Below are 51,575 nucleotides of genomic sequence, written 5' to 3'. Positions count from 1 at the left end.
CAGGCCGTTAGAGAGGGAGCAGTGTGATGTTCCCTTTCTGGATTGTTAGCACACCTGACAACTGTCAGGATTTAGTTGCATCGTGGTGGACCTGAAGACTCGACAATGGTCACAATACCATTTCTTCAGTAGATTATATATGATACTACTGGACGGTAACTTGTAGTCCAGGAAAGGATCGGTGCGAGCTTCCCTTCTGCAAACCTTAGAACAACGCCGGCGATACACACTATGCAGTGGCGCCGGATCCGCTCTGATTACGTGCAAGTTAAATTGATAAAATCTCCTGGCGACAGTCAGAACTGTATACAACGACCCTCATATCCCCCCGGGTTAAAATACTATTATATATTTTCAAATCTAATAATTTATAAGGGAGACTGTTGTAGTCGAAGACAAGCCGCAATGGCATAAGACGATACAATTTCAGACGAAGATTGGAGACAATCTGCTACCTTTCTTGTATACCCATTGTTATACACACGGGGAGTTTGGTATCCACTAATGTTTATTGAAGAAGAAGGAAAAATTTGAAGAACAAGTTCCGTGACAGTGATTACAAATTCCAGGTGGCAAAGAGATGGACGAAGTGTCCACCATGATCGTATTTAACACCTTCCATACCGAATGTGGCACTTTTCTTTTAAGTTTATTTCATCTCCGTGGCAGGCCAGGTGATGTGCCAGGTGATGTGCTTATTCTGTGGACGTCACCTAAAGACTATTTTTTGCATCGCCGGGGCACCTCTGTGGGTGGTAAGACCACAACTAACCTTGTAGTTCGTCGTTTGAATATCTTATTGACAACAACAGTTTCTGCCTGTCATGAATGCCTCCTCCCTCCCTCACCCAACGCCAGTGGTCCCCAAACTTTGTAAGTATCGTGCCACTTCTCTTGTGAATACAGTGGCGGGCGCAAATAAATAGATAAAAACAAATAAATAAACAAGTAAACAAAACAATAATAGTAACACATAAATCTTTCCAGATAAACTTAAATTGATACTATAAACAATCTCTCTGTTGATCGCTTGCGGGCGCCATAATGAGTTCTGAGGGTTCCATAGCACTTGCGAGCTTCAGTTTGGAGACCACTGCCCTACGCTGTCCTCCATCTCCGACTTTGTGTACTTTCCTCCTTCGTACTTCTCGCCTAAAACACGAGAACCGGATTCGCAAAACGATTTGCGATCGAAATATTGGCCGCAAAGTGTCGTTATCTCGCCTTTCGAGTTTCGTTTTTGTTTATCACTGCAATCACAGTACTATAGATCCTGTTATTTGCCCCCTAAATATTTCGTGTTTCGTTCGGAGATGAATTGTATTTATTTCGTATATTGATGTAGCTATTTGCTGGAAAGAAATTCGAAAATTGGAGTTCCAGTGTTTGTGTATGTATAAATATATATATATATATATATATATATATATATATATATATATATATATATATATATATATAAATATGTATATATATATATGGATCCGAATTAGCCTGCAGATAAATCCGACAGGCCTTAGGCAGGAAACGCGATTAATCGATATGGTTTGCTGCAATTTCTAACCCAGAAGAAAAAATAGTCTAGGTACTGATTGGCTATTTTCTTAGTCAATGAAATTAACGCCATTAACAGTCTAAACACATTCCAGAATCTATTCTGACAATGGAAGGAATGGATATTTTCTTGAGCCAAGAACATCTTAATTTTGAGATTTTGGTTCAGATTGAGAAAGTTTTGATGCTGACGCGTCAGCATTGTTTTGTGTTGAGTCGCTAATGCAGACGACTTGGGTGACGTTGGTGGAGTCACTGGGTCCAACGAGTCGGTTATACTATGAATCCAGAGTCAAAGTTTACTAAACAAGCCTACATGTGCTAAAATAGAGCGGGGCTTAGTGATGACGCCACATCAACCTGCCCGAGTTCGAGGTCATGCAACATTGCGTGACTTTATGTCGATTCTGGAAGACAATTTCAAAAATATTGACAATTTGTTTAGTCAAGACTGATGGTGATGACGTTACATTGATGATGATATTGAAAACATTTAATAGTGGTGTCCCCCGTTCCCCGATGTGATGATAATCACCCACGGGGTAGTTGCATCCGCCCCTACCCACTGGCGTCTCTCTAACGGTACCACCCTCTCCTCTTCGAAAAACAGGTCCGCCCACGCTGCTGCAGGCGACGGGGCAAAGCGCGTATTAAGGATCTGCCCAAGTTTCCTCGCCCTCGAAATGTTTATAGATAAATGTAAGGAAGGAAATTTCATGAGTGATAATAGCGGAAAATATAATGTGGTGCAGTGAAAGAGATACAGCAAGGGTAGGTGGGGGTGGGGTCGTAATTTCATTAAATAACCATGGATGAGATACGAATGTCTGAAGGTTATTGGTGTTGTCTCAAAGCGTCGATAACGCTGGTTCGAATGGCTTGTCGGTTGTTCCTTCTATCATTTTTGCCACAACTTGGCAACGTCAAAAATTATATAATATTAGGTCTCCTTTCAACTGTATAAAGACGCACAAAAATCAACACTTAGTTCCCCAGTGGAACATTAAAAAAAGTATCTTCTCTGCTGTTTTTATTCCATACAATGACATACCAACATTCCTGTAGATATATACACACATCCTACAAGCTGTTCCAGGCCTCATACTTAAGATCATGAACCATAAATTGCTCTTGATAATGTGGTTCTTAAGGAAAGAACACCAAAGAATTGTTGGCGACGAAATTAAATTAAATCCTCAGACAATACAACTACATCTCATATTAGAAGAATCGTCACTATATCCTACCTTCTACCCACGCTTGATCACCTCGTACTCCGAATTGGTACTTTCAACCAGTTAGTTGAGCTAGATCCTTCATCTAACTCCATGAACCCAGCATATTTTTCTGTAATTGCAATATTGTCCAAACAGATAAAAAGTTCGTTAATTATCAGTGATCTGGGTGACAAAATACATCCAAAAGTCTTTTCCTCCCTAATACAGGGATGGCCAGTTCAAAGCCCACCCACCCCACACCTAACCAATGCCTATTCATCACTGCTCATTTCAACACCTCATGGAGGGTCATCCTTGTCTTTTGCCACACCACTCAGGTCCAAGTCAACATAACAAAACACCGCATAGCTGGAACTGGTTTACGTCCACAAACTTTGGTTGTTGGACCCTGTAATTCAGTATTTTGAGTAGTTGTGGAAAAGGGCTGCTGTATGGTGAACCTAGGGTTGCCAACTCTGTTAAGCTACAATAAAGGACATAAAATCTTTCTTGATATTTATTTAAAGGTCAGATATCAACAGATATACCATTCACTAAAAATCATCGAAAAAGTACTTTTTAAAAGCATACAAATAAAGTTTTTACCTATTACAGAAGAATTTATTCAGAAAATTCACTTTTAATGGCGCCTCGCATACCACTTTTCCGAAGTCTAGATATTCAGAATAACAATATTGTTTGTTTGGCAACTGTGACGTCACGAACGCGGAATTCCCCGAACCTTTCCCGAAACGCACGGGCGGAATGTTTCGAATAGCAGACGACGCAATGAAATGAAGACAAAACTGTTTTTTGCCAAATTTGATAAGATGTAGATGGTGGAATTATATAGAATACTGTCAGTATGTTTTTTTATGTACATTAAACTGTAAATACAAAAAGTTATGGAAGTCTGACCATCTACATCTTATCAAATTTGGCAAAAAACAGTTTTGTCTTCATTTCATTGCGTCGTCTGCTATTCGAAACATTCCGCCCGTGCGCTTCGGGAAAGGTTCGGGGAATTCCGCGTTCGTGACGTCACAGTTGCCAAACAAACAATATTGTTATTCTGAATATCTAGACTTCGGAAAAGTGGTATGCGAGGCGCCATTAAAAGTGAATTTTCTGAATAAATTCTTCTGTAATAGGTAAAAACTTTATTTGTATGCTTGTAAAAAGTACTTTTTCGAGCAATACGATGATTTTTAGCGAATGGTATATCTGTTGATATCTGACCTTTAAGTGGCTATAGATCATAATAGATGCCTATATTAAATGCAGTTCAAAATCACATTTCTCTTACCTAAATGAAAATATAAAAACAAGAATGAGAAGACATTTATTTTACCTTGATCAAAGGATTCTAATCTTTAGAACTATATTTGCCCTGGCTTTTTGCTGCCTTCAGAAAATTTGTATCATCTTTGCTGTTTTTAGCGAATTCCAAATAACTATTTTTTATGTTAAAATGTATGAGAAGTTCGTTCTTAATTCAACAGAGCATCAGTTCTTTTCATCTCGCCATTTAGATGACATTAAACTAAAAACTCTCTCACAATAAGATGATGTTCCAGGAATCGATTATACAAGAAACTATTTTGAAAACATTGATACATTTAAAGTCCATAAATTTCAAAACAAAATACCACTTTCTGGTTATTGTTGAGCTTATGAAGAGTTCAGAGCTTTTGATAGTGTTGAAGTTTCTTTGAATAATACTACTTCATCAAAAAGAAGTTCATCCATCTTTAATCTAAGCTTTCCTTCTAGCTTCAAGTGTTCTACTACTTCTACAAATTTCTGAAACTTTGGGAAATGAATGGCCTACAAAGCTTATGTTTGATAATATGCCGAATGTTGAATTTCGAAATCTTTTCTGCTTTTCCAAATATCTGTTAACATGAAATATTGGCACTGCTAATACAAGTTTTCTCACATAGATTTCACTGCTCTTCTGGTATTTATAACACATTATGGCTCGATTTTGTGAAGGGTGTCATCATTACATTGTTGTATAATACGCCATATTTGTTTTGGTTCTTCGTGAGTTCAGTTGATAGGCGGAAGTATTGCCTTTCCACACATCCAACGGCACCTCCTTTCTTTCTATATTATTTTCCTTTTCTTTTTTCTTGGTGGTGGTTCTCATATTTAGTAACAGTTTACGATTTTCTGGTTTTCCCAAAATTGGTCTTTTTTTTTTATGAAAAATTGAGTTATACATAAAATGAGGTTAATTTTACAACCTGGACTGCAGTCTGCCGCTCTGTGCGTCTGGTATTGTGCAGAATGCGGAGTTGACAGTCTGCACTCTTACAAGAAGTAAACGCTTTTGCAATCATCACATCTCAAGAGTAGGATTGAACTACCAGTCACACCGATTTCAAAATAAAGGACAACTAGTGTCGTTTCAAATATCAATAAAGGACAAGGACAGTGCTGAATAAAGGACTGTCCTTTGAAATAAAGGACGGTTGGCAACCCTAGGTGAACCAGAGGTTGTAAACCAGCTCCAGTTGAAAAGCCCTGCCTTGTTTTTGACACAAGCATTGTGACAAAGGACAAAGCAATTCTGTATCCCTGAATAGCCAAGATGGATGGTATGGTTGAACGAGTTTTGTTTATGAAAGCAAAAGAGGATGGAGGGAGCTTAAGGAGAAGGTCAAGAATGAGGCAGATGGACAGGGTGAAGGGGACATTAGATGCAATAGGAATATCTAGCAAGAAAGAGTGAATGGAAAATAATTGCAAATGAATGAGGAAATGACACAAACCAAAGGAATGTTCTTTTTGTCTTCTCCATGTAATTCTCGAGATGGACAAGGAAAGTATGTGTGTGTGGGGAGTTACCATGCACCTAAGTGGTTAGAATAAACTGGTAATGCTGTCTTGTTACATTGCCTCTCATCTCAGCAGTGTAGCAGGGCAAAGGAGTGACCCTTCACCCGAAGTTGCTAAGATAGGAACAATGAATAGGTAGTTTGATGTGTGGAGCAAATAGTGTAGGATGGGTGTAGCTTTGACTTAACTACTCCCTTGTAAGGGGGTATATGTATGATGAGAATATGTGCTTTGACTGCAATCCCCCCACTTTCAAAGAAGAAATGTAATTCAGTACAGATGTGGCTGTTGATTTTTAGTGATGTTTCTCAGGCCCTGATATAGTATTCAAGAACATGCAACTGCACCCAAACACAAAGTGCCACCTTTATTTGTTTGCACAAGACACAGTTCATGTCTTCAAACTTCACGTCTTCTTTCCACTGTGCTTTGGAAACAAATGAAACTAATTTCTCATGTTCATTCCTTTTAATTGTGTATTAAATATACAAGAACATGACAAATCTTTTCTGTCTGAATAACACATTTTTACATGATGACTGAGCAGTTACTAACAATCATTTTAAAAATTTACTGTAAATTGACAGCCCAGTAAATATAAAAACTCCCCTTGCATAGGCCTACTTCATAGTGTAGTTGCTGCAAGAACAGACATTTTACAATATTCACACCTATGTGCAGCTGTGTACAAATGAACCTGACACAGCATTGTGCAGTGTAGTACTGGTTGCTGGTGGCATATGTCAACTAGTGTTCACATGTTTTTAGATAGCTGCTGGGTATACAGTACATACATCATGTGATTGTGCACCTTTACTTGTTACAAAAATTATGAATACATATAAGCTGAGATTATACATGTGCCACTCCACCTTAAGCTGTGTTGGGTTCACATGTCTACAACTGTATATCCAATATAAGCCATTTTTATAAAGGGTGATACATACACAGTAAACACAAGACTAAATAATAATAATTATTGTTGCCTTGAGTTTCACTAACACAAGAATGACCTGACTGAAATCAGACTTCCTGGCATGTAGCTTCCCCAAAACTCCATTATTTTCAGCAATACTTCTGATATACAAAACTATTTTCATATACAAGCAACTAAGATATTGTTACTGGGTGGAACTGATGCTGAATGATTGCGAGCAAGGCAAAATACCAACTAACCATGACAATTACTTAATCATAGTTTCTGGTATCTGTCAAAGGTCTGTTCTAATGTCATGTGGCAGTGGATACATCACATTGATTCTAGCAAATTCAATGCATTACAAGTCATAAGTTGTGACAGGAAAATTGGCAGGACCCATCCTATACATTAACACAGATGTTCACATTCAGTCTTAATGAGCAGAAGTAAAAATTGGCCATGTGCATGTCCCTATTTACCTAGTGTTCTATAGGGTGCATGATATCTAGCCACGTATATAACATCAATATAAGACTAGCAAGTCAGTGTTACAGACAGTAGGCGCACAATCATGTCAAAAGAGCAGCAAGGTGCATTCTCATTTAACCTCTTTTGCCCTACTATGTTTTGCAAAATGCACACATCAATCAAAACTGAATGACCTATTCAACCTTGGACGAGTCAAGAAGCTGCCACAGTCTTTTGTGTGGAAGGTACCAGTTAAATATATATTCCCTTCTCGCATCTTCCCACCCAATGCTTTTTATACACAAATGGTTTTGTTGAAAATGGATTGTTTATTCATATCACAGTATTTGCCATTATACATCTGTAAGATAGGATCAAATTCCCTCTAACTAGTGCTTAATATTGCAAATGTATATATACACCGTAATGAAGTTTTATCAGTAATTATACATATCACAGCCTTGAGAATCAGTACATCTGAGAGAACATTACCGAAATCTTCTGCAAATGACTGCCTCTTGATTTATCAGTATCATTTTCCCAATATTTATTTCAGTCTCCTTACCCTACAGTGCATTTGAAAAGTTGCATAAATTGCCATCAATTTAGAATCACAGTTTCTGCAACATATTACATACATACATACATACATACATACATATACCAAAGGCTCTTTCCCCCTTACAAGGGAGGTAACCAAAAAACAAAGGCATAAAATCCACTCCCACCCATTCCATCCTCACATACTCCTATCCATTCCCTGTCCCTCCTCCTGGATGATGGGTCATCCCTGCATCTCCCCCTCTGCCCTGGGTCTGAAGCAGTGTCACAAGACACAGCACATCCACAGCAAGGCCACTTCATTACATTGACGACCTCCTCTCTGTCCCCTCATGCAGAAATGGAGAAGACAGGGAGAAATCCCTTTGGGCTGTGTCAATTTATTTTTTACACATAATCCTTCACCCCCCCATCCCCCACCCGCTCCCCCTCATGCATCAGAGCATCATCCAAACACAACCATTCTCCATTCACCCCTATCTTCTGACCTCTGCCGTCCTTCCTCAACAGACATTTCCCTCTTTCCCATTGCCCTTTTCCCCCCATCCATCAATCTCACTCCTTCCACCTCTGTCTTCCACACCTGTTTTACTAATCTTTCTTCACTACTCCTTTCCATGTGTCCAAACCATCCCAATACTTTTTCATCAACCTTATCTCCCAACTCCCTTTCCACCCCAGTTCTCCTCCTCACCTCCTCATTTCTCACTCTATCCAGCCTACTTACCCCTATCATACTTCTCAGACACCTCATCTCAAACACATTCAAACTCCTCCTCTCTTATGTTCCATGTTTCTGCCCCATACAGTGCTGTTGGCACAATCACTCCTTCATACAATATCCTCTTAGCATCCATTACCAAATGTCTATTTCTCATTACACTTTTTAACCCCCCAAGTTATTTACTTGCTTCTCTCAATCTACATTCAACCTCCACTCCTCCCTTTCCTACCACATTTACACCCAAGTATCTAAAACTATCCACTTCCTCCAGTCTCTCTCCCTTAATACTCAACTTCCAGTCTGCTGCCACTTTCTCCCCTTGTACATCTCATCACCTTACTATTACCCACATTTATCTTCAACTTCCTTCTTTTGCACACCTTCCCAAACTCTGTCACTAACTTCTTCAATCCCTCCTCTGATCCTGCTACAAGTGCAGTGTCTTCAGCAAACAACAATTGGCTTATCTCCCACTTTTCTCCATGAAATATAGTTTCGGCCATCTTGGAGGGTCACAGGCTTTTGTTCATCCAGGCTCCAACTAAAGCATGCATTATTGCCATAGGATGTAAACACACAAGGTGCTTGGAGGTACAAATACTTCAGTGAAGTACAGTGGAACCTCCATACCAAAACTTGATTTATTTCACAAGTTGTTTGAATATGAAATTGTTCAAATATTAGGTCAAATTTTCCTGTGAGAAATAATGTAAATCTACTAATCCATTCAGATCCTCCCTTCCCAAAAAATGAAGTACACATTTAAAAGAAAATTAACTGAAAATATTGCACACCTAAACCTGTGAATTAATATATTATAATCAACTTTGAAACTGTTTCTGAAACACAATCATCAACCAATTAGTCTGGTCCCTAATAAAATCAAATCAGATTGTATCATTGAAAAAAGGACCAAAATCAAAAGCTGCAATTACAGTGTTGGAGATTGAATATGTTGTTTTCCACTAAATTCTCATACATTTCATTAAAGTTATTTTATTGCACAACTTCAATTGGCCGGCATGTGGCACCATCTTAGATTACCTGTACTATATATTAGATATTAGTATGGACTGGCTACAAAGAGTTACATAATAAAGAGTTAATTCAGATAAAATTGGACAACTGTGACCTTGTAGCCATGAACAAAATATATATATTCCCACTGTTGTTGCATAAGGCTTATAGGTGACACCAAATTTAGGTAAAGTGATATGTGATTGATTTTCTATGGTAACTTTGCAAAAGTCACTTTTGTATCTGTTATTCATTTATCAAGTATGAGTGGAAAACAAAATATTCAACCCCTTGAATTTAGTGATTTTAACCTCTGATGTGATATTCTTGTGTGCTCCATTTCTTCAACTGTTTGATCTCTTGATAGTAAGAATTTTCATTTCATATAACGGTTGCTCATGTGAGACATGATTGGTTTTATATGGTTTGGTTACTGGAGCAATTCTTTATAAACATTAAAAAAGATTATAATAATAATAAAATAATAATGAACATATCAATCAAATGTTCAAATATAGAAATTCCACTGTAATTACAAATTAAATAAGAAGAAAACAATAACTCCCAAACAGAGGGACACTGAATCAATACAATAAAAATACTACAATTATTTTACAGATGAAAATAAACTATAATCGGAATGACAAAAAATGGCCTGTTGAATTTGCCATTAAATCCTATCATACTGAGGAGATGGAAGTGGTGATTATATGGGTTTTAATGGTATGATCTGGATGTGTGCTTAACTTGGCTGCCTGCCTCTGTAAAGGGGAGGCCCTTATGTGATGAAGCTGAGAGTAAACTAACTCCAGTTATCAGGCCCTCCCTGTGAGTGCTGTGCCTTGCTGCATTGCCCTTGGTGAAGTGCTAAGATGGGAGGGGTGTTAATGGGATCTAATTGTGAAAGAAGTGGAAGTGCTTTGACTCGGCCAGCTCCCTTTTTTGGGGTAAAAGCAATAGTGTGTGTATATTTATCTAACTGTAGTATACAGGAAAGGAGTAATGCTCATGGGTCCTGTCCTCTATTCTCTAATTTTCTAATATACCTAGACACTGTGTGTGTGTGTGCATGCATGCGTGTGTGCACATGCGTCTTTACCTAATTTTACTATACAGGAATGGAGGAAGGTTCATGGTGTCCTGTCTCTTACTCTCTAATGATCTCACCTACCTTAAGATGTATGTATACATGTGTGTGTATCAATGTGTGTATGCATGTGTGTACACGTTATATTTTACCTAATTTTAGTATAAAGGAAAACGGCAACACTCATGGGATCCTGTATCTTACTCTCCAATTATCATTATAGCTAGCATAAAATGTGTATGCATGTTTGTGTATGTGCATGTGTGTATGCATGCGTGTATACGTACAATTTTACCTAATTTTATTCTAGGGAAAACAGCAACACCCATGGGATTCTGTATTTTACTCTCCAATTATCATTATACCTAGTTTAAAATGTGTATGCATATTTGTGTATGTGCATGCGTGTACTTGGTTAGCTCTATTTAGCTGCAGTGTACAAGATAAGAGCTATACTCTTTGGGTCCAGTCTCTACATTTCCAATTTCAATCCTGACCATAAATTGTCCTATATTGTTTGAACTTACTACTCTTTCATCTAAACAGACTAAGTCAATAATACCAAGTGGAAAACTATTTTCTCATGTCCTTCAAACATACAGTCTTTAATTTCATCTCATGGTCTCTGCTTATGATAATAGATCACTTCTAAAGTCAGCTTCAGAATATTTAGTCTTCTTTCATATGATTTATTAGTACTTTAGCTGTTGCTCATTTATATTAGAACAGCAACTAAAATGGGTTGGGCATCGGTAAACTATAGATGTGCATGTGGGTGTGCAGGTGCATATATTTACAAAACTGTAGTATACAGGAGAAGAGCAAATGCTCATGGTATCCTATATAAGCAAGTGTGTACATCTATGTGCATGCATGCAGCATACCTAATTTTCCTGATAGTCTAATTACTTTAGGAGCTGGCAGGCTCACTCACTGCATGGCTTCTTAAAAAAACTTTCTAAGATCAGCTCACACTTAAGCTAAATCAAATCATGGCCTGGTAAAAATGTGTATAGAAAGCTTTTGTGGCAAAGAATTTTTATATTACCTACACTGTTCCTGGACTGGATATCTGGTCTGAGTAAGTGAAATCATACTCAAACCACCTTAAATCAACTTGTTGGATATGCAATACCACAGTATTATTGTGGAAAAATTTACAATCCAACAGAATTTTTTTTTTTTTATACATTAGCAGTCTGAGAGCAATAATATAAGAACAGGTCACAAGCCAAAAACACGGACCCTAAATGTACTGGTTGGGCACTGTGGTACACACTTCAGCATTGATAAAATGCTCTTCTTCATTTGAACTTATTACTAAATTCTTTGACCAATTTGTACTTCTCATAGTGGCCAAAATCTCAACACCTTGGTGCATGTGTATGCTTTCTTTCAAAAAAAGTAATTATTTACCTATTGTAGGGAAAAGAGGTAGTACTGTTTGGAACAACTGATACTATATACATAGCAGCATTATTGATTACAACTGAAAAGCACAAATTCACATAAATACTTTATATACAGCAAGCACATTCACATTGTGACTCAGTATGTCTGGGTCACAAAATCCTATCCAATAGGACAATAGCCTCATAACAATCATTATATAAAACCTAATATACATCTGTATAATGTGTATAAGAAATACAATCATAACAAACATTCACAGCAAACAGTGATCAAATAATTTCCTTGTAGATGCACTGAAACTCCATAATCCTAAATTTACACCTCTGTATTTCCAACACTCTTAACTTTTAAAAATAAAGATCAGGTATTGAAGAACTTTCCTTGTTTTATAGAAATAATGTTAATTGATATATATATATACCCAAACTCTTGCAGAATTCACAACATTAACAGGTTAAGTGCAAAGTTATAACACTCATAACAATAACTGTTGCTTTGAGTTTCACTAACTGGAAATTGCAGCTCCACAGCAGCTGGCAATGGTCCTTAGGTTCTCCCTTAGAGCTCTGGGAAGAAATGTATTATTAGCATGGAAGTGTTATGTAACCAGTTCATAGTAGTACGAGGGAAATAATGGCCAGCTGTCAGCATTCAGTATGTGAAAAGGTGGAGGAAATAAAGTATGCGATGACTGAGAGAATTTTGGGCCCAACCTGGAGGCTTGGCCCAATCTACATCTCCGTGTGGAGGTGAGGAAGTTGACGAGTTTTGAAGATACGAGGTAGGGAGAGGACTCTCTCTGACATGTCTTGCAGGACCAGCAATTGCAAGTACTCATCATTGGTCCCTTAAATTCCTATGTACTCACAAAAGTAGTTACATATGGACTTTGGCACTTGTTATCTTTGGTTAGTAAAATTTGGTTGCAATGACTCCAAATATGTGATATTTTGAGCAATGAACATTGAATTCTGTTAATTATTGAAATTGTATGTTCTGATAGCAGTTCATGCCAAGCTTGGAAGACTAGCTATGAGTGTTTGCTCATGAACTGATGCTCCAGTACATTCAGTATATTGTTCGGATTTGACCTTATAAACATTCTTAAAAAAATTTACAAACACTGTGTTTGTCTATCTATCTATAAAAGCCCTTGGTATATAAATAGGTAGACAAACACTGTTAGGAAGATGCACATTAATATAAAAAATACACATTCAGTAGAATCTTAATTTCTCAATCAGAACTGAGTGTCAAATATTGGGTGGGTTGCCAGATATATAAATGAACCATAAATGGCATCAGGCTGTGCTGTCTAGAGGGGCCTGGGAAAACTATTTGGACATTTTCCCTGAGCCATATCCTAACTGCCCTCTGTTTACTTTCAATTCACAGATGAGGAATAAAGGATACCTGCTGGCCGATTAAGTTAGAGCAGTACTACTTGCGGTGGAGGTCAGGAACGGAGGCAGTTCATATCCTGCCAAGCAAGCGTGTTCATATTCATGGTATACTACATTAAATTTCCTGCTTCAAAAAGTACTCCATAAGACACTGTCCTAGCCTCTCAAGAAGGGGAGTTTGTGATTATACACCAAATCGAGTAAGGAATTTTTTTTTTTTTTACAAAATTTCCATGTTTTCTTCACTACCAATAATGTCAGTGACATTTTCAATTTTAACTTGTCAAAAGAGGTTCCCTGAATAAAAATCACCATCCCAACTCTCCTTGAAAAGAAACAGTGGATAGTAGTCAATGTTGTGAAAGTTTGAGGCTCTTTCTATACAAGCAGCTTGCACAATGTAACACTTTTATCCTAGAGAATGACAATATACACAGAGTACAAGTGAATGGGGTGAGGACATGCTTTGTGGGTAATGGTGTGTATTTGCAAGTGGAGTGTGGAGTTCATGTGGTACAAAGTTGTTCTGTCTGAGTGGCACAAGGAAATCATTTGCACATTTCCTCGAACCATATTCTAAGTGCCCTCTGTTTTGGCTAAACAAGCAGAAGAGAAGAAACTGACAAGTTCCATGTTCCCCGAGCAATGATAGAAGTTCTTGAGTTAGTTGCCTACTTCTGAATAAAAACCCAGATATCCAGAGCACCCAGCAAATCTTAAGGCCCTTCCACAGGTCTGTACAGAAAGGAATGTTGGACATTTGTCCATGTTGTGCGAGAGTGGGACCGTTCCTGTATTGCTAGCTATGAGGAAGAGACCAGTCAAAGACTGTTCTCTGTATGCAAAACAGTGGAAGGTGGTAAAAGAAAAATAAGAAAATAAATACATAAATAAATAAATAAATTCGTGAGCTTGGCTGCATGGAGAATAGACCTGTGGGAGGTGAGTTTTGATGAGTTATGAAGAAAGGTGGCAGGGAGATGACCATAGTTGATGACCTTGTTTAAATATTCATGAGTGGGCCCACATTCCTGAGTTTTACTAGGTTTATCACCAAAGGGCAGTCATTAGAAAACTTGCCAAATAAAGTACGAATTTTCCTCCCACAATGTACTGTGAATTGTATACTAGGACCAAACTAGCATAAACAAGGCTATGGGTAAATTGTGTTGCACCAATACATAGTATTATATCACACTCGTATAAGAAATTGATCAAACATGTAAGTTCTTCAATTATTTCTAAATCCTGATATGTGGACTTGCTGTATGCAAAACAATTACACCAGGTTGGCTGTTGCATAAAAAAATGGACAGTAAAAATTAGCTACATTAAGACAAACCAGGTGTAACACAAGTCTTTAGAGTAGATTGCAATAAAAATGTGTGGTTTTAAACTATAATCTTGATATTTTCCAAATAAAATACTTGTTCCCTGAAGTACCGTGCTAGGTGTTGGTAGCAACATCCATGTTTATCCAGCCATTACACAGTTGGATGAGCATTAAGATGCAACATTCATCTTCTCATTCTGGATCTGGTAATAACAAGCCTGCAATAAACAATAATTTGACATTAGACATCAAGTATACTAAAAAAAGACACACTAGTTTTATACTAAAAATGACACACTCTTTTCCTATTCTTTATGACATTTTCAAACTCTTTAGATTTCTAAAGTCATGTCAGACAACCTGCAGACTCTGCATAATTTTATTTCCTTCCAAGTGATCAGTACTTACCTTCAGGGTTGTAAACATTATTCCTAACTCTCCTAGCTGAAGGTGAGGATCAAGAAGATCCTCAATGAGTTCAATCTCTGCCCCGAGATGCTGAATACGGGACCTGACAACAACATACTGGAACACTGGGAAGAGGTCATCCATACACCAAAGGAAATTGGTACCTAATTTGTTAGCCACACTCTGAAAAGACATGTGATTATAGAGTTAGAATTGTGACAATTATGAAAAACCAAAGATATATATAGAGAGTAATGAAGGAGGGGGGAGGGGAAGTAGTACAAAAAATGTATAAAAAAGGATGCATATAACCCCCTTATAGTATATAGGAAAGGAGTTATGTTTGTGGTGTCATATGTTACTCCTTGAATAATTATTTGAGAAAAATTTAAGTGCTGGAGTGGCCTTGAGGCAAGTGCAGTAGCATAAGAAAAGAAACATGTATACATGGAATGGTTGCAAACAGAAAATGAACCATATCCCTTACCTATCCACCTCTGCCTTCCACACTTTGTTTTGCAAATCTTTCTTCACTTATTCTTTACATATGCCTAAACCATCTGATTATTCTTTGATCAACCCTATCTCCAAGCTCCTTCTATTCCTGAACTCTGCCTTGACTCCTCATTATCCCCACCATATTTCTTAAACACATTTAGGTTACTCTTTCCTACCTCCCTTTAACTCTAAGTCTGCACCACACAATGACAAGGGCACAACCACCCCTTTGTACATTTTTCCATTCATGTTAATCTCGCTATACTTCAAAACCATGAGTTCTCAATCCGAAGGTGGTTACTTGCTTCTCTTGTTCTTCAGATTCTATAATCTATCTCCACCCCTACTCCTCCATTCCCTGCTACATGTGACCCTAAGTACTTATAGCTCTTCACCTCCTCCACTTTCTTTTATTGAAGACCTGTTTTCAATTAATGGGTGTTGGAATGGTGAAGGGTGGGTGTATCCCTTGGCTGGCCACCCCCCATTATAAGGAGGAAAGGGACTTTAGACACATGTATACACTTTTGATATGTATGACTTGGCTACCTCCCTTATATAAAGGGGAAGAAACTCTTGGTATATATATAAATATAGATGTACTTACCTTGTTGACTTGCTGGAAGGTAGAGTGAATGAGAGCCAGTTTGTCTTGTGGAGTGAATGAGGTGGACAGGAGCTGTAGCGTGTCCACAGCATCTGTGAAGTGGTGATCCTTGATGGAGCCTAATGCATGGCTAGATTCCACTATGCTTCCACCTTCCGGCAACCAGAATTTCCTGAATAAAATTTTCATTAAAATTCTCAAGAGCACCAATGTTATTTCCAGTTCACAAAATAATAATTAACAATAGGATTACAAACACCAATAATAATAGTTTACCAAAGAAATGTGACCCAAGATAATTAAAAGCTCTTTGCTTCCTCCAGCCTTTCTCGTTTAAAACTCAATTCTACCTAACTGCCACCCTCTCTCCTTATATACATCAATAGTAGCACTATAAAAGATATGATGAAGAAAAGATGCAGGGAAAGGAAAAATGTACAGAGCATGAACATCTATTAACATATTAAAATGATGTAATACTCACACATCAACACCCAAAAAGGTCATCAAAGCAATATCAGACTGACGGTTCCATTTCAGGAGTCTGTTCCAATACTCTGTGTCTTCCTTCTGGTGTTGGAGTACATAAAGTGTGGACAGCGGGGAGTAGACATGTGGGAGCAGCCATGGGTGTACTACTGTTGCTGCTGTTACTACACTGTCAATGAAACGGTCATTAAGAAAATTTTATCCCCAAGTTTCACTGGCTATACAAGCATATATGTTTAATATCCACTACTGTGGTGTGAGGATCAGGGGTACATAGTGTCTAAAGCCAAGACAATTTTTGCCCTAGTGATGTTGCAGAGCCAACTGGGAATTATATGACATACATGCCTTGATTTTTTATGGGAATCAGGATTAGGCCTTCATATAAATGAGTACAATGAAGCAAGAGTGACTTTAAAAGTCCTCTTCTTTCCACTATGGACAGTTGTGTGATTGGCTTGAAAATTGCTAATTAGAATTTCATACATCATTCAGAAATTACCCTTGGGAAGAAGTAAATACTTACACCTCTTCTTCATCTGGTGATTGGAGAAGAATGTTGCTCCCCTCACCAGGTAGGCTGGGAAACAAGATGCAGACCAAGCTGTACAATCTTGAAGTGAAGGAACGTACCTGCAGAGAAACAGTTATAGGTGTTAGTCAGCTTAAGCCAATTACCAACAATTTATATACAACATTGAACTGTCCACACTTACAATATATCATGTACAAAGGCCTCAATCTTGTTAACAAGGCTCTGTATAAGGTAACAAGTACATAAGTTTTATGCAGTGAATATCTTAAGATGGATGTGTTGGCATTAAGTGAAACTAAGTTGAAAGGGAGGGGTGAGTTTGGGAGAAAAAGTGAGGGCAGACTGGAAGTGAGTATTCAGGGAGAGAGCATGAAGTGGATAGTTTTAGGTACTTGGGTGTGAATGTGGCGGGAAAGGGAGGAGTGGAGATGGAGGTAGAATGTAGATTGAGAAAAGCAAGTAAATGCCTTGGAGGGTTAAAAATTGTAATAAGAAATAGACATTTGGAAATGGATGCTAGGAGGAGATTGTGTGATTGTGATTGTGCCGACAGCACTGTATGGGGCAGAAACATGGAATATAAGAGAGGAAGAGAGGAGGAGTTTGAATGTGTTTGAGATGAGGTGCCTGAGAAGTATGATAGGGGTTACTAGGCTGAATAGTGAGAAACAAGGTGAGGAGGAGAACGGGGGTGGAAAGAGAAATGGGAGGTAGGGTGGATGCAAAAGTATTGGGATGGTTTAGATATATGGAAAGATTAGTAAAAGAGGTGTGGAAGGCAGCGGTGAGATGAAAGGAGTGAACACGTGGGGGCAACCAAGGATGAGATGGATGGATGGGGTACAAGGGGCATTGGGAAAGAGGGGAATGTCTGTTGAGGAAGGACAGAAGACAGAAGATAGGGGTGAATGGAGAATGGTTGTGTATGGATGATGCTGTGATGCATGGAAGGGAGTGGGTGGGAGATGAGGGGTGAGGGAGTACATTTGAAAAATAATTTGACACAGCCCAAGGGGATTTCTCCATGTCTTCTCTTTTTCTGCATGAGGGGAGATGGGGGTCACCGATTAAATGAAGTGGCCTTGCTGTGGATGTGCTGTGTCTTGTGTGACACTGCTTCTGAACAAGGGTAGTGGGAAAGATGCAGGGATGACCTATCATCCAGGAGCCAATAAAAGAGGGAGGGAGAGGGGTGAATGGGAGAGGAGTATGTGGGGATGGAATGGGTGGGAGTGGATTTTTGGCCTTTATTTTTTGGCTACCTCCCTTGTATGGAGGGAAAAAGACTTTGGTATATGTATGTATGTATTAACATCTCTACATGTCAGTTACACTCAGCATTCTTTTATGATTGAAAATTAATCTCCATTAAAAAAAAGCATGCTAATAATTCAACTGAACAATCCGTTGCCCCTGGATTCTCTTGCAGAAGACATGCGACCATCAACACGACCTGTATCAGAGGGATATGTAATTTTAGCAGGAAAATTAATTTTTCCCTGATACAAACCTGAGGTACTCCTTACAATAGGATACTTTCGCGTAGCGCGAATATTTCTACTGCGAAATTAAAATCCTCACTCTGTGGGTCTGGGCAACGCTTATCCTCAGTAAGGGGCCCCATTGGGGCAAGGGGGGGGGGCTTGCCCTCCACCACAAGTCTCGCACACTATAACCATTCTCTGAGCCAGGTATGAATTAAGCACAAGGTTTGTCAGGCAAGGAGAAGGAACTGTTTAGAGGGGTGGTTGAGGAGGGCCATTAAAGCTAAGGAGTACCTCAGGTTTGTATCAGGGAAAAATTAATTTTCCTGCGAAAATTACATTTGTTCCGAAGAATACAAACTCTTCGGTACTCCTTACAATAGGAGACTCGGACTTAGGAGGGAAGGAAGTTGTTATCTAGCCTGGGAAACCGCTGTAAGGAAAATCTAGTGTGCTAAGACTATGTTGACCAGACCCCTATACATTCCCCTCACTTTGAAGTGCACCCCTTTCTGTTCCCTGGAGTGGAGACAGACAGGTTATAATCACTTTTGTACCACTGAAGGGCTTGAATTGATTCCCTTGGAATGCTTGAGAGCCCGCGGGTGAGGTAAGGGAATGTAAGAGTATGAGAAGGACTTTGGAAAGTTATTCCTGCAGTTGCCGAGCCAGAACCTGGATGAGTTGTCAGGGTCGGCTGTGTGCTCTTGAGGAGGGGTATATCATTTTCAGGACTTCTTGGGCGGCCACTATGGGGCCCAAAGATAAGTTCCCTAAAGATTCCCGCATAACTTCTTTGAGGTAAAAGGAAGTGAACGTATTCTGGCTCTTCCATATACCTGCTTGAAGAACCTGGTCCCTACTGCCCTCAGGTCATGGGCAATCTGTGTGGTTCATGTCGCAGGCTCTGCGGATGACTTCCATTGTCCAGTAAGAAATGGAATTCTTAGTGAGGGGCTACCTTGAGTAGAGATGAACAACCTCTTTAATTCTGGTCGAAGATGGTCAGTTCTCTTGAGATAGGTCCGGATGGCTCGTACCGGGCATAGAACTGTTTCAGTCTATTCTCCCCCTGCAAATTCGTCTAAGGACGGAACACTAAAGGACCAGAATCTAGGGTCGGATTTGGCAGGATCTTGGTTTTTGGCAATGAATTGAGGCATGAAAGTGAAGGAGACCTCTTTCCATCCTTTGGAATGGGCGACTCTATAAGAGATGGCATGTAACTCCCCTACTCTCTTGGAAGATGCCAGGGCTAGCAGAAAAAAAACTGTCCTCTAGGTGAGGTCCTTCAGATGTGCCTCTCGGAGAGGTTCGTAAGGGGGACCCCTCAGAGAGTTCAGGACTAATGCCACATCCCGCAGAGGAGAACTGATTTCCCTGGGGGGGCATGATCTTTGAAGTGCCTGAAGAGCATGGAAATTTCCGGTGAAAGGGCTAGGACCATGCCCTTCAGAGAAAACACCTGATTTAGAGCTGCCCTATAGCCTTGTACTGCCGAGAGGGAGATCTTCTTGGACTTCCTGAGGAAGTGGAAGGAGGCGATCTCAGGAATGGTGGCTCGATCTGGGACTAACTTCCTGGAGTGGCACCATTTTGCAAAGGCATTGCATTTCCGTTGATAAAGGTTAGCTGAGGAAGAGCGAATAGGAGCGGACATGTCCTCTGCCACTTCTCTGGGAAAACCCTTCTTTAGGAGGATCCGGACCATAGTCTGAACGCGTGAAGATTGAGTGCTGAAGGGTTCTTGTGCCAAGGCCCGTTGATGGGTGGATACAGAAGATCTGGTCTTCCCTGAAGGGCCAGAGGCTCTTCTACTGCTAGCTCGAGGGCGTCTGGAAACCATGGGGCTTCGGGCCACCAAGGAGCGATCAAAGTCATCCGAAGGTAGGATGCGTGTCTTGCTCTCAGGAGTACCTTCTGGAGCAAGGGAAATGGTGGGAAAGCGTAGGAGTCCAGGTTGTCCCAACTTTGCAGAAGAGCGTCTTCTCCTGCTGCCAGAGGATCCGGGAAAGGGCTGAAATATATTGGGAGTTGGTGATTCCATCTCATTGCAAAAAGGTCCACTAGAGGGGAGCCCCATTTGCTGAGGATGAAGTTCGCTACCTCTCGATAGAGGGACCATTCTGTGTTGATTATCTGATTCTTCCTGCCGAGGTGGTCCGCCCAGACATTCCTCTTCCCCGGGATGTAGCGGGCTTTGAGTGACACCTGGAGATTCTTGGCTAGGTTGAGGATGTCCATCATCAGAAGGCATAGTTCCTGGGAGACTGTGCCCCCCTTGCTCGTTCAGGTAGGCTACTACCGAGGAATTGTCCGACATTATGCCCACTACTTTTCCTGAGACTTGATCCTTGAAGTGACGGAGAGCCAGGAGTACTGCCTTCAACTCAAGCCAATTGATATGGGCTGTCCGCTCGACTGTGGACCAGGAACCACTGATGTGATCGTCGTTGAGGTGGGCTCCCCAGCCCTCCTTGGAGGCATTGGAGAACAGGAGGACTTCGGGGGGAGATGGGCCGAGGGGCATCCCCATGAGAAGGTTGCATGGGCCTTCCACCAGAGAAGAGAATCCTTGACTTCTTCGGTGAGGGAGATGTGTTGTAGGGGTTTTCCCTCTTGCGGGGCCCACTGAGACTTGAGGAGCCACTGTAGCGGTCGCATTCTTTGTCTACTCCTGGGGATTAATTTCTCTATGGAGGCCATATGGCCCAGGAGGATTTGGCATTGTGTCGCCGTCAGGAACCTGGTCGATAGTGCCTGTGCAACTAGAGAAGCGAGATTCTGGATCCCCTTTTCTACTGGGAAGGACTCCATTAGGGAGGAGTCCAGGACCATACCCAGGTACGTAACTCTCTGTCTTGGTAAGAAATCAGACTTTTCCGGGTTGACTACTGTGCCCAATTTCAGGACAAAGGTTAGGACCATTCTCAGGTGTTCTTGGCATAGCTGGGCGGAATGTGCAAGGATCAGCCAGTTATCCAAGTAACGGAGTAGTTGAATTCCCCTGGAGTGGGACCACGCTGAAACGAGGTTGAACACACTGGAGAAGACTTGGGGTGCTGTGGAAAGTCTGAAGCAGAGGCAGGGGAAGTGGAAGGTGTTGCCCCTGTGGATGATTCTGAGGAATTTCCTGGAGGAGGGATGCACTGGTATGTGGAAATAGGCATCTTGGAGGTCCAGCGACACCATGAAGTCCCCTTCCCTGATAGACGCCCTTACGGACTCTGGGGTGTCCATTCGGAACTTCGTCAGGGAAAGGAACTTGTTGAGTGGAGACAAATAGATGACTGGTCTCCACACCCCTGTTGTCTTTTCTACTAGGAATAGCCTTGAGTAGAACCCTGGGTCCGGAGTCGAGACTTCCTCTAAAGCTCCTTTCTGGAGCAGAATGGAGGATTCCTCCGCTAGGGCCCGCCCGCGAGCCGAGTCCAGGTGGAAGCTGCTGACTTGGATGGGATAGGGGGAGAGGTTTGGGACAGTGGGAAAGGGAAGACAATAGCCTGTCTTAATGACTTAGTAGGTCCAGTCTTCCGCCCCGGCCTCTTCCCATGCTCTCCAGTAGAGGGAGAGGCAACCCCCTATCTTGTGCGGAGGGGCTGGCGAATTCCTAGGATTCCTGTGGGGGAGTCCGGAGCCTCTATAATGTTTGCGTCTAGGATCTCAAGTCGTAAAGGGACGGGGCTTTCCTGTCTGCCTTTTCGACTTGGAGTGGAGGGGTAGGGAATCAGCATGCGGGTTAGAAGGGGGGCCCTCTTCAATGGAGCAATGTTGGCCCAAGACGTTAAGAGGCAGGCCGCTTGATGCTTCAGAGCTCTGCTCGAGCTTTCCCATAGAGCCTGGAGGTTGCATTCCCCTTGGGGTTGCAGCCTGGGTAAAAACTCCCTTACTGAAGCCAAGACGCGTTCCAGCCAGGAGTGCACCACGAGAGAGAGAGCCAGGCCCTGAACGAGGTCCCTGGATTCTCTGCCGGAAAGGATGACGTTTCTTCTGAGCAGTGAATCCACGTCCGCTTTGACAAGCTCTGGTAACCGAGCCGGGATCAAGGCTGCTTAAGGTTTGTCCCTGATGGGAAGTAGAAGCATTTTTGCTGTTCCACTGGAACAGAGCGCCAGCGCGGTTTTTCAGTTGCCCGGTTTGTGAGTGCGTCGGAGGCCTGGTTCATGGCTTCTACCGTCTGTGTACTCCATGGGAGTTGGTTTTGTTGTTTGAGAATTGCCCGTCCTGAAGATTTCAGACTCGAATGTGACTTCCACTTCTTGTGGAAGGCTCAGTTAATTAGCTCTCCTAACTTTAGAGAGGATCTCTGAGCAGGAGGGTGTAACAACCATCGGGGATTCCGACTGAGAATCCTGCGAAGTTTGGTAACTTGCCCTCTCATCCCCAGCGCTGTGGACGTCGTCGCCGTCGTAGCTGGCGCCTGTCCGGTCAGCGAGAAACACCACGTCTGCAACCTCGTCCCTCATCTCTGTCCTCGTGAGCAAAGGGCATGGAAAGGTCACCGTTAATCACCCGACTCTTCCTACGGTGGGTGTTATGCGTACTGCGGGATTCCTGAGTAGAAGAGACTAAGGGGCTCTTAGTCTTTGAACCCGGGTTCTTTGTCCGTGCCGGCGTCGAGTTTCCGGGATGGGTCGGGGGCAATCCGCAAGCGACCACATCCGGGAAAAATGTCATACAGGAGTGGTAGCTAGAGGTGGCCTGAGGCGCATGTCCGTCTACGCTAACCGTCCTGGTTGAAGGAAGAGAGGACAAATTGGCCTGAGAATGACTCGAAGTGGATGTTGTACCACCTTCCTGGCTACTACGCTTTGGAGGAGGGACCGTCGAGTATCCGGGATGGGTCGAGGGCAAGCCGCAAGCGACCTCATCCGGGAAAAATCTCGTACAGGAACGGTAGCTAGAGGTGGCCTGAGGCGCATGTCCGTCTACGCTAACCGTCCTGGTTGAAGGAATAGAGGACAACTTAGCCTGAGAATGACTCGAGGTGGACGTTGTACCACTTTCCTGGCTACTACGCTTTGGAGGAAGGACCGTCGAGTTTCCAGGATGGGTCGAGGGCAAGCCGCAAGCGACCTCATCCGGGAAAAATTTCGTACAGGAACGGTAGCTAGAGGTGGCCTGAGGCGCATGTCCGTCTACGCTAACCTTCCTGGTTAAAGGAATAAAGGACAACTTGGCTTGAGAATGACTCGAGGTGAACGTTGTACCACTTTCCTGTCTACTACGCCGTGGAGGAGGGAGAGAATTGCTCGTCTCCTCTGAAGCCGTAGTCTGCCTTCTCTTGTTTTTGGGGGGTGAAGAGGGAAGCCATTTTCTATGCTTGCGCACCTTTTCCCCTGTATGTGCTTTCCTGTGAACATGAAAGTACACGGAACACTGACTATCATCTCACTGAATGCACGTCTCACACGGGGATGAAGGTGAACACTTAACCACTTCACTCCGGACTTGAATCTCGCGGGCAGCAGCCAATGCCAGCCGTACGTGTCGTAATAATACTCGCATCATAAAATATAGTCACCGCTTATATCGATCGTTCTCTCTTTAACCCGCGAATTTTGAAAACCACAGAGAATGGGATTCAGGGCACATTTGAGAGAATGTAAAAACACAGGGGCGACTACAATAAATATAATCAAGACGCCGATATGGCAGCATCGCGAATCCACTTGCTCCTCATGACGCCTACGTAGGCACCGTATGGAAGGGGTTAAGAGCTATACACTTGAAACACCAAATGTGAGGATCCACTTGGGCTGGCGGTAAGGGGGTGAGACAAAGGTATCTCCCTTCGGCGAAGGTATACAACCCATCTTGAACAACAACAATACTGGAACCAGATTCCATACTTACAGTGAAGGGTAGGATACCCGGTGGCTGTTAAGGGAATAATACAGGAATGGGAGAAGCACTTAATAAATTCCAGGACACAGGATGGCGTAGGGAAACCCCGATGAAATTGAAGGACGACGAACTCCTTAGCATCCTGGGAGTGAGCTGGCGACAATCGAAGCGGGTTGCTTGATTTTCGGCACATACGTAAACATAGAACCGTTGAGTAATTAACGGTGCGCTGCCGCGCTAATAATGGAGTTTGACTGAGAATCGGCCCATTAAGGGGGAAACCGATAAAAACTAAACATGTATAGTAGAGAGATGTTAACGCGGTCACTACTGCGAAGAGAATGGTTATAGTGTGCGAGACTTGTGGTGGAGGGCAAGGGCCCCCCCCCCCTTGCCCCAATGGGGCCCCTTACTGAGGATAAACGTTGCCCAGACCCACAGAGTGAGGATTTTAATTTCGCAGTAGAAATATTTGCGCTACGCGAAAGTATCCTATTGTAAGGAGTACCGAAGAGTTTGTATTCTTCGGAACAACTACGGGAAGGGCCATGGACTATTGCCAACTACTGTGTGGTTGCAGATTTCCAGTTAATTCCAAATTAACTATTATTATTACTATAGCTGGGTCCAGTAGGAGCCAAGATGAGAGGGAGGTGGTGGTGAATGGGGGTGGAATGGGTGGGGATCAAATGGATGGGAGTGGAATTATGCCTTTTGACTTTGGCTACCTCCCTTGTAAGGGGGAAAAAGTCCTTGGTATATGTATGTATTACTATAATACACTGCATGACAACTTGCCTCATCAACTGCATACTGTAGCAGACAAGGATGTGCTACCACTCCTCCATAAGTGGCCCGAAAGGCATCGACCAAGGACTTGAGCAAATGTCCCAGAGGATGAAGTCTACTATCAAAAGCCTGCAAGGAAAAAAATTATGGTTAAAAACATGTTTACTGCATCCTAGACATTGGACTATCATAAACTGTTTGTTTTGTGATCACAGAGTTTATGTGTTTTTGTTCATGATTTATATGGTTTAATGTCACAAACGCCCCCCCTATCGGAAGGCTAGGACAGTGCCCCTCACAGAGGACTTTGTAGCGTGGAATTTAATGAACCATGCCCTTGGTTCAACTTCGCCGGTGGCAGGATTTGAACCGCCATCCTCTTGACCTTTACCGCAAGTAATGACGTACTAACCCACTCATATACAAGATACTTTGCTTATGCTTTGTTGTTAATCCATTTAGTGATCTCTACTTGTGTCATTGTGGAAGGAGTGGGAGGATTCAAGGTCACTTCTATAGAATTGTGTGCCTATCATTCTAAGTTGCTGTTTTATGGTAAGAACTTTGGTATCCTACTGTAGATGTTATATTGAGGTTGTTTTTGTGTATCCAGTTGTTGTTGTTGTTCCCTAGACTGTCTGTCCGAGCAGTCCCGTCTCCCCAAGGAATGCTACTGCCGAAACTGGGTTTTCCCACAAATCCTTTATATAGTGTATGTTGTGTTGTTTGCGTGCATGATTCTGTATAATGCAGTCTTCCATTTATTCTGTTGTATTGTTTGTCCATGCATATATACATATACCAAGAGCTTTTTCCCCCTTACAAGGGAGGTAGCCAAAGTCAAAGGCATAAAATCTACTCCCACCCATTTCATCTCCACACACTCCACTCCCATTCACCACCCCTCCCTCTTTTCTCGGCTTCTCCTTGATGACGGGTCATCCCTGCATCTTGCCCATTGCCCTGGGTCGGAAGCAGTGCAGCAAGATACTGCATTGCTTTTGACCTAGCACAATGGGCGAGATGCAGGGATGACCCATCATCAAGGAGGACCTGAGACAAGAGGAAGGGAGAGATGGTGAATGGGAGTGGAGTAGGTGGGGATGAAATGGATGGGAGTGGATTTATGCCTTTTAACTTTGGCTACCTCTCTTGTACAGGGGGAAAAAGCCCTTAGTATGTGTATGTACAAATAATACAAAATAGAACAGGTAGAATAATAACTGAATACACAAAAACAACCTCAATACTGTATAACATCTACAGTAATTCTGAATAGTTTATATACTAGGAATCATATATAAATAAGAACATCCCTTATAAGGGGAAAGAAGCCTTTAGCATATGAAGCAATAGAAGGAAAAAGAAAAAAAAATGCTCACCTTGTTTAGATAGCTCTGTAGATCTTGAAAACCATCCCAAGTCAAATCATCTTTTTGATCTGGAATACGATCAAGCCCATCCAAGGCCTCTAAAGAGCCCCCAAGTCTCTGCAGTGCTAGTTTCTCAGTATTAAGATGTGCTGCCAATGCTTCCCATACCTGTAAAGGTTAAACAATAACATAATTTTCAAAAGCTCCTTTCCCTTTTATAATGAGTGGGAGTCATTGCATCCACCCAACCAAAATTTCATCCACTGTCCTTCCCATCTTAGCTCCTGTCCTCTATTCACTTCTCATGTCAGAGAAAATGCAGGGAGATGAAGCATTTCGATAGCAGGGTCCAAAAGTTCATTATTGTATTACATGTCACCTGCCACTTTCGTCCACTTGAAAAAATAAGCCCAAGTCCACAGTATTTACACATCCACCTCTTGCCCACTCTCTAACCTGCCACACTCTTCTTGCATCCATTGCCCCCTTTTACTCATTCACCTTATTCTTAGTCTTGCTCTCAAGTTACACAGATGCATAATATATGTTGTTTACCTCCAACAACTTCACATGAAACAAAAAAATAGAAAAATCCACAAATTCATACCTTACTAGTTTCCTTGTTTTCCATAGAGGATATGCTCAGCTGCTCTTCACAATGACGGAATATTGCAACCCACTTCTGGCTGACTGAAACACTCAGCTTCCCAAAAGAACTGTTTCCAGGGGGAAAAAATATGGAAAAAACTCATAAAATTATTTTACAATTTTATTCCTGTGTAGACTTGTATGTGAATAAAAGGAAATTCTGAAGATTCATGAAACATTTGTATAGACTTGTATGTGAATAAAAGGAAATTCTGAAGATTCATGAAACTTTTGTATAGAAGTCAGGATGGTTGAATCAGCACCCATCCACTTCATGATGATGATATGGTTTAATGTCACAAACTCTCCCTTATCGGAAGGCTAGGGCAGTGCCCCTCACAGAGGGCTTTGTAGCATGGAATTTAATGAACCATGCCCTTGGTTCAACTTCGCCGGTGGCAGGATTTGAACCGCCATCCCCTTGACCTTCACTGCAAGTAACGACGCCCTAACCCACTCAGCCAGCGAGCTTCATAAACAAATCTAATCTGTTTAGGACCCCTCTCAGTACACAGAGAGAACAATGACTTAAGTACCTACCTAGGGGGCTGTGTGACTTCTTCCTGCATGGGTCCTGCCCTGTGCAACATAGCATTTACTTTCACTCCAACAGCCCATGAACCCGTGAATGTCCCCTCCAGGACATCTCCACCTGGATATTTGAGAACCCCCTTGCCAGAGAAGGTACCTCCTGATCCTAGCTCTCCCTCATAGTGAGTTCCATCTTCAAACATCATCAGGCCAAAACCCTGGGAGTGGAGGGGAAAAAATAAAAGTAAACATATATCCAGCATAGTGTGGAGAGAATAGTTTAAAAGAATGAAACATGTTATTTTCATTACTAATGCTCCATAAATTTTTAAGAGTGGATGAAGCCATGTAGCAGAGAACAGGGCTGACCATTGATCCACAAAGTGCTAATATAGAAGGGGTAATGAATTATTTTTGGATGGATATGGGATGCGTGTGTAATTTGACAAAGACACCACTTTGTTTATATAAAAAAAAAAAAAAAAATTGTACTGGTTTCCAGCAACAATACAAACTTACATGCAACCTTTATCAAAATCAAAAAACCTTACATCACAATATATCCAGGTAGGGCACAGATGCTCAAAAACATTTCTAATGTAAAGTACAGCTAGATAATGACAGATTTAGCAAATGGGTTGAGTAAATCCTCCATACATAGCAAGTCTTCAACACAGCCAATGAATTCTTCTATTCCAGATACCTTTTAAAACTCAAATAATCATAAAATAACAAAACTAATTTTTGTCAAGTCAACCAAACAAAAAAATCCACTAACAGACAACTTGTTCTGGCTGAAAGTTCCTTCGTAGTAAACCCCATTCATGGTTACAACCATGCCCGGTCCTTGTCGTTGGTTGTTCTGCCACATTCCTAGGAACTTTTCACCTACACAACAGGAAGAAAAATAAACATTATATAGCCACCCACATAAACAACATTTATCCTTCAACCCATGACAAAATGTTTCAGAAATTCTTCACCTTATCAACAAATATTTACCACAGATAAAAGAAGCTCTTGCATCAACACAAAAACTAGTTCAGTATGGTGTGGCTAATTACCTTTCATTCAAAAGCTATTAGGCAATGAATATGTGTGGAGTGAGTGAATTATCTGACTTGGCCACTCATTATGTATGGTATGTATTTATATGTATATTTCCAAAAACATTTTACTTCCACTTTTTCACCATAACCATGCAGGATTTCTTGAATACCTCCCACAACAAACAATTTATAACTATTTGTTGCCTTTACTCCTACCTACCTTGTGCTATATCATCCAACACTCCATAGCCATGCCTACTTCCATTGCTCCACTCCCCTGTGTACACTGATGCTGCCTGAGAGCTGAACTGACCCTTCTTGAGTTCCCCATGACCATGGGGCTGACCATCTTTTAGAAAGCCTGAATAGATGTCTTTGTTGCCATATCTGGAAAGGACAAATATTCTATTATCTGAAGACTAGTTCACAAATCAAATTAATCATGACAAAAAAAGATCTTAAAAACTCCAGTCATCAGATCAAAATGTGGTTAAAGATTACCATCCCCAATTGAATGTCAGACAAAGTTCACACATACATGTTGCTTTTCATTTAATACTCACTTGATAACACCACGTCCTTCCAACTTGCCACTGACCCAAGTGCCTTCATAAATGGTTACTCCGTCACTACCAGGCACCTCCTTTCTTCCTGGTCCGTGGAATATGCTTTGGCGGAACTGACCCTCGTAGCGGCGCCCATCTTTCCATTCTAATGTGCCTTCACCATGCAATTTACCACAAAACCACTGACCTATGTGAAAGAAGGACACCATATTATCTGATGAAACTACAGAACAAAAACAACTTAGTCACCTTTAAGGCTTAAGTGACACTTATAGACCAGCCATGCAGCATTTCTTTTATGTTCAAAAACTAATCTCCACTTGCTAATGAATATTGAGTCATTATTATTTTAATATCCCTTGTTTCCATTCTTAAACTTCTTCCATACCACCATATTCCTTATGCACTTCATCTCAAACAAACTTAAACTCCACCTTTATGCCTCTCTTAAACTTAGACTCAAGTCTGTGTACCAACCATAGTATTGTGGACACAATCACCCCTGCAGTCCTTCTATTTGCATTTATCCTTGGATATCTATATCTCATGACACTTTTCATTCCTTGAAGACATTTACTTGCATTCTTTACTTCTTCCTTCCTTATCTCAATCTCCACATCTCCATGTGACTTAGTGTAATGGGTAGATGTACATGCCTTGATTATACTAAACCCTTCATATGGGAGAAAGGGTATTTTAGTATTTGTATGTATATGAATTATGATCATTATTAGGCTTTTCCTTTCAGCCTTCTTTTAATTCCAAGTCTGCTTTATACAGTGCCATGGATACAATCACCCTCTTGTACATAATTCTCTTTGTGTTCATCCCCAGACACCTATCTCTCATGGCACTTTTCATTCCCTTATTCTATATGTCCACCCCCAACTCAGTCCCATATCTCCCATCTCACTATCATTTTCACCTTCAATGGCACATCACTCCACCATGCACTTGTTTACCTCATCAGTTACCAACACTGTCACTCTTTTACCTCCCTTGACCTCTCACCACTCCTGATAACCTACTGTACTCACCATGCTTTCATACTCACTCTGCTATTCAGTTTCATTTTACTCAACACTATTGCATCTTTCTTTCTCTTACTCTTATCCATACTACATACATATATACATATACCAAAGGCTTTTTTCCCCTTATAAGAGAGGTAGCCAAAAAACAAAGGCATAAAAACTGCTCCCACCCATTCCATCCCTAACATACTCCACTCCTCTCCACACTCTTATCTTGGCACCTCCTGGATGACGGGTCATCCCTGCATCTTGCCCACTACCCTGGGTCAGAAACATTACCGCAAGACTGAACACATCCACAGCAAAGCTGCTTCATTAAATCAGCGACCCCCCCCTCTCTATCCCCTCAAGCAGAAAAAGAGAAGATGGGGAGAAATCCCTTCAGGCTGTGTCAATTTATTTCTCACACATACTCCCTCATCCCCTATCCCCCACCCACTCCACACCACCACCCACTCCATACCACACCTACATGTATTTGATACCCAAATTCCTAGGGCTCTGGATGGAGTCCTTCTCCCAGATACTGTGGGATCCCTTGTTCTCATCTAGATGCCCTTTATTACATTTGCAGAGGAACACTGTGTTGGTATTCTTCCTCCCCCTCCACCACCACCACCATAGGGGCATCAGAAGGTAGAATTAGTCATAAAAATGGTGAAGTCCGAAGGTGACATTAGATGCAAAAAACATTTCATAATTCTTTTACGAGTAGATATTTTACTTAATTAGACAAATGATGCATGACTGGTTTGGCAAACAAAAAGTCCCTAAAATATTGGTGACATGCAATCAATAACAAAGTACATGGGAACCACATTTAGATTATAATAAACCCATATTTTAGGAGTAAATGACTTACCTCTGGGGCAAAAATACTACAACTAATGTAGACTCTCTCACCTTTGTATGTTGCATCTTTGTACTGTGGATGTTTGGTAAATGTGTACTCTGCTGTTCTAACCAATGGGGGTGATCTCATCATCTCTGATACCCCTGGAATGTTCTTCTTGATTGCCTCTTGAAGGGAATAGGACCAAAGGCTCTTCTCCTGGCTTACTTGACAGACTAAAGTTATTGTATCTTCTGGAGTAGTAAGCTGGATGGCATTCTGATTAGAAGGGAAGGAGAGTATTGTATGAAAACACCTAAATTGAATTTATCTTTAACACTTGATTCAAATTAATTCTTAGACCAAAAATTTTACAACAAATACTATTAAACATCAATCAACACCAAGTTGCACACACTTTGCTATTTGCAAGGCTATTCATATATCACAACTTGATATATATACCTCAATCAAAACATCACTGGCAATAACATGAAGTAAAAAAAAAATCATCAAAAGAAATACTGTAACCCTCACTTGTAGTGTTGAAGTATTGGGCACAGTTTCAACCCACATGGTGCTCAGTGGGTAAAGTGTATATGTGGTATAGTGGCAGTGCACCAGAGTGTCTGACAACAGCAGGAACGAGTGGGAGGAGAATCGTCCAGCATTGTACACTGTAATTGCATGGACACGAGAGTCCCGGAGAACACGTCTGCTAGGCAACGCAAGGGCTTCATAAAAACGAGAACTGCTGCTCTCCCAGTACGACCTAGTTACCTCTGCCTCCATCTGCAGGAACATTTAAGATATTTATAAGAGATATCATAATATAAATTAACAAACTGGTACATAGATATTTTGTTTTACGAGGTAAAAGAAAAAAATGGTGAGAAATCAAAAAATGTCTGTATTTACTCTGAATGTTCGATGTATGTCTTATGGGAAGGTGTCACAGTGGATTGGAAAATGCATGTACAGTACTGCTATACAAGTTTAAGGGAGTCAAGTATGACAGGTATTCCTAGTGAATCAATCTTTTCAGTGTCATTGGTAAGGTGTCTGGAGATGTGTTAATGTATTAACTGAGAGGATCAATTAATCAATACTTTGTCCATGGACTTTCAATTGAAGGAAAATGGTGCCTCACAGGTACTGAGAAAGGATGGGTGGTTGAATTGTACAATGACATATAACTGTAATAGTTTCTTGTACGAAAACAAGAGAAAAAAAAATTACAAACCTTTTCTTTGTTTGCTCTATTGGAGAGCTGTCTCCAGTAGGCACTTGCAATAAATATTCTATTTTGAGTAAAGGGTGAGTGAAACATTTTCTCACTGGATTGGAGCACTGAGAGGAACTTTTCATATTGGTGAATCCTTTCCAAAGGCTGAAGAAGGACAAAGCTCAGTGTCTCATTGTTAGTCTTGGAGGAGATGGATGGTACCAAATTGAGGAGTAGCAACCGAAACTTCTCCATTGTGGCAGTGGCATCCTTGCCCACAAGGATGAAGCCAGTCACAGCCAGGACATCACACACTTTGCTTATATAATTTCCATATACAGTTTTCAGCTCTTCAACCTGTGACAAAAGAAAAAACATGAATGAATTACATAAAGATCAAAGCTACCTATTTATATATCAAAGACCTTTTTTTTTTCCCTTGTAAAGGAGGCAGCTATGTCAAAAGGCAAGTACCCACTCCCATCCACCACCCTTTACTCTCTCATCTTAGCTCCTCATGGATGATGGGTCATCCCTGTATCCTGCCCACTGCCATGGGTCAGAGGCAATGCCGCAAAACACAGCACATCCACAGCAAGGCTGCTTCACTTAAACATTGACCCCCTTGTCTTATCATGCATAAAAAAGAGAAGATGAGGGAGAAATCCCTTCAAGTTATATCAAAATATCATTCATACATAACCACTCCCTACCCCCCATCCCCCACCTGCTCCCTTCTGTGCACCACAGTATTATCTATGTACAGCCACTCTCCACTCATCCCTATCTTCTTCCTTCTCCATTCCTTGCCCAACAGACATTCCTCTCTTCCACAACTTTCATCCCATCCTTGGTCATCTACTCAAGTTCACTCCCTCCACCTCTGCCATCCACATCTCTTTTACTGAACTTTCTTCACTCCCTTTTCATTTGTCCAAACCATCCCAATACTCTTTCATCAGCCCTATCTGGTTTTACCCCAGCTCTCCTCCTCACCCTATGCAATCTTGTAACCCCTACTATATTTCTCAGACATTTAATTTCTAACACATTTAAACTTTTCCTCTCTGCCTCTTTTAAATTTCAAGTCTCTGCCCCATAGAGTGCTGTTGGCACAATCGTCCCCTTCATGTAGTCTCTTCTTTGCATCCATTCCCAGATGCCTATTTCTAATTACATTTTGATATCCCCCCTAGGCATTTACTTGCTTTTCTTTCTACAATTTACTTCCACCTCCACTCCTCCCTTTCCTGCCACATGCAACCCCAAATACCTAAAGCTATCCACTTCCTCCAGCCTCTCTCCTTTAAGACTTACTTCCAACTTGCTGCCATCCTCTCCCCTTGTACATCTCATCACCTTACTTTTACCCACATTTACCTTCAACTTTTTCCTATTGCATACCCTCACAAACTGTCACTAATTTCCTTAATTCCTCCTCTAATGCTGTCACAGGTGCAATATCATCAGCAAACAACAACTGGATCACTTCCCACTTTACTCCATTTTCTTTAACCAACTCCACTCCCCTGCCCATTACCCTCACCTTTATCTCCTGCATCACCCCATTCATGAACACATTGAACAGCCATGGCGATGTGACACATTGCTGACAGTCCCACCTTTACCTCAAACCACTCATTCTCTCACAGGATCAAAGCAATACTACATAATTCTGGCCACATTTCAAACAATTAATCAATCCTTTCCCCTCTCTTGCTGAGGACTCTTGGCCATCCATAGTTTGAATACCAACACACAAATATTTTCACAAAGAAACAGAAAAAAAAAAATTCAGCTCATTTTCCTATGCATGTTTATTTGAAGGCAATTATTATCCCATCCATTCTTTGCAGCCTTTAAGCAGCATTCCACATATCCCCACTTCTCCACACTCCCCTCACGTCCCCCTAATAATGCCTAGATTCTCTTGCAAAAGACCCATAAATCACCCAGTTAAAAGATTTTGTGCTGTTGTCTTAAATGAGTTGAATGGGCATAAAGTGGATGTATGCTTTGACTTAGCTACTACCTAATATGGTGGAAACAGTCTTCTGGCTTGTATTTATGCATGTATGTCTGGAAGGGTGGAATGAAGGCACTATAGTATAAGGTAACTGTACTAAATAAAAATCCTCGAAAGCATCATCACATCACAACTTACGTTACTAATGACAGGAAGGTCAATGATGGGAACACGACCCGTCATACTCTTAATCATGTAGGCCACCACCCACAGCAAGTTCATGTAGGCTTCGAACAATGCCCGCTTACACTCTACTATCTCATTCTTATCATGGAAACTAGTAGTTCCATTCTTGGCATTCCCAGGGGTGTTCAGGGATGTCATGAGGGGGTTGATCAAGTTTTCTCCTGCCATTTTGAGAACTGTTAAATATAAAGCTTCCTCCTGTTGAAAACTTTTTACCTGTATTAGAGAACAGAAACTTAGTAAAAAGAATTATCATTCAAAGCTGAATTACTCATTTTTTTATTAATCTATGAGTCAGTGCATACTGTACAGCAATATATATACATATTTACACAGTAGTGTCAATATCAATTCACCTCGTCCACACAGGAGTCCACCGTATAAATCAATGAGTCATCACTACAAAGAACAGAACAAACATACAGGTTTTCATCTATGTCTCCCATTTCTTCTAAATCACTCGTTTTTCCTTCCCTATCAGAAAAAAAAAAAAAAAATCAAATTAATTTATGAAATATTTTCTTGTCACACTACTACAGCATGTATCAACATGTATTTCTTGTCAATTTCAATTATCAAAGCTGAAAATGAGGCTTACACCAACCTTCCTGTCCTATGAAGAGACAGAAAAAAAAGTAACATTAAGTCAAATCTTTACAGCTTATTTGGTTTTCAGTGATCACTATGCATAGAACAGATATGGCTAAACTGCAAATTGCCCCAGATGGAAACAGTACACGGAGAATACCTCATCCTACACGGTCCCACCCTCACTCTACCCAGACAATACACTATTTCTTCCTTAAGTGACAGAGACCAATGCCAATTATTGCAAGACCCTGAGTAATGGTTTGATCAACCACTCTCATAACATTTGTTAAATGGCAGAGCAAAGCTAATCCAAAAGATGAAAGATGGCCATCCAACTTACTTGATTTGATCTGTGCAAAGCAACTTTCCCTTGAGGGAAACTGCCAGTGTGTAATCATTTCCTGCAGCTATGTCTTGCACTGCATCCATTATAATCAGCACTTTTGGACTGGATGAAAAGCCAATTGAACCTACACCAAGTTGACCTGATGCGTTGTCACCCCAGGAGTAAATCTGCAAATATCAACAAGAATGGATCAATCTTTATTGATGATGATATGGTTTAACATCACAAACTCCCCCCTATTGGAAGGCTAGGATGGTACCCAACAGAGGGCTTTGTAGCATGGAATTTAATGAACCATGCCCTGGTGGCAGGATTCAAACCGCCATTCCCTTGACCTTTGCTGCAAATAATGATGCCCTAACCCGCTCAGACAGCGAGTTTCAATAATCTTTATTAGAATAGTCAATTTCATGGCCCCTACAGGGTATATATAACATGAAAAATATAGTGTCATCTGTAAACCACTAACTCACTTCCCACTCTCCTCCAATCATTCATTACCACCCCTTATCCACATATCATATATATTTAACAACCATGGTACCACACTACCATCATACAACCCTGTAGCTCCACCTTCATCTCAAACCATTCCCTTTCTATTCCCAACCCGAACATGTTCTACATATACCAAAGGCTTTTTCCCCCTTACACAGGGGGTAGCCAGAAAGAAAAAGGCATAGAAATCACTCCCACCCATTTCATTTCCCATATATTCCACTCCCCTCCACCCTCCTATCTTGGCACCTCATGGATGACGGGTCATCCCTGCATCCTGTCCACTGCCCTGGGTCAGAAGCAGTGTTCTTAAAAATACAAGATGACTGAAATACCTGGCCATCAATGGTGAGTGCTGCAGCATGGTGGGAACCACACACCACCTTAATGATACCCTGATGGTTGAGGGGAATCACATTGCAGGGCGAGGTTCGGTGGTTATTATCACCAAGTCCCAACTGACCCTTGTTTCCACTGCCCCATGTCCAGACCTGTAAGGACACAAGATATCAGCGGTTAATGTGATCTTCCTTAATGACACAACCATAACATTACAGTAAACCCTCAATATAACAGCCAATACGGGGACAGGGGTCTGTCGTTATATCCGAAGATACAATGGAAATACCGGAGAGATCTGTTATATCTCTAAGTTTGTCCAGTATTAGAAATTACAGTAAACTCTTGATGTAACAGACGATATGGGGACATGGGTCTGTCATTATATCTGAAGATCTGTTATAACTGAGGATCCCTCGCTACAAAGGATGAAAATCCGTTAGAGCGAGGGTTTGTCCAGTCAGATTTTTTGTCTGTTATATCTGATACCTGGTATATTGAGATCAATTATATTGAGGGTTTACTGTATACACCCAAGTCATAATCATCTGCTCTCTGAAGTCAAAATCTGAATGAAGGTATCTTCCAACTTTTACAATGTCTTAACACTGACAATTCAGCAAATAATCAACTGAAATAGAGAAGAGTAAATAAATCTTGGTTATGATCACAACAGGCAGTTTACATTTTATTCATAACCTCTAAAACATTTATATACTGTCACATCCCCATAAAAAGGGGGGGGGGATGGCAGACACAAAATGGACCAGACTAATAGGTCCCAATTGACAAATAGGTTATGGCCAAGAAAAGAAATTTGTAAATCAAATGTCCATAACTCAAAACAAAATTTCTCCATAATGTATGGAAGGGCAAAGGCTCATTGTAAGTGGTCTTCTATGTTGTATTTGTAAGTTTTGATTTCTTGGTTGTCAGAGACCATACTGAGAATGTTTTGAAGTCTAAATTTTGTGTCTGCAGTGTTTTTGACTGTTTAGTTACTAATTTGCCCTTCATTGTAAAATCTTTTATGTGACAATCACATGTGACATTTGTTAGATTCATGAAGGTCCTGCATAAGGAGCATTACTGTGGAGATCTGAGGGGATGCATATTTTTGTTTGCCAATCACAACTCCAGCAATTTTTTTTTTTGCTGTTCTGAAGTTGTAGTACTGGGGTGTTACTGTTAGGTCATTTGCATATGTAAGCATCCTGATACTAAACTCTGGGTTAGGGATAAGGTCATGCGTGAATAGGTTCAACAGCAAAGTGTATTGCTCTCAGAGGATCCCATCATATAATTTTCTTTAATACATACATACATATACCAATGCCTTTTCCCCCTTACATGGGGGGTAGCCAAAAAACAGAGGCATAAAACCCACTCCCTCCTATTCCACTCCCATTCACCCCCCTCCCTCCCTCTCTCTCCTTTAATAGTTTTCTAAAAGTAAAATCTAAATTTTACTAAAAGTAAAACCTAACATTTATCTAGATATAGAATCCTTGATAATATAATTCTCACTTTGCACACACTTTGAATAATAGTAACAATCATAGCCTGAAGTTACAGACAAGAACCCAGCAGTTCATAAGTTGTCTATGCTGTATTAGTGTGGAACAGTGTCTATGTCACCCACTTACAATAAAAGTAAGCTGTCATCTTTCCATAAGTAAAATGTGTTCTGTGGCAAGAAAACATCAAGATCTTACACCTAAATCTAGAAACACCAGATGCTGACTAAATCAAAATTTAACAACCACAGATTATGAAGGCATCTGAAGACAACTAAATGCAATTCCAAAAATGCAAAAGTTATTTACTTAAGCAAAACTTTCAAACAAAATAAAAACCATTCCTGCTTAGTGCACACTTTCTCCTTATTCAATATCAACCATGCTCCTACTAATTTAGGTATGTTTTGACCTTCATCACTCATTAATCCTTAAAAGCACTAGCCTGAACTAAATGCGTACATATGTTCAAACCGGAACCACATGCTGTAACAGGTTAATCAAGAAGGTCAAACCGAGAAAATTGCCAAAAATAAATTTCAACAATGTCTTTTCATTAAAAATTATTGTAAAATTTTAACAAGCATTATATTGCACATTTGCATATGATTGAACTTCAGGGGATGGGTATAGAAAAACACCAAAAATTACACAATAAAAAAAAAATTCTTATGTAACTTTCCAGTAGATAGCCTAATACCTCAAGATACTTAACAATCATCTTTTTTGACAAATGTTCATGTCTGTTCAGATTTTAGATTTTTTACCAGCTGCCCCTCTTAATCTTGATGTTTTTTTCAATTTTCAATAACTAATACTCCAAGGTACTTTTCTTCCTTTGCTTTAGTATTGGTTCCATTCCCAATCCTATAATTTAGTGATGACTTCTTCTTATCTTTAATCATTTTCAATATTATAAAAAAAAATGTGGAGGGCAGAGGTGGATGGAGTGAACTTGAAGGGAAGACTGAGGATGTGATGGACGGGGTGAAGAGAGCCTCGGGTAAAAGGGTTCTGTTGATCATAGAAGGGAGTAAGCAAGAGATCGGTGCAAATGGACAATGGTTGGGAGTGGTAAAAAAATTGATGCAGCCCAGAGGAATTTCTCTTTGTCTTCTCTAAATATGTGTGAGAGGATGAGGAGGAAGGGTTACCATTTAAATGAAGTGGTGGGGATAAACAGACTTAGGTTGTCAGCCCCTGCTGTGGCTGTGCTGTTTTGTTGCATTGCTTCTGGTTGACCCTTCATCTACAAGGATCTAAGATAAAAGGTAAACAAATGGATGTTGGATGGGTTGGGGATGAGCAGATGCCTTGGCTAGCAACCTCCCTTAAGAGTGGGAAGGAGCCTTTAGTTATACAGTTCTATCAAAGTCTAAATACAGACTTATCTGATGGAAATGTACATTTCATGTGTTGGACCCACTACTACTTTAGTTCCATTGCTACACCTCCATGTATGATTTGTCTCCAGTAATATTGAGTATTTTGGCAAGATGCTTACAATGCTCATTTCCTAAAAAATTTCTATTGGCAAAACCCAGCACTATGGGGTTGAAATAGGTACCATTCCAACACAGTAGCCAAATGCAAGTTAAACTCCATGCCAAGCTCATGACATCTCTTACTCTTACCCCTGTTTGGGGGGTGAGAGAGGTTGCAGATGTCTCTTCTTGATCTTCTTCCAAAATGAGCCATTCTCTTGGCCCATAACCCTGATCAAACTGAAACCAAGTCAAGTCAATTTGTGTCCCTCGAAAAACAAACACCAATTTCATGAAAAATATCATGTGACAGTCAAGTCACTTTCAACTGGTTGTTGTGAACAAATTTCCACAATTAGAACAAAGTTAAATAATAACTATATATAAAAAAAGAAAGACCAAGAAAGGAAACAACTCATCAATATGAAAACAGCATGACAACCAAAAGCAGTCTTACCTCGCTATTAATGACAGCCCTTCCCCCTTCCATCATCTGTGTAGCTGTCTCCTCCACCTGTTTGGGTCCTCTTTCCACCAGACTATTTCCTTCCATGCGTGCAAAACCTCCTGACGCTGTCCTGGTATGGCTCTTCTCATTGCGTAGATCTCCCGAAAGAGTGCGTGGGAGGCTGCGAGTGTCACATGACTCACTCCGGATCATGCTTGTGTCTAGTGCAATCCTCCGAGGCATGTCTTCCATAGAAAATGGGTCTGCATCTGGACTTATGTCTTCTCCTTCAAGAATGCCACCTTCACTACTGCTGAAATGCCGAGACAACTGGCCAACCTTGTCACTAACTGTTTTGACTCCTGTAGCCACAAGACTTGCAGCACTACTGGCAGCACTAGCTACATTCTCTTTGATCAATACTGTAGCACTGTCTATTGGATACCTGTACCCAACACTACGGTACACCTCATCTTCGCCTTCACCCTCACTCTTGCTGGTCATCCAGGAGAGCTGTTTTGAAATAAATTGTCTGGCTGCATCAGTATTAATGAAAATGCTACTTCCACTAACACTATCGCTGTCTACATTCTCCAGGTCCTTTCTATCCTGTTCATTACAGTCTACAACCTCAAAGTCACTACAGTCACTGACCTTGTGCTTGCGTTTATAAAAATCATCATCCTTTGTCCTCTTCTCATTGTCATCCTTTGGGTACACACCACTACATGGAAAGCCATCTGTTGCATCTAGTTCTTCTGGCGCTACACTATTTTGAGAAGATCTTCCATCCAAATTAACACTACTGAGTGCTGGGGATAAAATGTCCGACTTTCTATCTGGTGTATTGCATCCTTTAGTGATACCTAAGCCCAAGGGACATTTGACAGCATCATCAGTGTCATCAAACAAAACTCTATCACCAGTTTCCACACGGCAATGGTCACAGGTTCGGACATACGAGTCCAAATCTGTCTCGCCTTTGAAGTCGGAGTCTTTTTCACTTGTATCTTCCTTAATTTCCTCCACAAGGGCCACACTAAAGAAGCCCCCAGCATCCACTTGCAAAACCTTTCGTCCTTGAAAGAAGTCAAGTCTAACTGGATTCGTAATTTCATTTTCAACTTTGTTCGTGAATAAACCCAATGCAGGGCCACATCCTTGTACCCAAATTTCGTTCTTGTTGCTTAAATAAAGAATATGGTCCTGTCCACTTGCCACCTGGGATATCCGGACTCTGCGACCACGCTCCTCTTGGCCATGACTACATGTCTTGCGTGGTTCTTCTATGTTAACGACACGTATGTCGCTTCCATCAAGCTTGCAACAAAACACCTCTCCAGTATCGGCAACAAAGATAATTTCTCCACGATAAATAGTTGCATCTTGAACGTGGGCTCCTGGTAGGTCAATACCTTTCAATGCCCCACTATCTTCATTCTGACTGCTAAGGAATAATTTCCCTGATACCGTTACAAGTACAGTATTGCCTGCAGATGATGCACAGCGTACAACTCTCTCTTGTGGTACAATCAAAATCTGCTGTGGATGTTTCTTCCTCCTGCCATGACATACAGCCATCATAGAAGTTTCTGTAAAAAGAAAAGAATAAATACATATACCAAAGGCTTTTTCTCCTTACAAGGGAGATAGCCAAGAAAACAAAGGCATAAAATCCACTCCCACCCATTCCATCCCCACATACTCCACCCCCTTCCCTCCCTCTTATCTTGGCTCCTCCTGGGTGATGGGTCATCCCTGCATCTCGCCCATTGCCCTGAGTCAGAAGCAGTGTCACAAGACACAGCACATCCATAGCAAGGCTGCTTCATTTAATTGGAGACCCCCTCTCTGTCCCTTCATACAGAAGAAGAGAAGACAGAGAGAAATCCCTTTGGGTTGCATCAAATTATTTTTCACACATACTCCCTCACCCCCACCCACTCCCCTTCATGCATCACAGTATCATCCATACACAGCCATTCTCCATTCACCTCATCTTCTGTCTTCTCCCGTCCTTCATCAACAGATATTCCCCTTTCCCAATGCCACTTTTATACCATCAATCTCATCCTTGGTCACCCCCTCATGTTCACTCCTTCCACCTCTGCCTTCCATGCCTCTTTTACTAATCTTTCATCACTCATTGTTTCCATGCATCCAAACCATTCCAATATTCATTCATCAACCCTATCTCCCAACTCCCTTTCCACCCCGTTCTCCTCCTCATTTCTCACTCTATCCAGCCTAGTAACAACTATCATACTTCTCAGACACCGCATCTCAAAAACATTCAAACTCTTCTTCTCTTGTGTTCCATATTTCTGCCATATACAGTACTGTCAGCACAATCACTCCTTCATATAATCTCCTTTTAGCATCCATTCCCAAATGTGTATCTCAATACACTTTTTAATCCAACAAGGCATTTACTTGCTTCTCTCAATCTACATTTTACCTTCACCTCCACTCCGTTTCCAGCCACATTTGCACCCAAGTATCTAAAACTATCCATTTCCTCCATTCTCTATCCTTTAATACTCACTTCCAGTCTGCTGCCACTTTCTCCCCTTGTACATCTCATTACAATAAAAAACCATGGAGTTTTCACCATTTCTTTATAAGTCTAACCATAACTACACTGATGACTTATAGCTGTTATATACAATAAAAAAAGCGGTCCTGCTTGACAGGCTGGGATTTTATCCATTGGTGAATACATAGACATAACTTTTCTTAACAACAGAACACCACTAAATGTTATCATTTATAGTTCTGTAATGTTTCTTGGGTGTTTTAGGTAATATTACCCAAAATACTGACGTTTTGGTTGTTTTGACTGACCCATCTCCCATTGCTGGTAACCTGTGACTGGTTGTCAAATATTCCCAATGAAAACAAAAATTCATTAATAAGCAAAACTAAGAGAGACTACCAGGAGAGTTAAACAGTTGATATCTGTCCAAAATTTATTTTACCCAAAAATCTAAGCTGTCATATGTACAATTCATCACACTACTCGCATTATAAAATATAGTCACTGCTATATTACTCATTCTCTTTTACTCTTAGTAATAATAAACACAGAAAAGATGATCAAACCAGTTCACAGAATCCAAGGGGAACTCATATACAACTACAAATATATATATATATATATAATCAAGACACCGACACTGGCATCCTTATGTACCCATCGCACCTCATGATACCTATGCAGGTGTCATCATACTGAAGTGGTTAAGAGAAGGAAATATGAAAGTGGACTGGAGGAGTGCCTTTATATGCATCATCGTACTGCAGTGGTTAAATAGATGCTGCCCCAGATGAACCAAGCTTTCCTCTTTATAAATATTTGCTCATAGCCTCAAACTTACTTTACTTTGATGTGTTCATGCTCGACTCCCGCTCCATCTTTCCGACACTCTGGGAGTCACACCTTATATCATTATTCTGGTAATTTATTACACTTTATAAAACTCACTGATTTGCATGTCTTGAGTGTAACAATCACTAAATAAGTACATTTTCAATTTCTTCTTGAAAGTATCGACATTACTTTATCTCTCTGGGAAGTCGATTAAATAACCTTGGGGCAGATGTTCTGAGGGCCCTAAATCCCATTTGAAGATTACATCTTGGTTCAACCAGGATAAAAAGATCATCACTACTTCTGAGTGATACAGCTGATCCAGGTTAATGATCTTACAAATCCATTATCTTTTCAAAACAAAAAACCTCTACCTTCAAAATTGTACTTGTAGTCCTATTCAGATCACACCTCAGTTCATATCCATGAGATTTAAAAAAAAAAAATCTGGGTTCTATTCCAGTATCATGCAAACACATTTTATGATTTTTCACTTCTTTCTTTTCTGTATTTGAAAGATCTATTTTTTCTATGGAATTGTTAGGTTAGGTTAGGAACTATTGGACAACATAAGTTTTATGTTAAATATCCATGTTTCCATGATTCTAGAATTATAGAATGTTTAAATCTAGAGCCTGACCTCATGATGACATGTGGAAGTCCCTTATCCAACCAATACTAAACTATTGTACCCAGCTCTGGTCACCTTACATCAAAGCTGAAACCCAAGCACTAGAATCAGTTCAGAGGGCTTTTACTAGAAAACTTCCTAGCATGACAAATTACAACTACTGCAAACACTTGATAATGCTGAAACTTTATTCTCAACAAAGAGGACGTGAGATATATAATTGTATACACATGGAAAATGCTCAAAAAAATTGGTGACAAATCCTAGCCTAATCTTACTACAGGCCAGAGTTAGCTAGTGCACTGGATGAAAGTACAGCAATCACTTCCCACATCAGGTTCAATAAAAACTCAAACCCAGCTCGCAGTGAGTTTTACCTACAACGGACCAAAGCTATTCCACTCAACTCCAAGAACTGACAGGAATGTCACTGACTGCTCTGTTCAAACTTTAACAAATTAACTAGAATCTAGATCAGTTCCTTAGCACGATTCCTGATGAACCACTGGTGCCTGGATTGCACTATAACCTCAAACTCAGTGCCACACCAGTTGAGCCTTCGTACAAGTGATGTTATGAATGGCTTTGGTGGCAGGCCACCACAAACTATGAGGACTACCCACAAAATTTCACCAAGTAAACCAAGTAATACCAGAATCTGTAAAGCATATTTCATGTGTATGAACTTACAAATATATAATGATTCATCACAATGATGGCCTTGAATTTCTACTATCTCAAGGTTAATATTAAAAACAAAGTTCCAACTTCAACTAGTTACCTATTTTGTCCATTTGCTATGCCCTGGGTAGATAAAACTAAACTTCACTACTACTATGATTAATAAATGCAACTCCCTACAGTTACTTCCTTTGCCTTTCCTACGTCTATGAACGAGCATGAATCATATCCTGCCACAGCACAAGGGGGACAAAGATATAGTTCTGCATTGTTCATTCAACTGAAGATTTCCTAATCTCACTATTACAGCAGCAAGTACTCAATGAATATGTTCATATACACCCGTTATGCTTAATAATTATAATACCTATTAGAATCAACCTCTCATCTCTCGCTCCGCTTGAGCAATTGTTGATAGTCCACCAACCTTACCTGGCTGTCACATCTGCCTTATCAAAGGTATTGGCTTGAGCACAATTGTTGCAGAAGGTGTTCATGTGAAAAACGAGGTGTCCTGCAAAATTAGGAAAAATCTATAATTCCTAAATATCGAATTGGCCTGGTTTCATCACCGCAGCATTGTTGACACTCTTTACCACTCGTGAGTTGCGTCTCAACAACAATAATGATTCATTCCGTCTTTCGTCTGCCTTGTTGTGGAATGAAGATTTCGTGAGATGAATTTAAATGTACAGTAATTTGTGGAATTTAAATGTTCGTTTCAGATAAACAAACATATAATTACACAGAGCTAAAGAGATAAATAAACATTGAATAGCGAAGTATCTGTAGGTGATTTATCACACTTATTCTTACATAAATAAACAAAGAATAACACAGTTAAATGAATAAATGTTGAATGACGAAATTATCCGTACCTTCCATTTTTATTCCTAAAATATGGGTTAATGTAATTTCTATTTAAACTACTGACTGCATGAAGTTATCAAGTCAATATTTCAGTCCAATTTTCCATCCTCAATTAGGGTTGCATTTTGAATTATTTCGCCAACCCTAGCAAACAATCTCCACCCATAGAGTGAAAATTTACCTAGGATTATATTGCTTACTGGATTATCCATGAATTGTAACAGTAATTTCCCTATTGTCAATAAAGCTAGTTATGTTTTATAGTGGTATATGCATTCGCCAAGGTTGGCGAAATGCTTTAAAAGTAGAGCCCCTACTCCTTTCTGACGAGTTTTGTTATTTTTTGCTATTCACCCATTCTATGTTTAATAAGAAAGATCAGGGCAAATGTATCATGGGCTGGTGAGAGGGTAGTCAAGAGGACGTTAATGGACTATGCAGTGATGCTCAAAAAGAAGAGTGGAAGAATTTTGGATGTAAATATATTATGAGGAAAGTGAATTGTCAGATTAGTTTGCGGTGGAAGGAAAATTGAAAGTGGAGGTTAAATAGAGAAGGAAGAAAGGTGAAAGAGGCTGAGAAGAAATGCAATGGAGCTTATTGAATGAACGAATGAATGAAAGATGGCATGCAAAGTTGAAAGAGATAGGTATGGAATGTGATTAACCACGGCCTTGTCCTGTATGTCTTGGCGTTAATACCATGATGAGTCTTTAGACACATCATTCCCACATCTCTGCCGGAGCCTCACATATTGGAACGATTGTAGGACAACAGGACCATAGACAACTCGTCCCAAGAAGTGGAACCCTGGGCATCTTGCCCACGGTCCACAACCAAGATTTCTATATTTCACATTTCCTTGTTTATTGTATATATATATATATATATATATATATATATATATATATATATATATATATATATATATATATATATATATATATATATATATATATATATATATATATGCACATACACACACACGCACACGTACTTTAGTTTTTTCATGGTTGGAGATATAAATTTTCATATATCTTTCCTGAAGAAGGCTACAGTTGGTAGCCAAATTATAGAATCTTCTTTCATTCGAAGTTTATTTTCACAGACTGTGGGTTTCTTGTGTGTTATTTACAAATGTGCTACTACATTTCTGTTTAGACATAACCTTTCTTAAGTTTTACAAGTTCAGCATATAAACCTGGCTTGTCAGATACTATCATATCAGTTCCACTGACCTATTCAACCATGCCAGCCGAGTTAGCAGTAGTTACAATTTGTCACATCACAGAGAGGTGGCCAGAGAACCATTCTACAGTAGATGGTTTCATGTGCACAAAGAAGTACGATTCCAAGTCAGCTGATGAAATCGACTGCCGTTTTATCAAGTCCGTTTGAAGACCACCTAGAGCCTGAGTATGTAATAAAGTTTTGTTGTATATACCGTGGTATTCCAGTCATCTTTTGATAAAGAAATAAAGTACTAGTAATATTATATGCATAACAAGTATATCCGTCATCTGGGAGGTGCCAAGAGGGAGGGAGGAGGGTGGAGGGGAGTGGAATATATAGGAAATGGAATGGGTGGGAGTGGTTTCTATGTCTTTTTCTTTTTGGCTAGCCCCCGTGTAGGGGGAAGAAGCCTTTGGTATATGTATTATTATTATTATTATTATTATTATTATTATTATTATTATTATTATTATTATTATTATTATTATTATTATTATTATTATTATTATTATTATTATTATTATCATTATTATTGTTATTATTATTATTATTATTATTATTATTGTTATTGTTATTATTATTACATACATACATACATATACCAAGGCTTTTTCCCCCTTACAAGGGAGGTAGCCAAAAAGGGAAAGGCATAAAAACACTCCCACCCATTTCATCCCTACATACACTCCACACCCCTCCCACCCTCCCTCTCATCTGAGCACCTCCTGGATGACGGGTCATCCCTGCACCCTGCCCAACGCCCTGGGTCAGAAGCAGTGTCGCAAGACAGCTTCATTTAATCGGCGACCCCCCCTCTCCGTCCCCCCTTGCATATAAGGAGAGGACGGGGAGAAAATCCCTTCGGGCTGCGTCAAAATTTACTCACACATACTACCCCACCCCCCACCCCCTGCCCATTCCTCCTCATGCAATCACATCATCATCCATATACAACCATTCTCCACTCACCTCTGTCTTCCGTCCTCTCCCTTCCTTCCTCAACAGACATTCCCCTCTTCCCCAAAGCCCCCTTCACCCCATCCATCCACCTCATCCTAGGACGTCCCCTCATGTTCACTCCCTCCACATCTGCCTTCCATACCTCTTTTACTAGTATTTCTTCACTCATTCTTTCCATGTGTCCAAACCATCCTAATATTCTTTCATCAACCCTATCTCCCAAATCCTTTTTCACCCCTGTTCTCCTCCTCACCTCCTCATTTCTCACTCTATCCAGCCTAGTAGCCCCCACCATACTTCTCAGACACCTCATCTCAAACACATTCAAACTCCTTCTCTCTTCTTCTCTTATGTTCCACGTTTCTGCCCCATACAGTGCTGTTGGCACAATCACTCCTTCATACAGTCTCCTCTTCGCATCCATTCCCAAATGTCTATTCCTCATTACACTCTTTAATCCACCAAGGCATTTACTCGCTTCTCTCAATCTACATTCTACCTCCACCTTCACTCCACCTTTTCCTGCTACACTTGCACCCAAGTATCTAAAACTATCCACTTCCTCCAGTCGCTCTCCCTTAATGTTCACTTCCAGTCTACTGCCACCTTCACCCCTTGTACATCTCATCACCTTACTTTTACCCATATTTATCTTTAGCTTTCTTCTATCACATACTCTCCCAAACTCTGCCACCAGCTTCCTCAATCCCTCCTCTGACCCTGCCACAAGCGCAGTGTCGTCCGCAAACAACAGCTGGCTCACCTCCCACTTTTCTCCATTTTCTTTAACCATCTCCAATCCCTGACCCACTACCCTAGCATTCACCTCTCGCACCACCCCATCCATGTATTATTATTATTATTATTATTATTATCATTATTATTATTATTATTATTATTATTATTGTTATTATTATTACTGTTATTATTATTATTATCATTATTATTATTATTATTATGTTTTATTTATATTTTTATTTTTCATTTATTTACTTACGAGTTGTCCGTTCACGATTGGAACTGGTCTGCGATCTAGTTGTTGCCTTGCCTAGTGAGATTGGGCCATGTGGAATTGGAGGCTTATCTGGGATGTTGTCCAGGAATTTGTCCAGCCTCCTCTTGAAAACCTCCGTGCTGCCTCCCGTCTGGTCCCCTGGATCGTCTTCACTCGTTGATTGCAGCTGCTCATGGACCTTCTTTCGCCGGTTTAGTATGCGGCCTACCTTTTTGAAACTGGTTTAGTATGTGGCCTACCCTATTTGAATGTGTTCTACCTCAGGGAAAATATAAAACAAACAACAATACCTTAAAAATGTTCTCATTTAAACCTAACCTAACCTGCAGAGCTGGGTGCGTTTCTCGGTGTGTTGAATAGGTAGGCCACATACTATATCAGAGAAAATATTTCGTAGGCCACATACTATATCAGAGAAAATATTTCGTAGGCCACATACTATATCAGAGAAAATATTTCGTAGGCCACATACTATATCAGAGAAAATATTTCGTAGGCCACATACAGGTCCTACCAAATCTGGGGTGGTATTTTCGTTTTATGTCACTTCTTTCATTTTGTGATGGGTTTGGTGCTATGCCCTCCAGGACTTTCCAGATGTAAATCGCTATATAGCGCTATCTGCTTCTGGCAGTGAATAGAGCTTAACGATTTTCAGCCTCTCCCAGTAATATTTTCTTACATCACATTTTCACACATCCATTTTCTCACATGGACATTCTTATATACAAGTGGACACTTTCCCACATCTCATAAATTATTACTATTATATTATTACTGTTACACAGTACCTAAAATAATTATGCTTAGCTTATATATGGGAGGTAGGATAAGTGTTGAAATGCAAGAAATTTCTGAAGTTAAAATCTTGTGTATTATGAGCCTGATTCACACACTTATGAATGGATGTATGTTATCTTAGAAATACATGTAGTTCCAGGTGGTGTGGGAAAGTCTCCACGAATATATGAGAAAACGTCCTTGTGGGAAAATGTCTCGGGAAACAGATCAGGTAGATTTTGCCAAATGGAGCAGATCTTGGCTGGGGAAATAATTGCCGATGTGTAGGGAAGTTGGGAAGGGGAGGGGGTAATATTCAATCTCAAAAGACTGGTATTAACCAAAGAGTAGAATTTTATGTTTTCAAAAACAAGTATGAACAATTTAATTCATGGGGGAGAGAGCTACAATGTGAATGGGTAGAGTTGAAGATGAATGGGAATGAAAAGATGACCGTGGCTTAATTTCAGTTGTTCTTATGGTGAGGGTTGAGCGGTAAGTGCACCACGAGTCCACGACTTTGTCGGGCTTGTCCGAATGTTTGGATCGGCTCTCAGTGATGAAATAATGGGGGTGGTGATGAATTTCAAAAATAGTGTATTGTGGTTGTAAGGAGGAAAGGTGTGATTATATGATTAAAATCAAGTGGGTCAGGAATTCTTAACCAATATTGGTTGGCAGTAAAGCAGCTACAGTTACTCCTGCATGTGTAGTGTCATTGAAGATTGTTTTTTCTTAGTAGAGTCGTTTTATTTTGAATTGTAATATATATCGCAGTGCCAATCTGATTAATATTAATACATTACAATTTTCTATTCGGTATCAGATCAATAAGAACACGGATAGATGTTCTTATTACTCAGGGGGTTGAATCTCTGCTATAAACTAGTCTAGCGTCGGTTAACAGAGATAGAAGCGAGGTGGGAGGAGGGGGTAACGCTTCGGGTCAACCGACAAGTTGGAAACGGACTATCTTGGACAGATCTACCGCTTGCGTGAGATCGGATCTTGTGGGAGAGGAAGAGAAGTCTGTAGGAAAAATAAATAGTAGCTATGTGCAAATGAGGGTTATTGCCGCTGAGCACTTCTGAATGATATTTATTCAGGTAATTTATGTCAACCAACGAAAGCGGGAAAATGGTTGGAGACATTTACAGAGAAAGGCAGAAACGCAATATTTTTTTTTTTCTAGGTGAGAGGTCAACTGAAATGAGAAGATGCAGTGTGAGTTGACCTTATGTCTCGAGTGGAAGGGCTTTATCCTGTGGGTGAGGTCCTTCCTTTCTTCCCAAATAATACCTGACCAGGGTCACCAGACGACAGCCCGCGAGGTCAGTAAAATTTTGTTGTCTTTATTTTTTGTGTTTTGTGCATTGGTAGCTGAATGTGTTGGTTGTCTTTATTTTTTGTGTTTTGTGCATTGGTAGCTAAATGTGTTGGTTGTCTTTACGTTATGCGTATTCACTGTATTGTATTGTATAAATTGGTTAGGCGGCCGCGATTTTTACTCAATTATCAAGCCCGTTTCACACAAAAAAAGGTGACCACTGGACTAAGACAAGTAACTCCTTCCCTCCCCCCTCCTGCTGGGCTACCGCCATAACGATTAGGTCCTGCGTGCTGCTGTTCCAACCGACCGACCGAACGACTGATTGACCATTTCCGTAATGGCAGCCGAGAGACTTCGGCAAAGGGATGACATCCCAGTAGGACGACCCCCAGATAGACGACCGACCCAGGAGGTCATGCTAACACGAGGGTCTGAATGTACAACCGCGTTATTCGCTGGAGGTGCCGGGGGGAGGGGGGATTTCTTCGTTAACATACAGTTATGTTTAGGTTAAAGAACGAGTTTAGCACATTCTTTATAATAGACCGTTTTATTTGGCGAATTGGTGTGTCTCTCTTTGATATGGACGCGGAGTTTTGTTAAATATTTCTTCCGTATCCCGAGCACGGTTATATTCGGCCGATTGGACTGGATTGGAGACTTGCTATCTCTCTTCACACATGTCTGTCGTATTTAGCCATTTGTTTCGTAGTCAAGTCAAAAGGCAAACACCCACTCCCACCCATTTCAATCGCGGTGGATGGCAGAAATCTTTAATTTATTAGTTTGTGGTTTCCGTTATACTAAAAACAAAA

The 51,575-nt window shown here is 40.6% G+C and overlaps 1 protein-coding gene across 2 annotated transcripts; it reads right to left on the bottom strand.

Moving 5' to 3' along the window:
- Positions 1-6,072: 6,072 nt before the first annotated feature.
- LOC143026521 (alsin-like) lies at positions 6,073-45,211 on the bottom strand. 2 transcript variants are annotated; one of them, XM_076187063.1, is made up of 22 exons: positions 45,005-45,211; positions 39,900-41,482; positions 39,593-39,682; positions 36,438-36,593; positions 35,599-35,771; positions 35,024-35,141; positions 34,620-34,883; positions 32,474-32,812; positions 31,768-32,022; positions 31,302-31,509; positions 29,362-29,551; positions 29,019-29,185; positions 28,528-28,637; positions 27,759-27,967; positions 27,178-27,286; positions 26,580-26,738; positions 25,207-25,326; positions 17,069-17,175; positions 16,538-16,711; positions 16,054-16,225; positions 14,949-15,131; positions 6,073-14,758 (listed from the first exon to the last, which is right to left on the bottom strand). In XM_076187063.1, the coding sequence occupies exons 2-22, from the start codon at positions 41,472-41,474 to the stop codon at positions 14,711-14,713; spliced, it is 4,926 nt and encodes a 1,641-aa protein (XP_076043178.1). In that variant the 5' UTR covers positions 41,475-41,482; positions 45,005-45,211; the 3' UTR covers positions 6,073-14,710. The 2 variants fall into 2 exon arrangements, with proteins under 2 accessions (XP_076043178.1, XP_076043188.1); XM_076187073.1 differs by lacking the exon at positions 39,593-39,682.
- Between the last annotated feature and the right edge of the window lie 6,364 nt (positions 45,212-51,575).

This window comes from Oratosquilla oratoria, chromosome 1 (assembly GCF_046742065.1).
Source record: "Oratosquilla oratoria isolate Oo_2021 chromosome 1, ASM4674206v1, whole genome shotgun sequence".
NCBI lineage: Eukaryota > Metazoa > Arthropoda > Malacostraca > Stomatopoda > Squillidae > Oratosquilla > Oratosquilla oratoria.
Note: the sequence above shows the minus strand (reverse complement) of the source record. Positions and strands in the feature narration are given on the sequence as shown.

Coding starts and splice junctions, on each gene's coding strand:
- LOC143026521 (XM_076187063.1), bottom strand. CDS start 41,474: ATGATGGCTGTATGTCATGGCAGGAGGAAGAAACATCCACAGCAGATT. Junction 36,594..39,592: donor CTCTCACCCCCCAAACAGGG/GTAAGAGTAAGA, acceptor GTGTCCTTACAG/GTCTGGACATGGGGCAGTGG. Junction 31,510..31,767: donor CCAATACTTCAACACTACAA/GTGAGGGTTACA, acceptor CCTTCTAATCAG/AATGCCATCCAGCTTACTAC.